Source organism: Acomys russatus, chromosome 4 (assembly GCF_903995435.1).
Source record: "Acomys russatus chromosome 4, mAcoRus1.1, whole genome shotgun sequence".
In the NCBI taxonomy this organism is placed as follows: domain Eukaryota; kingdom Metazoa; phylum Chordata; class Mammalia; order Rodentia; family Muridae; genus Acomys; species Acomys russatus.
The window spans coordinates 79,575,349-79,647,115 of NC_067140.1; the positions used below are offsets into that span (position 1 = coordinate 79,575,349).

The 71,767-nt window shown below is 47.5% G+C and overlaps 1 protein-coding gene across 1 annotated transcript; it reads right to left on the reverse strand.

The window, feature by feature from the left end:
• Window positions 1-22,592: 22,592 nt before the first annotated feature.
• Ovol2 (ovo like zinc finger 2) lies at window positions 22,593-49,154 on the reverse strand. The gene is made up of 4 exons (XM_051144768.1): window positions 48,568-49,154; window positions 47,671-47,903; window positions 36,072-36,261; window positions 22,593-23,097 (listed from the first exon to the last, which is right to left on the reverse strand). Exons 1-4 carry the CDS (start codon window positions 48,665-48,667, stop codon window positions 22,781-22,783), a joined length of 840 nt encoding a protein of 279 aa, XP_051000725.1. The 5' UTR covers window positions 48,668-49,154; the 3' UTR covers window positions 22,593-22,780.
• Window positions 49,155-71,767: the final 22,613 nt, after the last annotated feature.

Below are 71,767 nucleotides of genomic sequence, written 5' to 3' on the forward strand. Positions count from 1 at the left end.
TAAACATCCATCCATCCATCCAAACACACATATCAGAGAACTGGTCCTGTGGTAGACTCAGGAGTTTGAAGCAGGAAAATTAGTAGTTTGAGGCTAGCCTGGAGTACTTACTGTAAGAAACAAAAATAAAAAAGGTAAGTAAAATCAAACCAGACCTGTATTATCCACCCAGTTAGTTACCCAGAGATACCCAAAGGTTTACCCATGTCTGCCTCCTGCATCATAATCAAAGTGCAATGACATGCATATATGCATGTGACAATAATTAATGAAAAAAGAAGCCACTAACTTGAAAAAGAGCAAGGAGGGCTATATGAGAGGGTTTGGAGGGGGGAAGGGAAAGGGAAACGGCATAAAAATAATCTCAAAACTAAAATTAAAATAAACATTTATTTCCAAAATGACATTACCAACTTAAACATCCATAAGCAGTGTTTAGAGTCTTCTGATTTTCCACATCCTCATTGACAGAAAAGTTGTGAGACCTAACCTGATAGGTTGAAAACAATCCATTTGAAATACTGGTCGTAAGTGCTTGCATGAACCCACCTAAGAGTAGTGGTGCCATCTAGTGGTAACAAATTGCACTGCAATTATGATGTAGGAGCCAGACACGGGCAGACCTTTGGGTATCTCCCGGTAACAACTGGATGGATAATACAGGCCTGGTTTGATTTTATTTACCTTTTTGCTTTATCATCTTATTTTTGTTTCTTACAGTAAGTATTTCAGGCTAGCCTCAAACAACTAGTAATCCTACTTCAAACTTCTGAGTCTACCACAAAGACCAGTTCTCTGATTGGACTACAGTGCACTAAATGAAATTTCTATCATCTAGTCTTAATTTTTTAAGCAGCTGTACGTCTCATTTTTCTACCATGGGCACATGAGGCCTTTCCTCTAAGTCCTGGATAAGGAAGTCCTGTCTGAAAACTCAGGCCTCTTTCAATGAATGCATCTGGGTCAAAGCTCAGACCTGGGATAAATTAAAAATGAGGTTATTTACCAAACCAGCAGGAGACTGCTGCTCCCCCCCCCCCCAGGGTGTGCTGTCTGTCCCTGAGCACTACTGTCCCACAAATGGGAGATTACTGTAGGGCACAACTCAGTGCTTGGCCACCAGAGCGGCAGGTCATAGAGGCCTGAGCTGTGTGCTCAGAGAGCACTGGTTCACATCCTTCCAAATTGGCCCTAGCCTATCTGCTTAAAAGACGTCTGTGTCATAGTCCAAAAGGATACAAGAGTACTTAAAATGTCAGGTACCATTCAGAGGCACAGACACATTTACATTTATTTATGGGTTCTGTGTATGCGCACACCTGCGTGTCATGGCACACAGGGAGGTCAGGGACAACTTTCAGGAGTCAGTTCTCTCCTTCCACTATGTGAGTCCTGGGGACTGAACTCAATTTTTCAGGCTTACGCCCCACCCCCACCCCCCAGCCCCTGAGACAGAGTTTTTCTGTGTAGCCTTGGCTGTCCTAGACTCGAATTGTAGACCAGGCTGGCTTTGAACTTACAGTGATCTGCCTGCCTCTGCTTCCTGAGTGCTGCGATTAAAGGCATGCACCACCACACCCGGCTATAGATACATTCTTTTCTTTTTTTTTTTTTAAGATTTATTTATTTATTATTATGTATACAGTGCTCTGCCTGCATATACACTTGTGTGCCAGAAGAGGGCATCAGATCACATTATAGATGATTGTGAGCTACTATGTGGTTGCTAGGAATTGAACTCAGGGCCTCTGGAAGAACAGTCAATGCTCTTAACCTCTGAGCCATCTCTCCAGCTCTATAGATACATTCTTAAAGATTTGTACAAAAATGTTGACCGAAAGTAAGATGTCAAAAGTGATGTGGCCAAGATTCATGTAACACAAGCTCTGTGACTAAAGTAATAGTACATTAAAAGAGGGCTGGAGAGATGACTCAGAGGTTAAGAACACTGGCTGCTCTTCCAAAGGTCATGAGTTCAATTCCCAGTGATGGCACATGGCTTACAACCATCTATAATGAAATCTGGTAGCCTCTTCTGGAGTGCAGTCTCTACATGCAGACAGAACACTGTATACATAATAAATCTTTAAAAAAAAAAAAAGACTGAGCCAGGTGTGATGGTGCACACCTTTGATCCCAGAACTTGGGAGGCAGAGGCAGGTGTATTGCTGTGAGTTCAAGGCCAGCCTGGTCTACAAAGCGAGTCCAGGACAGTCAAGGCTACACAGAGAAACCCTGTCTCAAAAACAACAAAACAAAACCAAAAAAGGCTGACAAAAGGAAAGAAGAGCAGACAGCAGTTTAGGGCCATTTGTAGTTAGGTTGTTGTCAGCTGCCATGTGGGTTCTGGGAACCAAACCCAGGTCTTCTGCAAGAGCAGCCAGTGCTCCTAACCACTGGTCCACCTCTCCAGCCCCTATACTGGTGCCTTCACCTAGAATAACTTCCCTTCTTCCCTTTGCTCAGCCATCTTTGGACCACATAAATAGCGTGTAAATGAGCATGAACTCCAGTCTTACCTGCTATGCGCAGCCCAAATCTTACCTGCTCCACTGGAAGCCAGAGGGTGGCGAACAGGAAGCAGGAGCCGCAAAAAAGACAGGGCCTAGAACCCCAGCCCTGTGATGGGGAGTCACCTCACCTCTCAGCCTAGAACCCTAGCCCAGTGATGGTGAGTCACCTCACCTCTCAGCCTAGAACCCCAGCCCTGTGATGATGGTGAGTCACCTCACCGCTCAGCACCTGCCTTTTCATTGGTGACTTAGGTAGATTCTGACCTCAGTGTTGCTGAAATGTAACGCGGGAAGATGAATGACACTGGGAAAATATGTGTTCTTCTCTTCTTGGAATTGGCCGAACCCTTCGCTGAGCTCTAGCAGTGTCACTGTTTTTACACTGTTCCTGTGTTCTACCGTCTGTGCCTTCACCATTGAAGATGTGTGTGTGGCCTCCCAGAGCATGGGAAAGGTTGCTGGATACATGTGGTCCCTAAGTGAAGAATTTGGGTACATCTTGAGTTCAAAGTCAAGTAAATGATAGACACAGTCAAAAGCTACACACTACAGTATCTTGAGAGGAAGTTCAAAAGCAGGTGGTAAGGAGGAGGCTCAGGCATTGGGAGCCCTGGCTTCCCTTCCGGAGGGTCTAGCTTCCCAATTCCCTTCATCCCTGCAGCGGCTCACAACCGTCTGTAACTCTAGTCTCAGGTGATCAGATGCCCTTTGCTGAGCTCTGAGGGCACAAGGCATGCCTGCGGTGCACAGACATAGAGCAGATAAAAAATAATAATAATAAGATAAGAAAAAGGAGAAGCCGGGCAGTGGTGTCGCATGCCTTTAATCCCAGCACTCCAGGCAGAAGCAGGTGGATCTCTGAGTTAGAGTGAGTTCCAGCCAAGGCTAGACAGAGAAACCCTGTCTTGAAAGAGAGAGAGAGAGAGAGATCAGATGGTGAATAAGCACATGATGTTGGAAGTCATAGTACTGTGAGTTATAAGGAAAATAAATCATGATTTGCCAGAGTGACAGAAGCAACAGGATATGTAGACAGACATGAGAGGCTTTATCAGGGAAATTTGCTCACATGACTTTGAAGGTTAAGAAATCTCACAGTCTGCCAGCTTTGAGCTCTAGCACCAGGGAAGCAGAGCTGTGGCTTAGTCCAAGTTCAAAGTCCACAGTTGAAACCCAGGGGCCTCAGGGATTTTGTCCTACAGAGAGCCTGGAGCGATGATGCAGGACGGAAGCACATCTTCCAGCTCCAGGGTAAACAGCGAGTTTACACAGTCTATACACACCACACAATCTATACCCCTCTATACCCCCCCACATACATCTATTCACTACACACACACACACACACACACACACACACACACACACACACACACACACCTGATTCAATGCCCTAGCCCCCAGACACCCCTTATAAAGCAATGCTTTACCAGTACTGGCAGCCAGCAAGAGCCCAAGTGTTCCACTTGTAGGTTTTTTTTCTGGGTATAGGTGAGGCCAAGATTCCCTAGGCAGACATTGATGTTGTTTACTTTTTTTTTTCCTCCCAAGCCACTGTTTCTCTGTTTAACAACCCTGGCTGTCTTGGGTTTGTAGACCAGGCTGGCCTCAAAGGCACAGTGACCCGCCTGCCTCTGCCTCCCTGAGTGCTGGGATTAAAGGTTTAGGCTACCATGCCCTGTTCTTTTTTTTTTTTTTTTAATCTTTTCTATTTTACGTGTACAGGAGTTTGCCTGCTTGCACATTGTGCACCATGTATGTGCCTAGTGCCCTCAGAGACTAGAAGGTGTTGGATCCTCCATCATGTGAGTGCTGGGAATCAAACCTGGGTCCTCTTGAAGAGCAGTTAAGTTCTCTTTAACTACTGAGCCATCTCTCCAGCCCCATTTCCTCCAGTCTTTTTATTTTATCTTATTATTTTACATGAATTATTTTGCCTGTATGTCTGTCTGTACATTGTATGTATGTGTTCAATGCCCAAGGAGACCGGAAGCAAACAGCTTCTCCATCGATGAAATAAGTCAAGTTGAGCCAAATTTAAAGTATAAAAGCAGCTTATTGGGGGCAGCAGGTTCGTCTGTCCCAGAGAACAGGGTTGAGGAAATAGAGTGCCTGGGCTTGGCGTGGGGGTGGGGTGACTTTTATAGCTGGGGGCGGGGCTGCTGTGCCCATATATGGTCAAAACTGAGCCCCTGGAGGGGACTGGAGGTGATTCTTGGTTTGTGCAGGGGCAAGCAGGGGCTCCAGCCATACAAGAATGAGTTGGAGCCTCTGGAACTGAAGTTACAGACAGTTGTAAGCTGCTGTGTAAGCACTGGGAGTCAAATTCTGGTCAGTAAATGCGTTTGTTTGTTTGTTTGTAGACAGGGTCTCTCTGTGTAGCCTTGGCTGTCCTGGACTCGCTTTGTAAACCAGGCTGGCCTCAAACTCACAGTGATCCGCCTGCCTCTGCCTCCCGAGTGCTGGGATTAAAGGCATGTGCCACCACACCTGGCATGCTTGTTTTATATTTGTTGTTTGTTTCCCAGTGCTGAGTTTAAAGGTGTACACCACCACTCCTGGCTCAGTAAATGTTCTTAACCACGGAGCCATCTCCCCTGCTCACCTGGGCAATTTTTTTTTTCTTTTGAGACAGGGTTTCTTTGTGTAGTCTTGGCTGTCCTACACCTACTTTGTAGACCAGGCTGGGCAAAATTTAACCAATGAAAACTGGGAGCCAGTAACCCAGGCCAGACCAACTTTGGGCCATGTTCTTTCTATAGTCAGCCAGGGGTGCCAACAGCAATGACCTGCTCATGGGCCACCTTTTGTGGCCTTGTCTTCCCTTGTGATAGTGCCTGGAACCAAACCAATGGCTGTATCAGGTCATCTTTGGGGGACTTCAATGAATACAAGGGGTTGGTTATTGCATCAATGTGTGGATGAGTGTGCTTCACAGTAAAGAAACAACCCAAGCCACCGGCTGTCCCCTACCACACACGGCTGCTCCGGCAGCGTGTCTAGACTACGTAGGAGCACGTGCACAGCCAACAGTTCTAGCACAGGAAGAAGCACTTCTCAGCTGTCCCCACCACCCTCCTATTTGTCATTCCATCCATCTGCTGTCCCTGAGAAACACTCACCCACGTCAGCTAAAATGGTACGCTGGGCTTAGAACTGGCTGAGGAAATGTCAGGCCGGCAGAACAGAGAAGAAAACCGAAATAGCAACTGTGTGGACAGTGGCGGCGACACAGATCTACCCTTCCGGATGGGGCAGAGGGAGCACTGGCTGCCTCCTCTGGGGCTGGGTGGAGGGGACTTGGAGGGGACTTTGGGAGCCTTGCTGCTGGCTGGGGCCTTCCCACCCTCTCCTCCTGGGCACCTGGGAACTCCTGGCCCTTTCCTAAAACCAGCGCTTTGCATCAGCTGCCACTGCCTGCCCCCCTGCAAGGGGTCTCTTTAAGATCGATGCTGACAGGCCTATAATCCCAGCACCCAGGAGGCAGAGGCAGGAGGATGGTGAATACAAAACTACGCTGGGTTACATAGCAAGACTTGTTCTCCCCCAAAGTAAATAGCCAGTTTCTGTTTTGTCTACCTGTTGGTTTTCTGGTCAGCCTTTCTTGCAGTTGTTGAACAAAAATGTGTGAATTCTCAACTTGAGGCCAGCTGTGGGAGGTGCCCCCTGGGGTAGGCCCACCCGCCCACCCCGAAGGCTGGAAATCTGGTCATTTGCTCTCCAGTGCTATTCTACACACACAGCTGTTTGGAGCTTAGGCTAGATAGTTATACATTTATTTCACCCAGTAAGTATCTACTGGAGTTTATTTTGAGCTAGATTCTGTCCAGGGCTCCAGCAATAAAGCAGTGAGCAAAATACACTAAACTCCTACCCTCCTGGAGCTTCGGCTCCAGCGGGGAGACAGTAGTTAACAGGTACAGCTACAGATGGAAAGGCATTGAAAATGCTGTGAAGAAAAGGAAACCGGGGCTGGCCATGTGGCTCAGTTGCTAGAGTGTTTGGCTAGCATGTACAAAGTCCTGGCTTCGACCCCCAGCACCACATAAAATGAGATATCTTCAGCGACACAGCAGGTTTGAGACCAGCTACATGAGGCTGTGTCTTGCTTTACAAAGAAAGGAAGAAAGGAAGGTAGAGGGGGAAGGGTAGAAGGAAGGAGAAAAGAACAGGAGATGGAGCCAGGTGTGCTGGCAAACATCTTTTTAAAAATAAAATTTTAAAATATGTATTTATTTATTATGTATACAGTGCTCTGCCTGCTTGCACCCCTGAATGCCAGAAGAGGGCACCAGATCATATTATAGATGGTTGTGAGCCACCATGTGGTTGCTGGGAATTGAACTCAGGACCTCTAGGAAGAGAGGTCTGTGCTCTTAACCTCTGAGGCATCTCTCCAGCCCCGGCAAACATCTTTAATCCCAACAGTAAAGAAGCAAGCCAATTTCTGTGAGTTCGAGGCTAGCCTGGTCTACAGAAAGCATCCTGGACAGCCAAGGTTATACAGAGAAAACCAGTCTTGGGAAAAGAAGGAAGGAAGGAAGGAAGGAAGGAAGGAAGGAAGGAAGGAAGGAAAAAAGGAAGAGAGAAAATGGAGATGAAGTTGAATTTGAGCTGGGGTGGCCAGAGGGGACTAACTTCCTGTTGTGGTGCCTGACAGACCATCTGAGAACCATGTGAGTAAAACAGTTGTTTTTCATCTCAGGGTTCCACAGAATAACTGGGCTCAGGTGGCTCTTTGGCTCCTTGAGGGCTGTATCATCTGGATCTTAATTGATAGTTCACTCACCTCTGAGGTCTTGGCAGAGATGACTGAAAAGTAGCTCAGCTGGGGCTGGGGACCACTGTGCTGCCTTCCATGTAGTCAGTCTCTGTCTCTGTCTTTCTCTCTCTCTCATGTGTGTGTGTGTGTGTGTGTGTGTGTGTGTGCAGGGCAGGATCTCGCTAGACCAGGCTGCTCTAACACTTACAATCTTCCTGCCTTAGGCTTCTTTGTTTTGTTTTGTTTTGTTTTTCGAGACAGGGTTTCTCTGTGTAGCCTTGGCTGTCCTGGACTCATTTTGTAGACCAGGCTGGCCTCGAACTCACAGAGATATGCCTGCTTCTGCTTCCTGAGTGCTGGGATTAAAGGCGTGAACCACCACAACCCCTGCCTCAGCCTTTTAAATGCTGGGGTTGTAGGCATGCATTGCCACACATGGCAGTAGCTAGACTTTCTTCTTCTTCTCCTCCTCCTTCTCCTTTTTTTTTTTTTTTTTTTTTTTTTTTTTTTTTTTTTTTTTTTTTTTTTTTTTTTTCGAGATGTCCTGGAACTCACTCTGTAGACTGGGCTGGCCTCGAACTCACAGAGATCTGCCTACCTCTGCCTCCCAAGTGCTGGGTAGACTTCTTATGCAGCAGCTCAGAGTTCCCAAGTCAAAGCTCCCAAGACATCTGGAAGACTTAGCTTGGAATTGCCTTCTGCAGCATTCTATTGGTTAAATTGAGTGACAGGGCTACTTTAGAGTTCGTATGGGTAAACAGCCACACAGGGCAGGGTTAAAGTAACTTTTATTCACCTGATTTAATTGTCATCTCAGAGGTTTTAGTGCTTCTATCTGCTAACCTAGGCCTATCCTGGAAACTTCTAGCCTCCATACAATCTGATCTAGGCCTAGAATGTTTTTAGCCCCTGAGAGTTACTGCTGAAAAAGCTCACCCTTTCTTGGTCTTACTGAACTCCGGCTGGCTGGTTCAATTCAGCTGTTCTGATTCAAACTACTCTCCAAGCTGATTTGAGTCAATCTGGCTTCTCACAGTTTCTCACTGAACTGTTCTGCTTGGCCTTTAAACCAACTCCAGCAATCTCTTCTAATGTTCTAGCTCCTTCTCCTTCTCTGGCTCATTCTGTCTTCACCTGTGCCTATCTTACTCTCTTCTACCCGTCTCTGTAAAACTCTCCCAGTAAAACCGCCTCTTCTGCCCCTCCTCCTCTGTGCTGTTCCCTCAAGCCACTTCTCTTTCCTCTCTCTTCTCCTGAGAGTTGGGCATATCCCATTCTATTAAATCTTTCGCTGATTGGTTACTTTGTCTGCCACTCAATGAGACATCACTTTCAAACATGCATGCTTTCTTCTACCAACCAACTTTACTTTCAATGTTTGGGCTTAAAGGTGTGTGCTATGGGCTTGTCTGTATTCCAGCCAGAGATTAAAGGTATGAGCTAAGGGCCTGTCTGTATTCTAGCCAGAGTAGCCTTGTTGCTGGATTAAAATCCCTCTACAGGACAGGGAACACCAGAAGCCGTGGCTCACTCTAGACCAGTCCTCCAGAAAGCCTCATGTGTGGATACAGAGGTCAGAATAAAGAGAAAAGCCAGTAAGAGAGTGTGAAGAGGGGCTGAGATAAGAATGTGTTGAGGATGTGTGAGGAAAAAAGGAAGTGTGAAATGGGCGAGCAAAGACTGGAGAAGCTGGCAATGAGGTCAGCAGGCAGCCAGGAGCTGGACCACTTTGGCCCTACAAGCCATGGAAAGGGATGCCAGAGTCACTATATTAGTGACAGGAAGCATGTGGGCCTAACCCACTATTGTCACCCACCTCGGTCCTACATGCTATGGAAGGGGATGCTATTGTTAGTGTGCCAGTAGGGAGCTTATGCTACTGTCATCACCCGCACTGCTGGGTTGGGATTGGGTTAGAGCCTCTGATGGGCCTCCCGTGAAGACTACTCTTGGAATTTTCCACACTCCTTTGCTTGAAGCTCATGGTACATATTACATGTTCTAAGGATCTGTCTTGTTGACTGTCAGCCTTTCTCCTTTCCCCCCCCCCCTAGAGACAGGGCTTCCCTGTGTAATCTTGGCTGTCCTGAACTCACTTTGTAGACCAGGCTAGTCTTGAACTCACAGAGATCTGCCTGCCTCTGCCTCCCAACTGCTGGGATTAAAGGTGTGCACCATCACACCCGGCTTATGGTTTTTGTTTTCTTTCTTTTCTCTTCTTTCTTTCTTTCTTTCTTTCTTTTTCTTTCTTTCTTCCCTCTTCAGCCTTTCCCCTTTAAAATGTAAACTCCAAGTATTCCAGGATCTTTGTCTGCTTCAGCTGTGGGCCCACAACAAATGATCAGTCAGCCTGGGTAGACCTAGCTGAGTCTGTCACAGTGCTTGGTGCATGTGAGGGTCTTAGCTAATATTGACTTAGTCTGAATTAGTTCAGCAGCACAGTGGCTTTTAGGGTTCTGCTCAGCTTGTACAGAAGTCACCTTCCAGTCAGCAAGTATGCAGGGCAAAAGAGAAAGAAAGAAAAGGAAAGCCCTGGAAGCAACCCAAGCCGTGACTAAAGGTCACAGGACAAACCCTCATTCACTGCATTCAGGTGCACTTGATAAGCTGGCCACAGAGCAGCATAGCCTGGAAAGCCCTTGTTGGGGGGAGGGGGTGGGGGGTGGGGGTGGAGAGGCCAAGACAAGAAGGAAAACAACAGCTGCCAGCAAATGGAAAGCAGAAAACCAAACCGGGAAGAGGAGGCGCTGTTTCCAAGCCGACGAAGGATCTCAAGCTCAGCGCTCCTGAGGCTGCACACTGAGTAACAGCCGTTACTCTCTGTAATGAGCATTACCTCGCTTTGTTTGTTTTTGCTTCTTTGCTGTGTAGATCAGTTATTATTAGGTAGTCCAGGCTGACCTCAGACTCACAATCCTTCTGCCTCCACCCCTACCTAGCGTGCTGGAGGTTTTCACCACCTCATTTTACATTACTCACAGAAACACATAAAATAATACATTAAAAACTTTTATTTCACAAAAACAAACAAAAAGACCTTTTAATTCATGTGTATGTGTGAGCGCCTGCATGCATGCAGGTGCACCACCTGTGTGCCTGGTGCCCTTGGAGGCCATGAGAGGGTGTCAGATCCTGTGAAACTGGAGTCACAGGCAGCCTGTGAGCCAACAATGTGAACGCTGGGAACTGAATCCTGGTCTTTTTTTTTTTTTTTTTTTTAGACAAGCTTTCTCTGTGTAGCCTTGGCTGCCCTAGACTCACTTTGTAGACCAGGCTAGCCTCGAACTCACAGCGATCTCCCTACCTCTGCCTTCCAAGTGCTGGGATGAAAGGCATGCACCACCATGCCCGGCGCTAACCCTGGTCTTTTTTATTGTTGTTTTGTTTTGTTTTTCCAGACAGGGTTTCTCTGTGTAGCCTTGGCTTTCCTGGATTCTCTCGGTAGACCAGGGTGGCCTCAAACTCACAGTGATCCACCTGCCTCTGCCTCCCGAGTGCTACCATGCCCGGTGTGAATTCTGGTCTTTTTCAAGAAGAGCAAGTGCTCTTAGCAGCTGAGCCATCTCTCTAGCCCCCATTACACATTTGAAAGAGCAAATTATGTTCACAGTTCTCAGTGTAAGACAAGGACAGACACATATTTAAGAAAACAATATTCTCCAGGCATGGTGGGCACGCACCTTTAATACCAGCACTCGGGAGGCAGAGGCAGGTGGATCTCTGTGAGTTCCAGGCCAGCCTGGTCTATAAAGCGAGTCTAGGACAGCCAAGGCTACACAGAGAAACCCTGTCTCGAAAACACTGCCCCCCCCAAATTCAAGGCAAACAGATAGTAGGTGGTCCATGAGCCGAGAGGACATTGTAGGACCTCCATGTCCTTGTTGGGGTTTTTTGTCAACTGGACACACACTAGAGTTATCTAGGAAGAGGAACCTCTAAGAAAATGCCCATAGGTAAGTCTAGGGCTTTTTCTTTCTTGTTTTTGTTTTTGAGACAGGGTTTCTCTTTGTAGGCCTGGCTGTCCTGGAACTCACTCTGTAATCCAGGCTAGCCTCGAACTCAGAGATCCACCTGACCGCAGTTAGCCTAGCTCCCCTCATGGTCTTTCCATCTTGGTTTATGTTGCCTTAGTTTCTAGGGTAACTTCCAGTGGAGGGATTTGGAATTCTCCTCCTTTTCATAACCAGGGACACCACACAATTACATAAAGCAGAATTGCCCCCAGACAAATAAGGATGTATGGTCTATCCATTAACCCATATTCAACCCATCAGCAAACCCAGTTAGTTCTATTTTTAAAAACATAGCCAGCATCCGGCCATCTCTCACCACCTCCTCCACCATCCTTCCAGTCCAAGCTTTCACTGTGTCCTGCTTTATTTTTGCAAAGGCTCTTTAATTGGTCTCCCCACTTCCACCCTTGCCTCCTACCCCCAAATCTGTTCTCTCAGCATCCAGAGCAAGTCCCCTAAAACACAAACATGAGCATGTTAGCCCTCTGCTCAGAGCTCTCCATGGTTCTGGCTCTAGTTTGGATTAGTGTTCCCTGAAGGCTCATATAGACAAAAGATTTGGTCCCTAAGCGGGTACTATGGACCTTTATGAGGTGTGGTATTGGGGAAGGCCCTTGTGTTCTCAGAGCTGTGCCCTTGAAGGCACTTGTGGGGTCCAATCGGTCTTTTTTTTTTTTGGTTTTTTTTTTTGAGACTGGGTTTCTCTGTGTAGCCTTGGCTATCCTGGACTCTCTTTGGAGACAAGGCTGGCCTCGAACTCACAGTGATCCGCCTGCCTCTGCCTCCCGAGTGCTGGGATTAAAGGCGTGCGCCACCACGCCCAGCCTTCTTCTTTCTTTTTTAGCTTCTGGCTGTGCAGTGAACTATGTTGTTGTGCCACGTGCTTTTCATACTTACTTCTACCCAAGGCCCAGCTACATGGGTCCACCTGACCCTGGACTATGACCTAAGCTGCCATACCCTGCCTCCCCTCCCCGTCACCTGCTCCTGACTCTCAAACTTATGCGCCCCCCCCCCCCCCCAAGCACTAAGGTTGCAGGAATGAACCATCACACCTGGCAAAACTCTTCTTCTTCGTAAGTTAAGGATCCTGGGAATTTCCTTATGGTGATGTGAAGGTGTCTAACAGTTTCCTGATTCATTCAGAATGAAGCTGAAGTCTGCCTGTAGCAGTAACCTGCTCCCCCCGCCTCTCTGCTCCCATTTGTCTACATGGCTCCCCGTTTTTTTCTCACCCCAAATTCGCTACATTCATTCTCTAGAGATCCATCAAGCACACCCCACTGTATCTGTCTGCCTGGCCTGTGTCTTGGCTGTCCCTTCTGACTAGAACTTTTCCTCAGGTAGCGACAGGGCTTCTTCCCTTGTTCCTGACAGCTCAAACGTCCCAGAATGCCTGGCCTGTGTCTTGGCTGTCCCTTCTGACTAGAACTCTTCCTCAGGTAGTGACAGGGCTTCTTCCCTTGTTCCTGACAGCTCAAACGTCCCAGAATGCCTGGCCTGTGTCTTGGCTGTCCCTTCTGACTAGAACTCTTCCTCAGGTAGCGACAGGGCTTCTTCCCTTGTTCCTGACAGCTCAAATGTCCCTGACCCTCTGTCACGATCTCCACTTTATCCCAGGACCTCTTCTCCTTAAGGTGACAAACTGTTTTATAAAAATGGCTGGCCATTGTAACACACATAGTCCCATAAGCTCTCCAAGAACCCACTCCCCAATTCAAAAAGGAGATGTGAGCTCCTCCCCTGTGGTATGAGTTGAACATGGCAACATACCTCTTACAAAACGTAGCACTGTTGTCAGACCCACAGAACACGTCAGTTTGGCTCAGTAGTGACAGTCGTAGGAACTGACCGCCTCTTTCAGTTTCCTCTACAGCATCCAGTGTGAGATCTGTTGTTTCCTTGTTTGTCTGTCGCAGCCTCGGAGAAGCAGGGACTAACCCAGCATGGTGGCTCTCGGCTACAATTCCAGCCACAGGGAAGCTGAGACAGGAGGACTGGCACAAGTTCAAGGCTACCTCAGCTACATAGTGATTTCCAGACTACCATGGGGGTGGGGTGGGGGGGGGCACAGCCAGGGCTGAGACTGTACTGCCAAACAAGCAAACAAATGAAATGACGTTGGTCTATTTTTTTTTTTTTTTTGGCCTGAGTATCTATCTAGAAAAGTCCCTAGCATACCATGGGCACTTGAAAAATATTTGTTGAACAAATGAATCCTTGCTAATTAAAGAAAACTGCTCCTTACTATAATTCGCACACCTTCTGCTGAGGCATGTGACCTTTTCCTGAAGAAAGTGTTCTCTGGTGTGTTTTGGACTAGCTCCCTGTTAAAAAATATCTCTTGTCAGCCATCTGGAAAATGATAAAGTTGGATCCATACCTCCCACTATACCCCAGGAAATAGTCCAAACAGATCAAAGATTTATATGCGATAAAATGAAACCATTACAGTCCTAGAAAATGCATGACAGGATCCGGATGTAGCTCTGGAGTCGAAAAGCCTTTCTCCCTATGATCTGACCTCCAGTGGCAGCCAGAGAAGGGAAAGATGGAGTCAGCTCACACTACAGAAAAGTTCTGTGTGTGAGGAAAAACAAACAAGCCCACATTCAGCATGAGTGAACGTCAAATGCTAACTGACAATCTAGGAAGAAAAACACCAACTTAAACCACAAAGGATTGAACTTTCTGGTACATCAAGCTTGCGAGTAAACCAAACACTTGAAGGAATCAGACAGAAAAAGGACCAAAAAAATTAGGCAGTACCAGAACGTCAGCCTGCTCCCTGAAACAGCTACACACACATGGCTCTCGATAAGGCAAGACGTCCAGCCTTCCTTTCACACACAGTGAGACAAATGTCAAATAAAGTGACACTGAAAAACTATTTCTCTCCTATCAGATGGGCAGAGGGCCAAAACCACAGCAATACAATGTTGGCACAGTGGCAAGGACATGGGTACACTCAAACTGCAAATTGGCACCATCTCCTTGTAGGATAATTGAGCCCTATCCACTAACGTTACAACACCCAGCAACTTACATCCCCAAGGGCTAGCCCTCGTGTGTGTGTGTGTGTGTGTGTGTGTGTGTGTGTGTGTGTGTGTGTGTCTTTACAAGATCTGTGCAATTCCTAGAAGTTCAGCAGAGACCAAGGGTAGAGCACAGTGGCAGTGTTTGCCTGCTTATGCAAGGTCCTGGGGTCTATCCCCAACACAGGAAATAGAAGAGGAGAATAGGAAGTAGTTAGAAAAGCAGACCACACAGAGAAACCATGTCTTGAAAAACAAAACAAAAAACAAAAACAAAAAAAGAAAAATAAAAACAGACCAATAACCAGTGGAAAGATGGGCATTCAGGCAGTTCACAGAAAAGGGAACCACAAAACTGCCCTTAAATATGAAACTGTTAACACTGACAATTTCAATTCTGGGAATTTATCCTGAAGAAAGGCTTGCATTTATGTGAAATAACACCTATATAAAACTACTCACTGGCCAGGTGTGGTGGCTCACGGCTTTCTTTTCTTTTTTTATTATTAATTTATTCTTGTTACATCTCAATGGTTATCCTATCCCTTGTATCCTCCCATTCTTCCCTCCCTCCCATTTTCCCCTTATTCCTTTAATCCCAGCACTCGGGAGGCAGAGGCAGGCGGATCGCTGTGAGTTCGAGGCCAGCCTGGTCTACAAAGTGAGTCCAGGACAGCCAAGGCTACACAGAGAAACCCTGCCTCAAAAAAAAAAAAAAAAAAAAAAAAAAAAGGATGGTGCATCTACACAATACAACACTACACATCTACACAATACAACACTACACATCTACACAATACAACACTACACATCTACACAATACAACACTAGACAGGGTTTAAATTTTTATTATATTCATACATTCATTCATTCAAGTGTGTGTGTGTGTGTGTGTGTGTGTGTGTGTGTATACACATGCCACACCATGCTTGTGAAGGTCAGAGACTTGTAGAGTCAGTTCTCTTTTACCACAGGGGTCCCAGGGATGGAGCTTAGCTAGTCAGACTTGGCACAAAGTGATCTACCTGTGAAGCCATCTTGCTGGCCCAGATACGGAATATTAGAACAACTCAGGTGGTGAGCAGCTAAGGATGTATACTGCTCTTGCACAGGCCCCAACTGTGATTCCCAGCACACATGTTTTGTTTTTTTGAGACAGGGTTTCTCTGTGTAGCCTTGGCTGTCCTGGACTCACTCTATAGACCAGGCTGGCCTCGAAACTCAGTGATCCGTCTGCCTCTGCCTCCCGAGTGCTGGGATTAAAGGTGTGTGCCACCATACCCAGCACACGTGTAAGGTAGCTCACACCTATTACTCCAGCTTCGAGGGATCTAACACCTTCTTCTGGCCTCTTCAGGCACCTAAACACATGTGCTACACACACACACACACACACACACACACACACACACACACACACACAAATATTTGCCAAAAAAACACATAACAACACTTGCAACCTATTGGAGTTCCCTCTCTCTTGTAAAGTAAAATCCACTATCCTGTCAGGGAGAAAGCTAACAGCATTGGCTTTAAGACTTCTTGAAATGTCACATAATTTGCAATAACGGATGCGCTCCTTTAGTTCTAAAAGTAGGTCCTTTGTCAAAATGCACGCATTCCCAGGAGGGTCAGAACCTGTGGACCTCAGCCTGCCTTCTTCTCTTCCTAAATAACCCTGAGAACCCTCAAGCTAGCATCATTGCCCCACTGAGAGGACCTCCCATGTGCTTTGAACAGTGGTTACAAGAGCTCACAGAGCCAGGCGTGGTGGCACACGCCTTTAATCCCAGCACTCAGGATGCAGAAGCAGGCGGATCGCTGTGAGTTCGAGGCCAGCCTGGTCTACAAAGCGAGTACAGGAAAGCCAAGGCTACACAGAGAACCCCTGTCTCGAAAAACCAAAACCAAACCAAACCAAACAAAACAAGAGCTCACAGCTGATGTTACTGAAAATACCCAGTGTCAGTCACATGTGATAACTGACCCCTTGCTCCAGGTGGCACTTTTAGGTGTCATTCACACTCTAGGGACCCCTTGTACCAGACTGCAGCTGGATTTTTTTGGGGGGATAGGGAGTTTCAAATAGGGTTTCTCTGGCTTTTAGCCTTGGCTGTCCTGGAACTCACTCTGTAGACCAGGCTGGTCTCGAACTCACGGAGATCCACCTGCCTCTGCCTTCCGAGTGCCGGGATTACAGGTGTGTGCCACCACTGCCCAGCGTGTAGCTGGATTTTTGAGGAACCTACATCTTCATCTTGGTACCCTCACTTCCTCATTGGTTTCTCCCATGGCCTCCGTTGATAAATCAGTTATCTACACCGTTGGATCATAGATTCCTTTCTCCCAAATGAACACCCAGGAGGACAGCTGCCTAACATTAGCATCAGCCACCACACTAACCCAAAGCAGCTCAGACACACCCAGACACACACCACTGACAGGAGGACTAGGTCCCAAGTCAAGCCGGGGCACACTGACTGACAACTGGCCGAGCAGGCCAGGCAGGATTAGGGTGAGCTTGGGATCAGAAAGTCAGGAGTGAACATCCAAGCTACATGTCGCGGGTACATGCCTGTGATATTGGCAAGCCAGAGGCTGGAGGAATAGGAACTCCAGGTCATCCTGGGCTACATGAGACCCTGCCTCAAAAGTGCTCAGCGGTTAAGAGAATTTGCCCCTCTTGCAGTGCACTGGGATAACACTCATGCACATGAAATAAAAATAAACTGCTAAAAATAAGGCTGAGGGGCCAGAGAGATGGCTCAGCCATTTAGAGCACTTGTTGCTCTTGCAGAGAACCTGGGTTCTATTCCCAGCACCCACATGGCAGCTCATAAATGGAACTCCAGTTCCAGGGAATTCAGCACCCTCTCCTAGCCTTTGTTGGTACCAGCAAAACATGTAGGAGACAGACAGACATTCAGGCAAAACACCACACACATTAAAAAAAATTACATATATATATCCATCCAGGCAGTTGTGGCACATGACTTTAACGACAGCACTCGGGAGGCAGAGGCAGGTGGATCTTCATGAGTCCGAGGCCAGCCTGGTCTACAAAGTGAGTCCAGGACAGCCAAGGCTACACAGAGAAACCCTGTCTCAAAAAACCTATGTGAAAGGAGGTGGATGGCTAAAAAGATAATGTTCTCAAATATTTGAATGCTTAGTCCCCAGTTGGTGGAACAGTTTGGGAAGGATTAGCAAGTCCACCTTTGTTGGAAGCAGTTTGTCACTGGGGGTGGGTTTTCAAGGTTCGAAAGCCCATGATCTGTGTATAGGATGTAAGCTCACAGCCACGGTGCCGGCATCATGGCAGCCAGCCTGCCAGTGGCAATGCTCCCCACCATGGCAGTCATGGACTCACCCTCTGAGACCATGAGGCCCAATAAACTCTTATTTTATAAGTTGCCTTGGTAATGATGTCTTAACAGGGCAACAGAAAAGTAACTAAGGCTGGGCGGTGGTGGCACACACCCTTAATCCCAGCACTTGGAGGGCAGAGGCAGGCGGATCTGTGAGTTTGATGCCAGTCTGGTCTACAGAGTGAATTCCAGAAGGAAGGAAGGAAGGAAGGAAGGAAGGAAGGAAGGAAGGAAGGAAAGTAACAAGACAAGGAATTGGAGAGATCGCCCAGTCAGTTAAATGCCTATTGAACAAGCCTGGTTCTGACTGACTACTGCAACACTCCTGTAGAGAGGAGACAGCGTTTCTCTGTGAAGCCTTGACTGTCCTGGACTCGCTTTGTAGACAAAGCTGGCCTTGAACTCACAGAGCAGAGATCCACCTGTCTCTGTGCCCCTGAGTGCTGGGATTACAGGCGTGCATCACCACACCCAGCTGAAACACTTTCAAAGGCGAAAGTCCTCAGCCAATGGCAGGTGGGAGTATATGGAATTTCCTCCACCTGCCCCTCTAGGGCAGCCAGGCTGGTTCCCGTGCCCTAGATCTCCCGTTGCCCCAGCAGTAATTTTCCCTGCTTCTGTTCTTCTTACCAACTGTCTTTCCTTCTGTCACCCTTGGCTATCCCCTATAGATGCTTCCTGGAATTACCTCCTAACCCTCTGGAATTTGAACACTTAACTCAAATTCAGTTTCTTGTAAAACCAAATCCAGCTAGCATGTATCAGCAACATCCTGGTACACGGTAGAGCGACACAAGGAGAGAAATCTGGGTTCCTCATGTGCCCACACAATTAGCTGGGCATTTTGGTTACAGAGTTATCTGATTTCAGCCGGGCAGTGGTGGTGCCCGCATTTAACCCTAGTGCTAGGGAGGCAGAGGCAGGGAGAATCTCCCTGAGTTTCAGGCCAGCCTGGACTACAGAGCAAGTTCAAGGACAGCTAGGGCTATACAAAGAAACCCTGTCTTGAGCCAGGCATGGTGGTGCACACCTTTAACCTCAGCATTCAGGAGGCACAGGCAGGCCGATCTGTGAGTTCAAGGCCAGCCTAGTCTACAAAGAGAGTTCCAGGACAGCCAGCGCTATTCTACAGAGAAACTCTGTCTGGAAAAACAACAACAACAACAAAGAAAGAAAAAGAAAAAAAAAAAAAGAAAGAAAGAAAGAAAGAAAAAAGGAAAAGAAAACCCTGTCCATCCCCCCTCCCCACACCCCCGCCGAGACAGGGTTTCTCTGTGTAAGCCTTGACTATCCTGGACTTGATTTGTAGACCAGGCTGGCCTTAAACTCACAGCGATCCGCCTGCCTCTGCCTCCTGAGTGCTGGGATTAAAGGCATGCACCACCACACCTGGCAGAAACCCTGTCTTGAAAAACAAACAAAACAAAAAGTATTTGATTGTTTTTAAGGGCATGGTGTGTGTGTGTGTGTGTGTGTGTGTGTGTGTGTGTGTGTGTGTATCTATGTGAGAGTAGGTACTAGTGGAGGCTAGTGATGAGGGTGCCAGGGACTGTATTCTAGGCCTTTCTTTGTAAGAGCAGCCAGCTAGTGAGTTTAACTGCTGAGCCATCTCTCTATCCCTGAGCTATCTGGTCTTAACCACTCCACCTGCCCAACATCCACTTTTCCTTTCGGTACCATCACCCTGGTTTTCTGCTGTGGAGCCACTTTCTTTTTTTTTTTTTTTTAATTTATTTATTATGTATACAGTATTCTGCCTGTATGTACACCTGCAGGCCAGAGGAGGGCATCAGATCACATTGTAGATGGTTGTGAGCCACCATGTGGTTGCTGGGAATTGAACTCAGGACCTCTGGAAGAGCAGGCAGTGCTCCTAATCTCTGAGCCATCTCTCCAGCCGGAGCCACTTTCTTAGGAGATTAGCTGACTCACTCATTACACCTGGGTCAGGGGCACATACCCTAGGCCCAGAGAGCAACACATGTCCCAGGCACAGTGACGGTTTAAGGTGGGTCCTAGAGTCAAATTTACTGCCATCTCACGTTAAAAAGCAAACTGTCAGCCAGGTGGTGGTGCCGCATGCCTTTAATCCCAGCACTTGGGAAACAAGGCAGGTGGATCTCTGTGAGTTCGAGGCCAGCCTGGTCTACAAAGAGAGTTCCAGGACAGCCAAGGCTAACACAGAGAAACCCTGTCTCGAAAAAAACAAAGACCGAAACAAAAAGAAAGAAAGAAAGAAAGAAAGAAAGAAACTCTTCTCTACACTACTACACTGGCAGGACAAAAGTTAGAGATGGTCATCAGTGTTCCACCTGAACCTGCCTATAAAGCCATGTTGGGAGGAAAAGAGACTCAAAGACAGAGGGCAATGCATGATGGTTCGTGATTATAAACCTAGCTGGTTGGGAGACTCAGGTATAAGGATTACAAAGTCCTGACCAGCCAAGGCCACATAGCAAGATCCTGTCTCAATTTATAAAAATAAAGATGGAGAGATTGAGCATTGTATCCGGCCATATGAAACTGGAGTGTTTCATAAAATGTTGTGGGGGTGGGGAAGCAGGGGTGTGTAGGTGCCACAGTGCACGTATGGGGGCTCAAGGATGACTTCTGGGAATCAGTTCCCTACTCTGTGGGTCAGAGGGTAAACTTGGGGTGTCTGGCTCGGTAACAAGCACTTCTTGGCTGCCGAGCCATTACAGAGGCTCAGAACCTTTTAGCTTTTCAGCCCTGATTCCAACAGATCTCTTTGAGGGAGGCTTCCTGACAGCTCTTGGTCATGGAAGAATTATGTAAAGCATTGCTAATGCCTTTTTTAACCGGGTTTCTGACACTTGCAACTAGACAAGCTGTTTAATTAAAAAACTAGCCCTAATATGAACATTGCCTCAGTCACATTACCTCAGTCACAGTACCTGTGTGACACAAGACACAGCCAGCCACACACTTCTAGCCAGGGCACCATCACCATCCCCACCACTACCACCGCCATCACCACCACCACCATCACCACCACTGCCTGTGTAACTGGGGGAAAGCAAGTCAGCTGACTTGCAGACTCTGTGGCGAGAGCTAGGAACCATGTCAGCAGTTTGTCCTCTGAAGTCAGGGTAGAGCCTTCAAATGACGGCCGCACCCAGTGCCACATGGAGTCCCAAGTTTAGCTCTTGCCGACTCGGATGCCTTGATCACAGCTGTAGCTCTGCGGTTGCATCTCACCCACCCACCTGGTGCTCCAGGTGGGACAGACAGCTGTGGGATCTGCAGATGGTGATGACCTGAGCATCCTCAGGCACCAGGAGGGGTGATGAAGGTCAAAGCCACTCTGACTCTTGTACCTTTCTCTGCACGGCCCCAGTTGAACCTGAAACCTTTTCTCTGCTTTGAAGGAAGGAGGAGGAAAAGAGACATTTCCCGCCAGACTTGAAGGTCTCTGCATTGACTCACACAGAAGGGACTGCCGACCCTGGGGCGTTTTACAGATGTTTCTGACGACGCCTGCATAGTGAGGGGCACCCGGGTTGCTTCCTGGAACATCAGTAGTGCACAGATCTCTCTTCCTTCTTCTCTCTTTCAGAAGTAAAGCCGTGGTTGGGAGAGAAATGGTAGTGCATCTTAGGTGTACAGCCCAGGGCATAATGCCTGGCTCAGAGTAAGGAGGGGAGGGGAGAGAAGGCGGAACTGAGAGAAGAGAGTGAAGAGAGAGACCAAGAAGGAGAAGAAGGATGCAGATACAGAGAGAGGAAATAAGAGAATGGCTATGTCATTCAAACTTTCCCCTAGACCTAGGAGCCCAGCCAGGAGTCCTTGAGATAGGCAGGCCTAGGCATGGAAAGCCTATGACAAGATGCAGTCAGTTCAGACCTTGGCACATAGGCTGTGTCAAGGCTGTTTTTTTGGCTAAGGGGCTTCCCAAGGGAGGGCCTAGGCTCTTCCTCCTGCCCAGCAGTCATGGAAGTACCACAGAAACCAGCCCCTCACCCACTGGGCTTGCAGCTTCCCCTTTTTTTCTTTCTGTCCTGTCCAAGGTACACTTGACCTCGCCCACAACTAGGAATAGAACTCCAAAGTGAGGGGATGTTGCTCAGGGTCGCTGCATTCCCATCCCAGCGCTCTGAAGGGAATTTATCTGCTGCCTGGCCTCCCAGAAGGTAGGCCTCAGTAGGTCTACTGTCATGCCTGGGCTAGTTTCTCATGCTCCGGGGTTTGTCACAGGCTTCACCTAGGGCCAGCCTCCAGGGAAGCAGGGTCCTTCATCCAACAAATCCTAGCTCGTAAAGTCAAACACAACAAAACAAACAAACAAAAAAAAAAAAAAAAAAAAAAAAACACCACAGGAACCCCAGGGTCACCAAGAGAAGAGAGCAGTGAGTTCTTGAACACTGTGCCTCAAGGCATATCAAACCACGAGCCAACCTCTCAGGGCTGGTTTTATCCCACCAACCAACCGTTTGTTCTATCCAACTGACAAGATTTACCTCTTCAAATCCTCTCTCCCTCCCTCCAGGTGGCTGAGTCCAGTGTCACACAAGCTCTCAGCGGGAGAGCTGAAACTCAACACTGTTTGGTTTTCTAAAGAGAAGGTTCACACGAACATTTCATTTATTAAAATAGTTTCTGTAAACTCTTTCAGGAGAATATACATTTTCCTTGCTTGGGTAGCTTGTCAAGGCACCATAAGATGATGGTCTCTTTAAGAACACCTGTCTGTTCATGTGTGAAAATTCTATTAGAAAAAAGAATATACATACTATAGACACGCACACACATACACACACACACACACACACATACACACACACACATATTCATACACACACACATACACACACACACACACACACACACACACACGAACCCGTAGGTGATCTCATTTAGCAAGAAAATAGACACAGGGGTACAGGGCCTGTTGTGGCAGAATGATTGACAACTTTGGGGTGCTTCTTACAGTTGATGTCCAAAAAGAGAAGAGAGATGGGATGAATACTTGTCACTAAAAAGAACCAGTGGAGCAGAGGAGGGGTACACCTCAGACCAAAAGTCCGAGTAAACCGGCACCGGGCATTTCTCCTCTACTTCCGCTTGCTCCTCACTTTTTCTCCTCCTCTTCACTCAGGGTGGAAGTCTCCTGCAGCGGAGACGTCAGCTTGTTCTGCAGGAGGGCTGCCAATTTTTTGGAAGTCTTTTTGAGAAATGTGCTACCTGGATGGGCACTGTTCACGTGCAGGTACAAGTCCTCCTGGGTGGGGCCCGTGTAGCCGCAATCCTCACACACATAGAGTTTGTCCCGTCGCTGCTTGTAGGCATACTGTTGCTGGACACCGTGGATCTTTTTCAGGTGGGACTCCAAGGAACATCGCTGGGTGAAGGCTTTGTAACAGACCTCACATTTGTAGGGGCGAATGCCTGTAAGGGCAAGGGGCAGACAGTCACCAGCTGGCCACAGCCAAGCCCAAGCTTCCCTCCCATAAAGTCATTAAAGTTCCCATTGACAATGTGAGGAAACTGGGCCAGAACCATCTACAAGGGCCCCAGCATTTGCATGAACCTAACACATGTGGGTGCCAATGAGGCAGAACCCACCACTTAATTCTGGGAGAAAGATTTATTTCTGTTCTTTCATCTGTTTTAATGGTTTCATACATATGTGTATACATGTGTATACACACACACACACACACACACACACACACACACACACACGCATGTACTGTCAGTTATCCAGGAAACAGATCCTAAGACAAAAATTCTAGAGTAAGTTTACTGGTGAGGCCATCTCAGAAAGCAAGGGCTAGGCAATGAAGTGGGAAGACAGGGGAAGGAGAAAGCCAAACAGCTACCCCAGCCTCTCTGCAGGGAACTGTGAAAGGCAGTTCAGAGCTCACCAACACTGGGCTAAGCCCTGCGGGGCGTAGATGAAATGAAGGACCGGCATAGATGGCTCTGGCGATGGCTCAGCTAGTAAAGTGCTTGCTTTGCAAACCCAAGGACCTGAGTTCAATCCTCAGAACTTCTATTTACAAAGCAAGACACGGGCGTGGTGGCAGTCACATCCAAAAAACCTCCTTGTGGTTAATGTTAAAACTCTGACCTTTAGAAGTCTTGATAGAGCAATAGCTCAGTGAGCGGGAAAGAACCTTGAAACATTCCTCGTTTGCTCAGAACTGTGCTTTGTAGCCAAGCTAAGTGCAAATGTAATTCATTTACAATGACATAAGCCAGGCGCCTTTAATCCCAGCACTTGGGTGGCAGAGGCAGGTGGATTGCTGTGAGTTTGAGGCCAGCCTGGTCTACAAAGTGAGTCCAGGACAGCCAAGGATACGGAGAAACCCTGTCTCGAAAAACAAGCAAAACAAACAAACAAAAACAAAACAGTGACACACACCTTTAACCCCAGCACTCTGAGGCAGAGGCAAACAGATCTCTGTGAGTTCGAGGCTAGCCTGCGCTACAACATGAGACTGTCTCCAGTTTCTAGGAATCAATGACAGGTGGATCCCTGGTACTTACTCACTAGCCAGCCAGCCTAAGCCTAACTGGCAAGTTCTACGCCAAGTGAGAGACCCCATCTCAGAAAAGGGAGCTGTGGGAGGCAAGGGCACAAGGAGATGACTCAATGGCTAACTTAAGTAGCTAGCCACCAAGGCTGACCATCTGCGTCTGGACATGGACACCAGAATTCACATGGTGGGAGGAGAGAAAGAATTGGCTCCCCATAAGCTGTCCTCTGACCTCTGACACATGGCAAGCACAGGCAGACATAACACACACCCTTATGTACACTAAATAAATGTTGATGGAGAACACACACACACACACACACACACACACACACACACACACACACACACACACACACACACGAGCATGGAGGAGAGAGAGAGGCGGAGAGTGAAAGAGGGCACCTGACACCTGACGTCATTGGCTCACCTTTGGCTTGCAATCACAGCAACACACACATAAAGATGACTCAGTGTGTTGTTCTGTTTGTTAAATGAAATGCTGTGTGCAGTGGGGCCCTGTAATCCAAGTTAGACTGTGGGAGCCACCTGGGCTACGCCCTACAGGCAGATTCCATCAGACAAAGGTAGGGCCTGTGCCTGTTATCCCAGCACTTGGGAGGTGGTGGCATAAGGATCAGGAGTTCAAGGCCAACCTGAATCAGGTTGAGAGATGGCTCAACCATTAAGAGCACTGTCTGCTTTTCCAGAGGTCCTGAGTTCAATCCCCAGCAACCACATGGCGGCTCACAACCATCTATAATGGTATCTGATGCCCTCGTCTGGCATGCATGCACCATATATGCACACAGGACACTCATATATAAATAAATACAAATTTTAAAAGCGGGGGGAGGAACTGGAGAGATGGCTCAGTGGTTAAGAGCGCCGCCTGTTCTTCCAAAGGCCTTGTGTTCAATTCCCAGCCACTACATGGTGGCTCACAACCATCTATAATGTGATCTGATGCCCTCTTCTGGCCTACAGGTGTACATACAGGCAGAACACTGTATACATAATAAATACATAAATCTTTAAAACACACACACACACACACAAACTTCGGGCAGTGGTGGTGTTTGCCTTTAATCTCAGCACTCGGGAGGTAGAGTCAGGCGGATCTCTGTGAGTTCGAGGTCAGCCTGGTCTACAAAAAGAGCTCAGGATAGCCAGGGCTCTGTTACACTGAGAAACTTGTTGAAAAACAAACAAACAAAAAAAGAAATAATAAATAAACAAGTTTTTTTTAAATGTAAGAAGACCCCCTCTCATCTCATACATATCTCTTCCCTAGTCTAGTCATCAGGAGTTTCTTAGGATTGTTTGTGACTTATACAAATTTATAAATATATGTGTAGAGGATATATTATTAAACATTTTTTGTTTTTGTTTTTGTTTTTCTGAGACAGGGTCTCTCTGTGTTAGCCTTGGCTATCCTGGACTCGCTTTGCAGACCAGGTTGGCCTCGAACTCACAGCGATCCGCCTGCCTCTGCCTCCCGAGAGCTGGGATTATATCTTATTAAATGTTACAAAATGTATTCAGTTGCTCTGGACACTGAACAAGAACTTCTCAACATCTGCATCGCCACGAAAATCCTCACGAGAAAGAATATTTGAAGCCAGTGAGGGGATGCAGCCTGTAATGCTAGCACTCGGGAGGCTGAGTCAGGACAGCCACAAGGATGAGATGCTGTCTTACAGCCTCTGATTCTGGGGCAGAGCCGAGGATCTGAGCTTTGCTGTTGAGATGGGGCTTAACTTTGTCACACTGGCCGGCCTGGGACTCACGGAGATCTTCTCGCTCCTGCCTACTGAATGCTGGGACTAAAGGCGTGTGCCACACTTGGCTTTCATTGTGACCTTTCCAACTGCTGGAAAGACAGCTCAGCAGCTAAGAGACCCAGCTGCTCCTCCTCCAGAGGACCCAGGCTCGGTTCCTACCATCCACAGACCCAGGAAATCTGATGCCTTCTCCTGGCCTCCGTGAGCACCAGATCTGTACTGTGTACTACACAGACCAAACACACACACATACATACATACATACATACATACATACATACAAATGATCTTTCCATACCTGAATAAAACTTACTTTCATCCTATTCACACTGACACTATTGCCTACCCCCCGCCCCCCAGAGGTTTTTTAAACTTACAGACTTTTTCTTTCTTTAACTTTTTATTGGAGAGCTGGGCATGGTGGCGCATGCCTTTAATCCCAGCACTCAGGAGGCAGAGGCAGGTGGATCTCCGTGAGTTCGAGGCCAGCCTGGTCTACAAAGCAAGTCCAGTACAGCCAAGGCTACACAGAGAAACCCTGTCTCGAAAAACCAAAAGCAAAACCAAACCAAACAAAACACAACTTTTTATAGGTTCTTTGTGAATTTCACGTCATGCACCCCTAATTCCACTCACCTCCCATCATTTCATACTTGCCTCTGCCCTTGTAATAAGATAGAAAAAAAAACCCATCTCATTGTGGAAGCTGCAGTGTGTCACAGGGTGTCACACTGCACACCCTTTTCGTCCACACATCTTTGGTTGCAAATGTTCCTTGCAATGAGTCATTGGTCTGTTTCAAGGCCTCTGGCTTCCGTTACACGGTCAATACCGGATCCTCACAGAGACTCTTCTCAGATGGCCTGCTGATGACCTGTGTCATGGAGGTCCTGCGGCTTTGGATCTGCAGGCCCAGCCCTTTCACATCCTCCAGCAGTTCATGGATGAGACAGGTGTTTTGGGTGAGCCAAATCAAAGCCCTCAACTTGGGCCTAGGAGGTAGCTAAGTCAGTCAGCTCTCCAGCGCCCACACCACCAGGGCAAGCTCAGCTGGCAAGGGGCAGGGCTAGCTCTCCTGTTCTCCTGCCCTCACAGCGGCTCACCTGCACCTTTGCCACCAGGGCCAGCTCTATTGTGCTGCCCAGGAGAGGTTCAGGGCCACTCTTCGGAGTGCTGTGGGCAGCGAGGGTCAAAGAGTGGGGAGGGCATCTTTCCCACAGCACCCCATGACAGCAAAGGAGCAGGGCTAGCTCCCCTGTCCTGGGGAGGGGCTTCACCCACACACCCCGACTTCCTCTTCTCTAATAATCCACTTTCTACTTAGAAAAAAAAAAAAAAAAGTAAAAAGAACTAGATTCCACAAGAGAGAAAACAAGCAATATTTATCTCTCTGAGTCACGTATTTCACTACACACGAGGATTCCCAGTTTCATCTTTCTGCAAATGACATAATTTTGCTCTTTATGGCTGTATGATACATATGCACCCCCCATTGCATATATATCGCCAAGAAACGAATACTTCTGGCCCTTGGCATGGAGCTTCCTATTCCAGGGGTGACCCGGGGCCTGGCAGGACCACATTTAGCCTAGCATGTCAAGGACATTCTCAGTTTCCCGTAGTATTTAACACACAGTCTGCACATAACTTCTATGTGCAGAGCCCGCAGCAAGGTCCGAGAAGGTTAGCGGATTTCAAGGGTCCTAAAAAACCTGGCCAGTTAAGAAAGGGGCTGACGGGGCTGGAGAGATGGCCCAATAGTTAATAGTACTGCCTGCTCTTCCAAAGGACCCAGGTTCAATCCCAGCACCCACGTGGCAGCTCACAACTGTCTGTAACTTCAACATCTGACACCCTCACACCAATGTACATACATTTAAAAATTAAATAAAAATAAAAATAAAAGAAAGAGGCTGACTATGAGGTTTTCTCTAAGAGAGGATAGTGTAGGTGCTGAGTCTGGTTTTGAGGCTAGCTGCCTCGTGAAAAAGGACTGTAAAAGCTCTAGTTACATTTCTTTTCTTTCTTTCTTTCTTTTTTTTTTAAAGATTTATTATTTACACAGTATTCTGCCCACATGTATGCCTGCCCACCACAAGAAGGCACCAGATCTCATTACAGGTGGTTGTAAGCCACCATGTGGTTGCTGGGAATTGAACTCGGGACCTCCGGAAGAGCAGACGGCGCTCTTAACCTCCAAGCCATCTGTCCAGCCCCCTCTAGTTACATTTCTAACTTATAAACCTGCTCCCTGCCCCAATGTACTCGCTTCCTCTTCTGATTCTGTAATCACACTCTGGCAGACAGATAGCTGTCTTGTCAAAAATAAATAAATAAGTAAATAAAGCTCCTTCCCGGCTCTTATCAGCTCCTGGAGCTCCTGGTGTCCACACCTTCAAGGGAATGGAGGTAGACTTGTGTCGAGGGATCAGTGCTGAGCCTTCACCCCCCAGGACTGACACCTCGCCCAGCCCATCGTCCCACTCTCTAGCAAAAACAAATCTTGTCCTAGCCAAAAGGACAGGCTGGGAACTGAAAGCACCATCTGTTGCCAGGCATAATTAACCTACTGACACCTACCTGAGTTCCAAAGTCCAAGGCCATTGAAAAGCCAGGAGCTGCAAATCTGCCACTCATTAACGGACTCCGCAGTCGACCTGCTAACCCCCTCCACAGCTCAGCCTCGTCGACCATGAAATACAGATCACACTCACTCACTGAGATGAATTAACCCTGAGACAGCCCCGGCACAGGGCCTGGCAAACACTAATTCAGAAGGACGGGACCTCCGTGTTTAGACTCCAGCTCAGCCCCGTGCAGGAATCGGTTGCCACATCCCTAAGTAGTTAGTGCTTCTCCTTCAACTACACTTAAAATATATTTTTAAATCCTTTTTTGTTGTTGTGAAATACACAGTTCATATATATATATATATATGTGTGCGCGCGCGTGTGTGTTCTTTTGGGGGTTGTCAACAAAGACTTCTGAGGTTTTTAATTTTAATTTTATTTTATTTTGTTTTTTTTTTTTTTTTTTTTTTTGAGGCAGGGTCTCTCTGTGTAGCCTTGGCTGTCCTGAACTCAGTTTGTAGGCCAGGCTGGCTTCGAACTCACAGCAATCCACCTGCCACTGCCTCCCGAGTGCTGGGATTAAAGGTGTGTGCCACCACGCCTGGATATTTTTTGAGTTATTTCTTCCTAACGCTAAACTGAGTTTCATATCCCACCTCTCCAGGTAACATCCTTGATGCTGGAACATTCTGTTTGCTTCCCTTTCTCTCGGCCAGGCGCCCCTCTCCTGACTTTGATCTAATTGTGAGCAAGAAGCTTTGGTATCTGCCTTCTTGTGGGAAAAGTTGAGAGCAGCCTCCTAAGGCAGGCAGGTAGGCAACGCCCATAAAAGCCGGACCATTCCTGCCCTTTGGCCTGCTAAATTCTCTTGTGGGAAGTTCCGCTATACAGATAGACTCACGCAGGTGGGCGAAGGGTATACAAGAAAATTCTTGATGCCATTGTCAGAATTAAATAGAACAGCAGGGGGAAGGAAAACAACCTGAAAATGGAAGCAACTAATTCTATTAGGGACTAGAGAGGGACTGTGCCACTGCGATGGCGACTTTGTCATACATAGTAAGTGGACAACAAAAAGGAGTAAGGTCTGCCCAATCTGCAGACACCAGCAAACCCCAAGCTCTGCTGGGCGGTGGTGGTGGCACACGCCCTCAATCCCTGGAGAGGCAAGCATATCTCTGAGGTCGAGGCCAGCCTAGTTTTCAAAGTGAGTTCTAGGATGCTAAGGCTACACAGAAAAATCCTGTCCCAAAAAAACCAAACAAAAAGCCAATCACTTTCAGAAGTGAACTAGGGCTGTTACAGAGACTTGGCTTTAAAAAAAAAAAAAAATCTCATTTTCCGCTGGGTGGTGGTGGTGCGCGCCTTTAATCCCAGCACTCGGGAGGCAGAGGCAGGCAGATTGCTGTGAGGCCAGCCTGGTCTACAAAGCCAGTCCAAGACAGTCCAGGCTACACAGAGAAATCCTGTCTCCAAGAAAACAAAACCAAAATCTCATTTTCCACCCTCCCATATGAATATATTATCTTTTTGAGTCACCACACACGTGTGTGTGTGTGTGTGTGTGTGTGTGTGTGTGTGTGTGTGTGTGTGTGTTAAAATATAAATGAAGCCATCAAGGAGACAACTCCACAAGCTGCGGCTGCTGGGGAGTGGATTCCAAGTTTCTTCAGCTCGCAGCCCCGCCTTAAACTTCTGCTCTGCATTTTTCCCAATCCAGTCAATCTTTCTCCTTAGGCCCCAAACAAAGACACCATTGTCCTCGCTGCTCTGGCCAGGCTGGCGTTTGTTTGCCTTCAGGTCTCTCTCAATATAGCCCCTGATGGAAGATAAGGCAAGCGGGCTCCCTGTCCCTGTGGGCAGCCAGCCGCTCCCCAGCCCTCACCTCAAACTGGAATTCCTCAGGTTGTCTCTGTGGAACCCAGTCCACAGGAAAGGCATGAGCCGGCTGAAGTCGTTCAACCGAAGGCTCGCAGTTATTTTTAATTCATTTTCCTGTAGCCCAGGCTGGCCTCAAACTCACTGTGTAGCCGAGGATAACCTTGAACACCTGACCTTGTGTGATAGAGCTACAGGAGTGGGCCACCACACGGGTTGTATATGGTACTAGAGATTAAACCCCAGGTGCTTCCGGTCTTCCTCAAACCTCACCGCCTAGTGTCGGCGTGGACACAAGGTGTGGAGCCCAGCACGTGCAAGGCTGGTCGGTATTTTAGACACACAGCTATCTCTCCCCAAACCAAATCGTATCTGCCACAGGCAGCCATTCTTAGGAAGTTACCTAGCTGGCCTAAGTAAGAATGGCAAAACTCAAAAGAATGTTCTGCAAAGGCAGATCCGCGGTGTTTTTCCGGGAACTGAACACACATGCTCTGCTCCTCTGATGCTCAGGGCTCCTGTCTGTTGTGATGCAGGTTGAGTCTGGCCTCTGTGATCCTGCCCCTGAGCAATCTGTAACAGCAATACAGAACATAAGTGTGGCTCCACACTCACACCCACTTCTTGGGCTAATGCACGGCCTAGTGCGCATGTGTGGGTGTCCCTTTCTCCAGGAACTGGGCGCTAACCTTCCCAATGACCAGGGGTGAAAATGTCTTCAGCTATGACTGACTGGAACAGGTACAGAAAGGTCCCGCCCCGCACACCGGTGGACAGGACAGCCTGAGGAATACCATTCAAACGCCAGAGTCCTCTGGGACAGGGCTGAGGCTAGCACCCTTTCTCTTTTCCACCACCCTCACCGCATGAAAAGCTCTGCCCAGAGGCCTCTCCTCCACACATCACTGCCAGGGCCCAGGGCCCAAGGCACGGAAGTCGCCACTCGCTCACCGGTTGCTTTTGTGGTTGTTGTTGGTAATTCCGGTTTGTGTGTTTGCAGTGGGAGGCTTGTGTTGCTGGTCTAGAATTAATATCTATCCCAGGCTGGCCTGGAACTCACAGTTCTCCCGTCTTTATCTCCCTAGTGGCTACAGACACCACAACCAGCTGCTGATTTTTTTTTTAAGTGCTATGGAGTTTTTTTTCTCCGCACCACTAGATTTATTCTGATCACACCCTCGCTCCCTAGCCCGGACACACACACACACACACACACACACACACACACACACACACACACACACACACACGGACAGGGTCAAAGAATCCTCTGGTTATCTTCCTTGGTGATTCCTCATCTTTTCTTTCATCTGTTTGGATATTAATGTAAGACATGTTCAGGCTCCGGTTTCCCTGCATCTTTTTCAAGAGGTTTCCTTTGTATTTTGAGTCTCTCCTTAGATGCCCTCTGCAGTTGCTGGGGTGACAAGAGATGCTGTCCGTGGTGGGGTGTGAACCTATCCATCTATGCTACTAACGGTTCTCTAATGGAGGGTCCTAGGGCTCCAGCCAGGTTTTTTTTCTTTTCTTCTCTCTCCCTTTTTTTTTTTTTTTTTTTTTTTTTGAGGGGGAGCCTTTCAAGACAGGTTTCTCTGTGTAGCCTTAACTGTCCTAGACTCACTTTGTAGACCAGGCTGGCCTCAAATTCACAGAAATCCACCTGCCTCTGCCTCTCTGCGTGCTGGGATTACAGACGTGCGCCACCATGCCCAGCTCCAGGCAGGTTTTTTAAATGCTAAGTAAGGCTTCGTCTTTTTTGTACTCTACACAAACGCACCCCTCACGCAGCTGTCTACTGTGTCTGTGTTGAGTGTCTGCATCTTCTGCTTCTGGCCTGAATGCTACACTTGAAATAGTCAGCAGCCAAACCTAAATAGGTCACAGCTCCAAAGGCCAAGACCAAGTTCCCATGAAACTCTAGGATGGTCTTTTGGAGCCAGAGAGGGTGAGTCACATGAACAAATACATCTGAGAACTCTCAAGAACACGCCTATGATAAAGACCAGGAGACAGTCAGAGGCTTGACCTCCTCCTCCAGCCCCTGGCACCATGGCCTGTCCAGATCTGTGTCTCCTCGTGTTTGTCACCAGCTGAGGTGAACATAAGCCCCCAGCTTTTCTTTATGATCCAGTAGTCTTTGGAGGCATACCTCCAGCCGCACAGAAGTCTGGGCATGGAAATGAGCTCAAGTCATTTCCGTAGTGTGATTTGTTAATTACTTTGAAAGCAAAAATTATGGTTAAGAGTCTAAAAATGCAGGCTTTTAATCCCAGCACTTGGGAGGCAGAAGCAGGCAGATTGCTGTGAGTTCGAGGCCAGGCTGGTCTACAAAAGCAAATATAGGACAGTCAAGGCTACACAGAGAAACCGTGTCGCGGGGGAAAAAAAAAAAAGGTTCTAAAAATGGCCAGGTATGGTGGCGCATGTCTTTAATCCCAGCCAGGCAGAGGCAGGCGGATCCCTTTGAGTTCAAGGCTAGCCTAGTCTACAAAGTGAGTCCAGGACAGCCAGCCAAGGCTACCCAGAGAAACCCTGCCTTGAAAAACCTTAAAAAAAAAAAAAGAAAGAAAGAAAGAAAGAAAGAAAGAAAGAAAAGAAAAAAAAGTCTCATCTGTTTATTTGTTTATTTACTTATTTATGATTTGGTTTTGTTTTCTCAAGACAGGGGTTCTCTGTGTAGCCCTGGCTGTCCTGGACTCTCTTTGTAGACAAGACTTCCAACCTGCTTCTGCCTCCAGAGTGCTGGGATTAAAGGTGTGCGCTACCACTGCCAAGCCTAGTGTTAGCCTCTTGAGTAATGGAATTGTAGGAACATACTACTATACCTGGCTCCTGGAAACTTCTAAATTTTAAAATGGTTTGCACCTTAATTTCTTCTTCTTCTTCTTTTTTTTTTTTTTAAGATTTATTTATTTATTATTTATACAGTGGTCTACATGTGCATCTGCAGGCCAGAAGAGGGCATCGGGTTACATTATAGATGGTTGTGAGCCATCCCAAGAGCTGGGATTAAAGGCATGCACCACTACACCCGGCCCACAGGTGAGACTTTACTTTTTTCCTTTTCTTTTTTGAACAGGCTGTTACTGTATTTCCCTGGCTAGCTTTTAACTCCATAGTAGACCAAGTTGTCCTAGAACTCACAGTGATCCTCCTGCCCTTGCCTGCTGAGTGCTGGGAATAAAGAGCTTATAAGTAAGTTTTCAAAATCTAGTGTGTTAAACCACATCTAATGGCTGATAGTGCCAAGGCAGGGAGGCACAGCAGCCACACTGAGCCAGCAGCTGTGGTCCAGATTCTGGAAGTGCCTCTCAAACACTAGACTAGACAGGGCTACTCTGTGAGTTCAAGGCCAGTCTGGGCAACCTAGTGAGACTCTTCTCAAAATGCAAATTAAAACAGGGCTGGGATTATAGTTCAATGTTAAGAACACTTGCTCAGTGTGTTCAAGGCCCTGGGTTCAATTTCCAGTATGTATTAGTTAATTAATTAATATTTAGGGACAAAAAACAAAAACACAATGCTACAACCAGATTCAAAGGGGGTACATATCTCAACAAAAAGCAAACCAGGTGTGGAGGCACACACACACCTTTTTTGTTTTTGTTGTTGTTTTTAAGTTTTTTGAGACAGGGTTTCTCTGTGTGACAGCTGGCTGTCTTGAAAAACCAAAAACAAGCCGGGTGTGGAGGCATACACCTTTAATCCCAGCACTTGGGAGGCAGAAGCAGGCAGATCTCTGTGAGTTCAAGGCCAGCCTGGTCTACAAAGGGAGTCCAGGACAGTCAAGTATACATAGAGAAACTGTGTCTTGAAAAACAAACAAAAAACAAAAAGAAAAGAAAAGAAGCTAACTGCGCTGGACAACTTCCTGGACAAGCTGTAGACAGCCTGCCCATCAGAAAACACCTTGAGACTGTCCCCACAGTGCCACTCTGGAGGCTGCTGGGGCCATCCTGCCATCGCTCAGCACTAACACTTGATGCCAATTCTATTTATTTCGGAATTACAAGGCAACAGGCGATTCCCTCCCACAGGCTGGACTGGCGGGCCGTGGGGTGGATGGGAAACGGCTCTTTATCATTTTCAGAGGGAAATGCACAGATGTCCAAAAATCTAAATAAATGCATTCAGAGGTTTATGGGGTCCATGGCCTTGTGGAGTTTCCCCCAAAGGAGAGGCAAGTGCCTCCTGGAAGGCAGGTAGCCAGCCTTAGCCTGGTACCCTGCCTGTGCGATCCATTGGAGTAATAAGCTCTAATAAACTACTGTGGTTGACCCAAAAAAAAAAAAAAAAAAAAAAAAAAAAAAAAAAAGAAGCTAAGAAAAACAAAGCATAATCAGATCTGGGAAGGAAACTGGAATCTAGTGATCTAAGAAGATGTCTGGGTGAGACGAAGGCGCTGAAGGCTTGGCCTGCAAAGTGATGTGGGTGTTTCCCCTTCCCCACTAACACCCTGGGGAACCTTAAATTCTGAAAGAGTGTGAGGGAGGGACAGAGTCTATGCACATGGCCCGAGGCTGCTGGGAGGGTGGGTAGTGATCAGGACAGGTCTTAGTAGTTTAAGATAGGTCATGTTTAAATGGACTGGCGTGTGATGGCATTGATGGAGACAAGACCCACATAGTGTGAGGAGACCTCGTGTGAAACTGAGAGGAGGCATCTGTGTCCATTCTACTAGGAGGTACAGATTTGTGCACACAGACGTGGCATCCTTACAATTTTCCTCCAGGGCTTACCGGACCAAAGGTGTGCACTGGGCCTCAAGTGGAGAAGCCTAGAGGCCAGATGTGCCTCAGATAAAACTAATGAAGCTTGTGACCAATCAGCAGGTTTGGGACTGAGGCAAAAGGTCACCATCCCCCAGACTCTCTGGAACACACAGGAGGAGGTTTCAGACCCACATTGCCTAAGTTGGAAAATGGGCTCAGTGGCAGAGTACATGGGCAAGGGCTTAAATGCGATCCCCAGCATTAAAAAAAAAAAAGGAAGAAGAAAGGTTGGGAAGTCAGAAGCTCAAAGGAAGATGCATGCTCCAGCAGGAAGCTCAGGGCAGCTGTTCTGGCCGGAGCCCTAAGTCGGGGTCACTTCACAAGGTTAGCCAGGCGCAGTGGTGCACACCCAAAATCCTTGCTTACGGGAGGCCGAGGAAGGAGGACAGAGAGTTTAAGGCCAGCCTGAGCCACGTGGCAAGGCGTTATCTCAAGAAAGCAAAAGCAAAACCAAACCAACAGCAATAAAAGGAGTCAAATAAGAGGCATGAAACACCGTAATTGAAGCCGGCCCTAAACGTCCCACGCTGCAGCTGAACAACCAGGCCGGACTGCCTTAGCTTACAGTAGAGATTCTCTGTGTTAGCCTCACTCAGAACCTGTATACCATGCCCATCTTACAGGGCAATATCAGACCAGGAGAGGTGGCCTGCATGCCCCAGGTGACAAGGCTGGCAGGTGCAGAGTCAGGGGTGTACCAGGTTGGAACAGCTCCAAATGCCCAATTCTATGCCCCTTCCAAAAATACCAACCCATGCCACACTCACTCACAACGTTTCTTGGGGGCAGGCAGTCCTGTGCTGTGCAGTTGCGGGGGTTTCAGGGGGAGGTGACAAATGAACAGGAAGTGAGCAAAGCACGCGCACGCAGCCTCACCTGTGTGTGTGCGCACGTGCCTCTTCAGGTCGAAGGTGTCATTGAAGCCCTTGCCACAGAAGGTGCACAGGTGCCTCTTTACCTGGCTGTGGCACTTGAGGTGACGGTTGAGCATGCGCTGCAGGCGGAAGCTCTTGCCACACAGATCACAGTTGTGAATCACAGAGTCGCTGCAGGTGCCGGTGGTAAACTGGGAACAGAGGAAGAAGAGTGTGTGAGATCACAGGGGCTCACTTGGGAATCCAGACATTATTTTTCTCTCTAGCTTGGGCCTCGCTAGGGCGTCTGCTCCCTCTGAGGTGCAAGTGGGCTGGTGCTGGGAAATGTTTCTGCACGACATCCTTGCTTCCTCCCACCCGTCCAGCAGACCTCTGACTTCCATCTCTGCATGTGGTCAGACATGGGTGTGTGACCACCTGACTGGCAAAAACAAAAAAAAAAACAAAAAAACACTCCCTGAAGGGAGAGGAGAGGTTCCCAGTGGTTAGAGCCCCAACAGCCACCTGGACTGTGAGGGGGAAGCTGATGCTGAGCGTGGAGGGATAGGAGGAAGGGGTCTGGGTCCTGCTGTCAATGGTTCCCAAAGACAGACAGAGACAGCCTTTTCCTTGTGCCTCTGAGTACTGTTCCAGCCACCAAGAAATAGAAACGGGGCTGGAGAGATGGCTTAATGAGAAAAGGCACTTGCTGCCAGCCTTGATGACAGACTGATGGCCTTCATTTAATTCCTGACACCAACCAATTCCCACAAGTTGCCCCACACACAGTACAACCACACACAGTAAGATGGACGTAATTCAAATGGTAGAGAAAGAGTAGGGGAAGGAAGGTTTCTCTTCCCTTGAAGCTGGCCAGGCCTCATGACTACCAGAGAGCAGAAATAATGTGTTAATTCACCCGGGAAGTGGTGGCGCATGCCTTTGATCCCAGCACTTGGGAGGGAGAGGCAGAGGTAGTCGGATCTCCAAGTTCAAGGCTAGCCTGATCTACAGAGTAAGTTCCAGGACAGGCAGATTACACAGAGAAACCCTATCCACCTCCCCCCGCCCCCCCCAATGTGTTAGTTTTGTGACATGGGTCACTTGGTAGCAAGTGTCACTGCCTCCCTCCATGTCCGAAGCCCAGGAAGCTCTTGGGAGCTAGTTCTGAGGAGAGCCAGAGCCCCTGAGTAGGGACACCAAGGTGCTAGCTATGCATAAGGACTCACTGCACCTTTCAGCCTAACCCAAGGTCACCACCACCTAACCCGAGTGGCCTCAAACAACACCATTCAGATGAAAACCACCTTGCCAGGCCATGCCCTAGGTCCAGACACCCAAACTGTGCACAAATAAACTCAAAGTGACATGCCCAGGATCCCAGAGCTGCATTATCAGCGAGACTGTAACTGAATTTTAGCCTCCTGACTGTCCTCCACCCCCGATCCAGGGTCCTCTTGGCCACATTTGCTGTCTCTGTGTGATGTAAGACACCAGGTCTGATGTGCCCAAAGGTCACCAGGTCAGACCTTACAGATCAGTGGTTCTCACCCTTCCTGATGCTGTGACCCTGTAATACAGTTCCTCAGGTTGTAGTGACCCCCAGCCATAAATATTATTTTTGTTGCTACTTCATAAGTGTAATTTTGCTGCTGTTACAAATCTTAATGCAAATATCTGATATGCAGATCATCTTAGGCAACCCTTGTGAGAGGGCTGTTCGACCCCACAAAGGAGCTGAGACCTACAGGTTCAGACCTGCTTCTGCGGATGGTCCAGCAGCTCGGCCAGAACTGTCTGTAAGAAGCTCAAGGATTGGAGATGCAGGCCCTGTGTTCTATCCCCAGCACTATCAAAACAAACAAACAAACAAGGAAGGCAGGCAGGCAGGCAGGAAGGAAGGCAGGTAGGAGCGGAGAGGAGTTGGTGGAGGGGAAGGCAAGAAGAGGAAAAAGAAATGAGACTAGACATGAGTCCTTAGGAGTTCAGAATGGGGGGTGGGGTGGGGGCTGGAGAGATGGCTCAGCAGTTAAGAGCACTGACTGCTCTTCCAAAGGAACTCGGGTTCAATTCCCAGCAACCACATGGCAGCTCACAACTGTCTGTAACACCCTCACACAGAAATACATGCACCAATGCACATAAAATAAAAATAAATAATTTATTTTAAAAAAAAAGAGTTCAGTACAGTCATCCTTTGGAACACACAGGAGACTGGTAGCAGGATCCTCTGCAGATACTAAGTGCTGTAGATACTCAGGCCCCCGATATAAAACATCAGGGCAGGTGGGCATGGTGGCACCGGCCAGGCAGAGGCAGGCAGATCGCTTTTGTGTTCAAGGCCAGCCTGGTCTACAAAGCGAGTCCAGGACAGCCAAGGGCTACACAGAGAAACCCTGTCTTGAAAAACCAAAAACAACAACAAAAAGCCCCCAAAACCAAGGCTTTGGGCCCATATCATCACTTCTACATCTCCATGACCTAAGCAGAAGTATACTTTAGGTGACGTGCTTCTTGAGGCCAGCTGCATCTGCATAGTGAGCTCCAGGCCAGTCAAGCCTTCATAGTGAGACCCCACTTAAAAAAAAAAAAAAAAAAAAAAAAAAAATATATATATATATATATATATATATATATATATATATATATATCGCTCAGCAATTAAGAGCACTGGCTGCTCTTCCCGAGAAGTTCTCCGCATCCACATGTTGGCTCACAGCTGTCCGTGACCCCCGTCCTGGGGCTTCCCCAGGCCTCTTCTGACCTCCTTGAACACCAGGCACACACACGATAGATATATACACACGCAGCAAAACTTCACACGCTAAAATAAATATACTTTTTTTTTAAAGAGAGGCAAACAATAGGCAAAAGATCACAGACAATAACTAGCTTCTCAGAAAGGAAGGGTGCGTGGGTATATTTCTTATGCGGTGCTTTAAATTTTGATCTACAATAGTAGGCTGGATAGCACCTGAATACCCATTAGTATGAGCTTCCAAAGACATGATTGTGAGTACTCAGAAGTCCAGTGGGGTGGCAAAGGTAAAAGGCAAGGCAGGGTGTCTGGTTGCAGCCTCTATAGAAAGCCAGCAAGCACTACCCAGACAGCCCAGACTTCCCACAGAAACAGAAAATATGAATTATTTTACTACTAAATTTGGGGTTACTTGCACAGGAAAAATAGAATAACTAGAACAATTAAGATCTGGCTGGAGATAGGGCTCAGCAGTTAAGAGCACGTGCTACATTTGCAAAGGACGGGAGTTCAGTCCCTGAAACCCATGACAGGTGGTTCACAGCCACCTACAGTAACTCGAGCTCCAGGGCATCTGACAGTGTCTTCTGGCCTGAGGGCACCTGCACTCATGTGCTCATGTGCACACTACCCCCATATACACAGAATTGAAAATAAAGGGCTGGAGAGATGGCTCAGTTGTTAAGAGGACTGGCTGCTCTTCCAGAAGACCTGAGTTCAAGTCCCAGCATTCTTACAGGGGCTCACAACTGTGTGGAACTCCAATTTCAGGGTATCCAAGGCCTTCTTCTGGCTTGCATACATACCAGGCCACTCACATGGTACACAGACACCCATGCAGGCAAAACATCCATACACATAAAATAAATACAAATACGGGCTGGGCGATGGTGGCACATGCCCTTAATCCCAGCACTTGGGATGAGGCCAGCCTGGGCTACAAAGCGAGTCCAGCCCAGCCAAGGCTACACAGAGAAACCCTGTCTCAAAACAAACAAACAATAAATACAAATACATCTTAAAAATGAATACATAAATATAATTCTGGGCTGGAGAGATGGCTCAGCAATTAAGAGCACTTGCTGCTCTTCCAGAGGTCCTGAGTTCAATTCCCAACAACCACATGGCGGCTCACAGCCATCTGTAATACAATCTGATGCCCTATTCTGGTGTGCATGAAGACAATGTACTCATATACACAAAATAAATAAATCTTTAAAAATAAATAAATAAACAAATAAAATTCTAAAACTCAGCAACAAACAGATTCTTTCCAGTACATCAGTGTTGACATGTTGCTTGTATTTTTTTTTTCTGTTAATCTTGGAGCTGGAGATGGAACTCAGGACCTTTGTACATTAAGCACACAGACACACACACACACACACACACACACACACACACACACACACACACACATACACTGAGTGGTGCACGCCTTTAATCCCATCACTCAAGAGGCAGGCAGATCTCTGTGAGTGCAAGGCCAGCCTGGTCCACAAAGCTAGTCTAGGACAGCCAGGGCTATTACACAGAGAAACCCTGTCTCGAGAAACCAAAGAAACCAAAACCAACCAAACAAAAAACTACCAAAGACCAAGAAAATAATCATTGTGTGTCAGAAACGTTGAAAGTGTCAGCTGCATCCAAGGGCCGAACTGGATCCGGCACCAGCTTCCCAGTTGTCTAAGACCATTGCCTGCCCAATTTCTTTAAAGGAAAACTAACCCAGAAGCAAACAGCCCTCTAGGTTCTTGTGATGCTTCCACTGGACCAGGCCACCAAACTAAAGTCCGCAGGAGAATCCACCGGTACTTTCTGGTAGCCATTCGGACAAGATTCCACCATCATGTGGGTCAGCTACGTCCCGATGCTCAAAACGTGCTAAGGGCATTTCACCAACTACTTTGGGACGCCAGGGACCATAACCTAAGGCTCTTCCGCTTCTGCACATGACAGAATGGAGCACCCCCTCAAAGGAACAGTGAAAAGGGGTGCTTCATTAGCCACAGGTGCAGCTTGAGAGATGCTCAGCACTTGAGAGCACTTACTGTTCTTGCAGAGATGCTAGGTTCAGTTTCCAGCACCTACAGCTGCCTCTAAGTCCAGTTCCAGGCGACTCGATGTCCTCTTCTGGCCTTTGTGGGCGCCTGCACACACACAGTGCACACGAACTCACACACACACACACACACACACACATACACAAATAAGTAAATAAATAAGTAAACCAGAAGAAACCAACACTCACCGGGTGCTGGGGCCTCACACCTTTAATCCTAACACTTAGGAGGCAGGGGCAGGAGGATCTATGTGAGTTTAAGGCCAGCCTGGTCTACAGAGCAAGTTCCAGGACAGCCAAGGCTACACAGAGAAGCCTTGCTTCAAAAACTGAAAAGAAAAAAATTAATAATTAACATGAGAATATTTTTAAAGATTTATTTATTATTGTGTATACAGTGCTCTGCCTGCATGTACACCTGCAGAAGAGGGCACCAGATCACATTATAGATGGTTGTGAGCCACCATGTGGTTGCTGGGAATTGAACTCAGGACCTCTGAGCCATCTCTCCAGGCCCCATGAAAATGTTTTTATAAAGCTCAGTACCATGCATTATGAACACTTTCAGAGAGAGAGAGAGAGAGAGAGAGAGAGAGAGAGAGAGAGAGAGAGAGAGAGAAAGCACCAACAAGATGGCTCAGCTGATAAAGGTGCCTGCTGCCAAAACTTAAGTCCTGAGTTTAATTTTAGGACCCATATAATAGGACAGAACAGTCTCACACAATAAGTAAAAATATAGACTCAAAACAAATTTTAAAGAAGCAACTAATCAGAATTGCCAAAGAATTTGTCAATTAATTGATTCATAAATCTTTACTCATAACGGAAACCAAGACTCCTGTTGTTGGGTTTTCTTTCTTGCTCTCTTCTTTTTCTTTTTTTTCCTGAGACAGGGTTTCTCTGTGTGGCCTTGGCTGTCCTGGACTCACTTTGTAGACTATGCTGACCTTGAACTCCTATCGATCCACCTGCCTTGCCTCCCAGTGCTGGGATTAAAGGCGTGTGCTACCACGCACGGCCTTATTTTTTCTTAAGTCAAAACTATGATGCCCCAGTTGCCCTGGAACTCGCTCTATAGACCTGGCTGCCCTCAAATTCAGAGATCTGCCTGCCTCTGCCTCCCAAGTAATGGGATTAAAGGTGTGCACCACCACACCCAGCTGTTTTTGTTTTTTGAGATAAGAGTTGTGCAGTCTCTAGGCTAGCTTGGAGCAGTATCCTCACCTCCTGTGGTGGGGTTATGTGTGTGCACAATTACACCAAGCAGGACTCAATCGCTCTTTTTTCTTTCCTAATAAAGTATCCCCATGAAATCGAAAAGAAAAAAAAAAAAAAAAAGAGGGAAAATCTGTTTCTACTGAAATATGCTTGCTAGGGGTCTTAGGGTATGGTTCACTGGGAAAGTATGTGGTTAGTGCATCAGCAAGGCCTCAAGGCCATTGCGGGGTAGGCATATAAAGAGGAGAAGAAATCTGACTTTCACACGAACTCTGGTGCCCCATATTTGACCACGTCCCCTGGATGGGGAGGCCTGGTGGCACTCAGAGGAAGGACAGCAGGCTACCAAGAAGAGACTTGATACCCTATGAGCATATACAGGGGAGGAGGTCCCCCTCAGTCACAGTCATAGGGGAGGGGAGTAAGGGGAAAATGGGAGGTAGGGAGGAATGGGAGGATACAAGGGAGGGGATAACAATTGAGATGTAATATGAATAATTTAATAAAATACATTTTTTTAAAAAGGAGAAGAGCTAAATGAAAGTCTAAATGCAATCAGCTACATCTAGCAGATGAACAGAAGTGGACTATCAGTCTTTTGCAATATCAAAATATATATGCCCCAAGCATCAACAGCTCCTACCACCACAGAAGGGTACCAAAGCATACACTGCCTCTTTATGGGACACAACCCTCCCCTTTCCCACACACCTGTGATGTGTGCAAGCCAAAACCCAGTAACGGGGCAAGCTTAGAGACCAGTGCTGTCCCACACAGCTTTCTGTCATAGGCGATCTCTACCTCTAAGGACCTCTGCTTTTAATCTTATGTGACTTAAAAAGCAGCATGTGACGAGGACTGCCCTGCTAAGGACTACCTTAAGCCCTAAAATCTGCTTGAAGCTAACACAGAGACTGAAACATGCCCTAGGTGACTCACTGAGCAAAAGCCGGGCTGCTGGGACCTCTACCAAGCAAATGATCCATTGCTCCAACAATTAACTTGCAAGTAGATTAAAAAAGGGCAGAGGGAAAATGTGTAAATTAAAAGCAACTAAAGGCCATGCCAAACGTCAATCACAGCGTGTGGACTTTCCATGGGCCCGATTAAACAGACTGTGGGAGAGTAGGCATGTACAAACCATTTAACAATGTGAACACATAACCCAAGTGGGTGTGAGTGGGGCACATTTGGAACCACTTGTAATTGAAATTCATTCAGCCCCTGCTTAATGACGGATCCATTCCAAGAAAGGCCGTTAGGCAACTTTACCATTGCAGGGACATCACAGAATGTATTTACACAAGCTGGCTGAGACATCACGCAGCATCACAGTCTTACAGGATCACAGCTTTATGTATGACCTATCGTTATGTGGAACATGACTGAAATATAACTGAAAATTGCTTCAAAGTCTTAAGTGGGAATAGAAGGCAGTAAGGGCTGGGCTGGGCAGATATCGGCTATTCTGTCTCTGAAACTCTTCGTAATTAAAATTGATAGGAAAAAAAAGGGCACAATTTGACACACACTGTTAACCACACACTCAAAAGCCAGAAGAAAGGTGGAGCTTTTTGTTTGTTTGTTTGTTTGTTTTAAAGATTTATTTATTTATTGTATATGAGTGCTTTATCGGCAGAAGAGGGCATCAGATCACATTACAGATGGTTGTGAGCCACCATGTGGGTGCTGGGAATTGAACTCAGGGCCTCTGGAAGAGCAGGTGGAGCTCTTAACCACTAAGCCACCTCTCCGGCCCCTTGTTTTAATTGAGATATGGTCTATATTGCTCTGGCTGACCCAGAACTGGATATGTAGACCAGGCTGCCTTTGAACTCACAAAGATCCTCCTGCATCTGCTTCCAGTGCTGGGACTGGAGGTGTGCTCCACTAAGCCTGGCTGTACTTCTGAAGAACTCACAGGGGACAGAGAGGCCAAAGGAAAAGAGGGCAGATTAGGATCGGGTAAGAACAGAAATTCATCCGCTAGTCTCTACTTGCACCTGGGTCCTGCCAGCCACAGTGAGTCAACTCATGCAGTCCACTCTAGATTTTTGTTCTGGGACAGACTAAGAGACGGAGAGCACTGCCTGCCTTTCCAGGGTTTGTCTAGGCCACAGTTAGAGATCTGCAAATGAGGTCCTTGATTGGACCCAGATGCACGTATCTCCTCACCACAATGTGTTCTTTAAATGACAGAATCCTCGGAGTTAAAGAGATCACGTCACAACCTGCCCCAAAGCCCACAATGGAAGGTCAGAGAGGCAGAGATGACATCTTCCCAACAGCTTCCCAGCTTTCTTCCCAGACACTCACCATAGCAACACAGCTAGGTTGTCAAGCCCTAGCTCTCAGCTGCAGGATAACACAATAACATAGCCTTCGGTGCGGAGCTGTCAGGTGACTTCCTGTTGGGCAGTTTGTGCGTACACCAAGTGCCACTTGGTGTTCCCCACTCATTCTTTCAAGCAAGATAACCCCAGTCAAGTCTCCCTTCGTCAGAAGCCTTTGAACACCGCTCCTCTGCCCCTGTCCTTGGCTTCATTTCCAGCTCCAGGCTGTCAACTCTGTCCCTGATCCTAGTGGGTGCATTTCCTAGCCTTTGCTCACCACAGTCCTGCTCCCTTTCCATACTCAAGACTCAGCCCATATCACCCGAAGCCCAGTCACCCCTTTTCCACACCTTTCCAGGCCATTTCAGGAACCCTTCCCCTCTCAGCAATTGTAGGTTTTGCTGGCACTCCTGGTTTGGTCCTCACTCTCCTCTGGCAGAGACGACACAGGTGTTTCACCACCAGATCAGAGACTCCAAGGTAAGTGCGGTTCGGACTTGTTGCTTCCTTGGCTCATTCGTCCTCACATTGTGTTAGGAACATAGTCACAAGTGTCTTTATTTTACAAATAAGGAAACTGAGGCCCAGAACAATAAAGAACTGCTCAAGGCTATAAGTTCCTAAGAACTTCCAAATGCCAGGTTTTTTTTTTTTTTTTTTTTTTTTTTTGGTTTTTTTGAGACAGAGTTTCTCTGTGTAGCCTTGGCTGGCCTCGAACTCACAGTGATCCGCCTGCTTCTGCCTCCCGAGTGCTGGGATTAAAGGCATGCGCCACCATGCCTGGCCAAAATGCCAGTTTTTAGATACTTAACCACACTACTGCTAGAATGTTCCGGAACACACCAGAGCGGGAGCGGTTTTTAATCTCCTAACTGCCTTGCACACAGCAGACATAATGTATGCTACTGCATGTTTGTTTGTTTTCCTCTGTTCAGGGCACAGGCTCAAACCTGCCCTTTCATTGGGCCTACAAGCCCACTGACCAATGTGTGTCTTCAAGTTTTAAAACTAAGTCATTAAAGCAGTACCCGCAGCCCAGACTGCAACTCCACTCTGGAGTGCTTGTCTAACAAGGAGAGGGGGTGCGATCAGTTCTATAATGGCTTTCTTCCTCTCCTAGTAAAAAAAGAAACAAAAACAAACAAACAAACAAAAACCCAAAAAACTAAAGCTTAGCCAGGTGTGGTGGCGCACGCCTTTAATCCCAGCACTCTGGTGGATTGCTATAAGTCTACAAATCGAGTCCAGGACAGTCAGGTCTACACAGAGAAACCCTGTCCCAAACAAAAACAACAACAAAAACTAAAGCTTGTTTGTTTTTTGAAACAGGGTTACTCTGTGTAGCGTTCTCTGGCTTGGAAATCCACTGTGTAGACCAGGCTGGGCTGTAACTCACAGAGATCCAGCGGTCTCTGCCTCCTGGGTATAGAGACTAAAGGCAAAGGCTACTCTACCAGGCTAAAGAATTCATTCTTAGAGAAAATTCTTTTTGAGTTCTGTATGCCTTATGAAGTAGTCACACAATATGCCAATAGGTGGGCGATTTGATCAGCCATTTTAAAACTGCCGATGCCAGGGCTGGTATTTCCAGAGGTTCTGGCGGCGATTCTAATACTAAGATGTCTCTCCTAGAAAGGACGGGTAGGAATCTGAATGCCTTCAGTGAATAAAAACTCCCTAGGAAATGGGCCAGTGTGGGGAGCAGGCTGCTAGTTAACGGTTTGCAAAAATGCCCAGGCCCCTCCCCCACCACAGAGGCAATTTATCTTGGAAATGGCTGGTTTATTGACTCCCTTAATCCGGAGTTCCAACACTTGTGTCTGCCCAAGGCAGAAAAGCGATCTTCCAAAAACTTTCTGAGACTGACTTTCTCTCCTTACCAAGTTGGGGATGGAGGAGGAGCAAACTAACTACAGTCCATCCCAAAACAACCTTACAATTGTCTTTCTAGCCTAGTGATAAAGATGCAAGCGGGACACTTTGTAGAATTTCCCAAAGGGCAAGAGCTATCTGCTTCAGGAAAACTTTTCCCTCCCACTTAACCCCACCTGGCCCAGAAGCTTCCCAAACCTCAGCACGCTCTCTGTGAATTACAGTCCCCTCGTCGTTCTCCCCCCCCCCCCCCCCCCCCCTGCCCCGCACCTCCCCAGCCCAGCTCGATGCATCCTAAAGAGTTTTTCCGGTGCTCTGGTCTCAAATCCTAATTCAGAACCAAATGCGACCGGGCCCACCCTTGGGGAAAGAAAAGGAACCGTTGCTTTCTTTATCCCCCCACCTAACTACCGTCTGGGCTCACTTTCCCTCCCCGTATGGGTCGGGAGCCCCGGCTACTCTGGGGCGCCTACAATTACGGCCTACTTTATACAAGGTGACATGTAGCCGGCCAGGCTAGGACCCGGGGTTTTAAACACGTCGCCTCCCCTCCCCCTCTAACTGGCTGGGAGTCAGTGGGGCAGGATTCCTCAATCCTGGGGGTAGCGGGTTATCTTTGAACAGGTGGTCCTGGGAGTTCCACCCAACAAAGCGCTGATGGCCATCCAGATAACATGTTGTCTACAAGTCTATAGCTTTTGAGGGGCACAGACATTCCAATCCACTAGACAAGATACGCTAAAAAATAAAATAAAATAAAAAAACCAACAACAACAAAAACTGCAGGTGAGCCCTTTTGCCTTTTACCCACTAATTTAATTCGTGAAGATTTGAAAGAAAAAGCAAACCTAAAGTCCCCTGCACAAACTTCCCTTCTAACTAGCTCCACCAGCTCTGGGAATAGCGGTGACTGCGAGGCCCACTGTGTCCCAAGACACAAGGAGGAAAACAAAACTCTTAGGACCTCTAGGTGCCAAGAACTGCGTCTCAGAAGGCATTACGTCTAAGATCCCGGGTCGTGCTCCCTCTCTAACCCAAACCTCGGGCCGTCTAGTCTGGCCTTGGACATAGGGTGGACAGCTGAACCGAGATAGCTGGGCTCGATCTTCAGGCGTTCCCGAAGCCACTGGCGGTATCAGGCAGGGCCACCACCCTGGGGGCTGGGTCCGCTTAGGATGCTGGCGGCCCGGGTGGTACGCGCGGGACTGGTCGCGCATAGCCTGGCTGCCGGCCAGGGGCAGGTGCACTTGTGGCGGGCCAGTGTGCGGCGCCTGGGCTCCGGTGAGCGGGAGGGCGCGGCAGGGAGGGGCGACGGGTCTCCAGAGCCGGACGCCAGGGCGTGGTGCAGGTGGCGGCGGGGGCAGAGTCGACACCCTACCTTGATTTTTGACCTGGCAACTGGGCGCTGCATCGCTGCCAGGTGTCCATCGGGGCCTTCGGCGTCGTGAAGCTCTGGAGTTTCAGGTTCCGGAGCGCGCGGGGACGAGCTGCTCTCGGCCCCTCCGGGTTCCCCGGCGCTGCTGCTGCTGCTGCTGCTACTGCAGCCGCTGCTACTGCCGCCGTCGCTGCGGCAGTCTTCGGGGGGGTCGCGTAGTAGACAGCCCAGGCTCACTGCGGAGGGAAGGGGCCGCACCCCGACACTCAACCACACGCGGCGTCACGCCCGGGCGCCCACGGCAGTTTGACCTGCGGGCGGTGCTGCCGCCCCGCCCCGGACCTGGGCACCTCGCCAAGTGGGCGACGTCCCCAGGGTAGACGACTCAGCCCCGCCGTCGGCCCCTCGAACTAACTTAGGGTGTCGGGAGACCGGTTCTTAGGCCAATCTCGGCGTCCACTAAGCACCGGGGTCCATGCTCCGTGGAGAAACCCGCGCGCCAAGTTTTCTCTCGCGCCCGCAGAGGCGGGTATGCCCTCGCCTTGGCTCGCTCCAGAGAGGTTAGCGGACCTTCACGCGAGGCTTAGAGGACGTAGGGGGCAAGGGAACCCCCAGTACCTTCCACACCCTTCCAGGGCCACCTCGGCCCGCGCTGCAGCCAACGGTCCCGCCGCCAGGCAATTACCCCTGTCTAGGGAGAGCACCGAGCGTCCCAGGTTTCCCAGTCTGGATCCTTGATTCCCGCCCCCCCCCGTACCCCACCTCCCTCAAGACCTCCGTGACCCCGGTCGAGAGGGGATAAGGGTGGGAACTGCAGCCCTGGTTCGGAGGAGGAGGGCCGTGGTCACCCTGCCCCCACCCGGGAGCCCCGCGCCCAGGCCCGGCCCCCGCGCTCCTCACCTGGGATGTAAGTGTCTGCTCTTTTGTCATCCGGGAGCTCATCCCAGCTGCGGACCGAGACTCCTAGGCTCCTCCTCTTCACTAGAAAGACTTTGGGCATGGTGGGATCCCCTCTCCCGACTGCGGCCCCCTCCTCCCGGCAGCTCCCCGCTAGTAGCGGCGGTGGCGCCTAGGTTCCCGGGCTATCGGAGTCCTGAGCCCACCTTCCCGCCTAGCGTGCTCTCTTCCTGCACCTCCCGCCGCGCTGCCCGGGCCTCTCCCCTTCACTCCCGGTGACTCGCAGCCTCCGGGCTCAGCGACACCTATGCCTTAAATCGCGCGTGAGACCGCCGGGGAAAAAGTTTCATAAGGTGGAATAGAAAAGGCACCAGGAAACTTGGGAGTGAGCATGCGCCCTGCAACATAACGGTGTCAACAAGCTCGCTACCTGTCCGACCGGTTCCGGCGGCCGGGGCTGCCCTTCCTTAGGCATGAATGTTTGCAAAAGAATTTAACGTCTGATTCTTCCCCCCTCCTCTTTTTAAGGAAGGACTTTTTTTTTTTTTCCTAAAAATCAACCCTCTGCCTTACACCTCCATCTTGTGCACTTTATAAGATAAAGTCTTTAAAACTAGCCCAAGTTCACTCACTGCTCCGGGCATCTTCCCCCCCCCCCCCCACTTACTACGAGTTGGGGTCTCCCACGAGTTGGCCTTCACCTCCGAAGTGGATTTGTCAAGCAAGCAAGAAATTGACTCTGGACCTTGTGGGACTGTTTCCAGGCTTTTCGGAATCTAGGTGGTCGGATGTGGGAGGGTCCTTGGGACGCTTGTCAGGTAAAGGGAGCGGGGTTTTCCATAGCATCTAGAACACCCCTCAATAACAAGTCTAAAACTCCCTCGTCTTTGGAGCACGCCGCTTTTCTGCTCTGTGCCACTCAATCTAAGAAAATAAGGCAGCATCCACCCGGAAACCTTGCACCCCTGGAGTCATTTCACCCAAGATAAACGCACAATCAAGACAAAAGCCAACTGCACGTCCTGTGAACGCAGGACAAGCAGCGAGTGTCTTGTCCTCAGCCCCATTATTATCTTTCCTAACCACTTGGACCCTCAGATTCGGAGGCAGGAAAGGATCCATCCAGGAAGCCAGAGGTTGAAAATTGATACCTCTCCCCTCCTCCGCCAGCGAAGACTACAAGAAAAGCTTTGAAGGTTTTGTTGTTGTTTTGTTTTATTTTGTTTTTCCGTTTACCTTCTTTCCTTCCGGGAGGGTGCTGGTAAAAGATACTAAATTTCTAGGGGTGGCTTGCTCACTTTGGGGGCTTTGATGCCCATATACCACGGCCCTGATGTGCAACAACCCGCACGACTATTGCCCTGGGCACCTGGCTTCAGGGAGTGAGCAGCCAAGTGTCGGCGGCTGGAGGTTGCCGGGCGCGTCTGGCCAGGGGTGCTCAGGCGTCTGCGGTTCACCGAACCGCCGGCCTCACCTGCCCACAACACGACCAGTTGCGTTCCTGGCCCACACGGCCGAGTGAATCGACACAGAGGCTGCCCCTATCTTCTTCCTCCTTGGAGTGGCCTTTAGGGATACAGCAGCCTAGTAACGGATTTCTGGGCTTGGCTTGCGTTTTCTCAGGGCGCACAGAGAGGGGGCGCAGCTCCGGCGAAGCTATGGAGGGGAACAAGGCGCAGGCACCAGGACCTCAGATCCGTCCGCCCGTAGGGATTGACCCCATGGGGAATCAATTGTGAATTCCAGGTTTCCTCCCAGAAAACTCTTCTAAGAACGAAAAGGACTTTGATCCTGGTGAACTAGAGGAGGGTGATATGTCTAAAGCGGCACAAGAAAACAAGGCTTCTTGGCTACGGAGTTGATGGCGCAGCTTCTGGGCAACTCTGCAGATGTATTTTTATCTGCCAACAAATTGGAGACTTGCTAGAAAGAAGGAGCGTGGTGAATGAAAGAATAAAAATAAAACCACGAAGCCACAAAATTATCCTCCATCTTTAAGAATCTCCAAAATTTCATTCAAAACTCCTTATTTTATTCAAGAACCATCAGTTAGTTCTATTGATGAAGACTGTATATCTGCCTCTCTCCCTTCTTCCGGAGTTCAAATCTCTGAACACCTGGGTTATTATTTTTGTTATTTAAAAAGATTGCATAGACTTGCGCTCTATAAGCTTAGAAACCTCAAAAAGCTCTGCAAACTTTAGGACACTGAGAATGAAAAACAACATAGTTGCTTTTATTCTATGATTGGAAGGGTACACATATTTTCTGGAAGTTTCATTTCGAAAATAATTATTTTTTTCATACAATACATTTTCATTATGGTTCCCCTCCCCCCAATTCCCTCTAGATCCTTTCTAAGAAATGTTGTTGTTGTTTTATTTTGTTTTTTGGAGACAGGGTTTCTCTGTGTAGCCTTGGCTGTCCTGGACTCGCTTTGTAGACCAGGCTGACCTGGAACTTGGAGCGATCCACCTGCCTCTGCCTCTTGAGTGCCTAAGAAATATTTTTAGAGGAAAAGAATCTTAATGTGCCTTTATTCTCTTATTTTTAAAACTCAGTCTTAAGTTATGGCCAGGCAGTGGTGGTGAACACCTTTAATCCCAGCACTCAGGAGGCAGAGATAGGTGGATCAATTTGAGTTCGAGCCAGCCTGGTCTACAAAGTGAGTCCAGGCCAGCCAAGGCTACACAGAAAAACCCTGTCTTGAAAAAAATCAAAAAATCAGATAAAATAAAACTCAGTCTTGATATGTGTTTATCAATATCATTAACATACAAAGGACCAACCTTTGCCTTTCAGGTAGGCTCAAAAAGAGTATGCAGACAAACTTAATTCAAAACAAAACAAACAAACAAACCCTCCAGGTTTGAAAGGGATGAGAAACAGGGTAAGGTCCACACTCCATGAAAAGCTGCAGATGACAGTCTTGTATGAGATCCTTAGAATGGGGATCCACCTCAGTTGTTTCATTTATGTTTTTTAGATTTATTGATTATGTAGACAGTGCTCTGCCTGTATGCGTGCCTGCACACCGGAAGCGGATGCCAGATCTCATTATAGATGGTTGTGGGACACCATGTGGCTGCTGGCCTTTGAACTCAGGACCTTTGGAAGAGCAGCCAGTCCTCTTAACCTCTGAGCCATCTCTCCCGCCTTCCAGCTCAGTTCCACGGTTCCAGTGATGGGATGCTCACCATCTCTTAACAGTTTTGTACTCTGCGGTTAGGCATATTTCCTTCAGACAGTGTCCATCTCAACTCTCCCTCTGTCTTGGGAATGACTATTCCTCAGTGCCCTTTCCTGCCTCCGCTTCCCACAGGAGATTTACATATTCTTAGTTAAGGCTCCCCCCCCCTCACCCCCCCCCCACCCTCAGAAACTACTGTCAGGCTGGAAATAGACAGGTATAGACCAGCTCAGTGATATGTGTAGAATACACGGCCTTAGAAAGCAGGCAGCTGCTGAAGGAATAGTCCAGTTTTTTGTTTGTTTGCTTGTTTCCAAGACAGGGTTTCTCTGTGTAGCCTTGGCTGTCCTGATCTTGCTTTGTAGACCAGGCTGGCCTCAAACTCACAGTGATCCGTCTGTTTCTGCCCCGCAAGTGCTTGGGTTAAAGATGTGCGCCACCACGCCGGGTCTGAATAGTCCAGTTTTTAGTGGACAGGTCAGAAATGTGTGTGTGTGTGTGTGTGTGACATTCATTTGCACAAGCAGCATGGGAGAACAGAGGCTAATGCCAGGCTCACCCTTCTATGTATTATTTTGTCAGTTTCCTGACAGGTGCTACAAAGTAGAAAAGAAGTCAAGCTAGGCATGGCTGCACAGTCTTTAACACCTGGCCTCAAACTTACAGGGATCTGCCTGCTTCTGCCGCCCGAGTGCTGGAATTACTCACAGGCATGGACCACTGCGCCTGGCTGAAGCCAGTGCTCTTACCCACTGAGCCATCTCTCTACCGCCATGTCTATGTTGCTAAGTACTGGCAGAAGTCAGGAAAATAAGCCAATGAAAAGGAACAGCTTACAGTAGCATCAACAATATGAAGCTCCTTGCAGTAAGATGATTTATTTATTTATTTATTGCAATAGGACATTTTAAATGTGCATGTTTGAGTTGGAGAAACAGATATTCAAGAAGATACGAATCAGTGGGGTGTGGTAGCTCATGCCTGTAATCCCAGCAGGCAGAGGCAGAGGCAGGCTGATCTCTGTAAATTCAAGGCCAGCCTGGTCTGCAAAGCAATTCCAGGACAGCCAAGGCTACACAGAGAAAAACAAACAAATAAACAAAAAGAAGATACTAATCAGTGGACATACCCTGTGACAGACTGGGAGATTCCAAGCCAGGAAGCCCAAGTCTAGCTATAGATTTATTTTCTGGTTTTGCCTTTGGTTTTTGATTTTTTGTTTTGCTTTTGTTTGTTTGTTGGTTTTTGGAGACAGGGTTTCTTTATGTAGCCTTGACTATGCTGGACTCTCTTTGTAGGCCAGGCTGGCCTCAAACTCACAGCAGTCCACCTGCTTCTGACTCCCAAGTGCTGGGATTAAAGGCATGTACCACCACCACCTGGCTTGTTTGTTTGTTTAAGATTTACTTATTTTATGTATTTGAGTACACTGTCTTCACACACACCAGAAGAGGGCACCAGATCATATTACAGATAGTTGTGAGCCACCATGTGATTGCTGGGAATTGAACTCAGGACCTCTGGAAGAGCAGCCAGTGCTCTTAACCACTGAGCCATCTCTCCAGCCCCCTTGTTTTTGGTTTTGGTTTTTGGAGACAGGATTTCTGTGTGTAGCCATGGATGGCTGTCCTGGACTTGCTTTGTAGACCAGGCTGGCCTCGAACTCTATCTGCCTGTCTCTGCCTCCCCGAGTCCTGTGATTACAGGCTTGTGCTGCCTCACCCTATGTCTTTGTTTTTTCGGGACTGGGTTTTTCCTTGTAGCCTTGGCTGTCCTGGACTCCCTTTGTAGACCAGGCTGGGCTCGAATTCACAATGAATCTGCCTGTCTGTGCCTCCTGAGTGCTGGGATTAAAGGCGTGCAATACCACGCCCAGCCTGAATACCATCCCTGGTGCTCATCCATGCCTTGCAAACGTCCTGACACTGAGCTACACCCCATCTCTCCTGTGTGTGTGTGTGGGGCGCGGGGGTTTCTTGAGACAGGGTTTCTCTGTGTGGCCTTGGCTGTCCTGGACTCCCTTTGTAAACCAGCCTGGCCTCGAACTCACAGAGATATGCCTGCCTCTGCCTCCCGAGTGCTGGGATTAAAGGCATGTGCCACCACTACCCTTGGCTCCGCTGGTTTGAGGCACCAAGGTTGTGGAAATTGCAGCAGCCACAGGGCATCAGTGTTCCCATGATCCCCTGCTCTTCCCTACCTTTCTTTTCCTGCTTCCTCCTCCTTTCTCTAATCATGTTCCATGTTTTCCCTCTAGCCCTCCTTACTAACTCTGCAAAAGTAGTGTTAGCTTGCTAATTAATGCCCCTTCCATACCTCTTTGTTAGGAAAATTTAATTTTTATTCATTTCTTAAATGTCCTCCTTGTTATTATTCTTTAAGATCTAATGCCAACTGCCGTGGTGGCACACGCTTTTTTTAGCCCCGGCACTTGGGAGGTAGAGGCAAGCCCATGGATCTCTGTGAATTTGAGGCCAGCCTGGTGTCTACATAGTGAGTTCCAGGACAGCAAGGACTGTAATTCATCTTCTCTCTCTCTCTCTCTCTCTCTCTCTCTCTCTCTCTCTCTCTCTCTCTCTCTCTCTCTCCAGGGTTTCTCTGTGTAACAGCCTTGCTTTGTAGACCAGGCTGGCCTCAAACTCAGAAATCTTCCTGCCTCTGCCTCCTGAGGGCTAAGATTAAAGGTGTGCTCCACCACATCTGGCTTTATTTATTTAGTTTATGTATATATGAGTGCTCTATCTGCATGTATCATGCAGGCCAGAAGAGGGCACCAGATCACATTCTAGATGGTTGTGAGCCACCATGTGGTTGCTGAGAATTGAACTCAGGACCTCTGGGAGAGCAGACCGTGCTCCTAACCCCTGAGCCATCTCTCCAGCCCAGAAATTCATCCTCTAATCTTACCACTTGGGAGGCTGATGCAAGAGGGTCACAAGTTCATGGCCAGCCTGGGCTACAAATAGTGAGATCCTGTCTCAAAAATCCTCTGGAGAGATGGTGCAGCATCTAAGAACACAAGCTGCTCGTTCAGGGGACCTGGGTTCAATTCCCAGCGCCTACATGGCAGCTCACAGCCAGCTATAACTTCAGTTCCAGGGGATCTGACATCCTCTTCTGACCTCTGCAGGCACCAGGCACATACATGGTACATATTAGATACATGCAGACAAAAACACCCAAACACATGAAAAATAATGTTAAATTTAAAAAGTTGCCAGGCATGGTGGCATACACCTTTAATCCCAGCACTTGGAAGGCAGAGGTGGGCCTGCCTGGTCTACAAAGTGAGTCCAGGACAGGTAAGGCTACACAGAGAAACCCTGTCTAAAAAAAAAAAAAAAGAAAGAAAAGAAAGAAAAAGAAAAAGAAAAAAAGTTTAAAAGTTAAATTCTATGGTTAGGGAGGAACAAGATAGTCAGGTGCTGGCCTAGCAGACTTAAAATTATAAGTTCAGGCCTTAAACTCCTAGAGTTACCAAATCTTTATTTATTTGTTTGTTTATTTTAGACAAGATCTAACTTTGGAGCCTAGACTGGCCTCAAACTCACTGAGATCTGCCCGTGCCTGCTTTCTCAGTGTTGGGTTTAAAGGCATATGCCACCACACCAGCCAGATTTTAAAGTGTATTTGTTATTATTGGTAGTAATATGTGCTTATGATGTGTATGTATGTTTTTGTTTATATGTTTGTAGTTGGTCAGGATGTGTGTGTGTGTGTGTGTGTAAGCTATATAGAGGCCAGCTTCTGGAAGTTGCACGGAGAACTTCCACCGTGGGAGGTGGGGACTGAACTCTGGCCACCAGGCTTGCAGAGCAAGCATTTACCAGCTGACCCATCTGGCGGGTGCTGAGTCCCCATGCGTGCTGCTGAGCCGCTATTCTGCTCAGATCAGTTCGGGGCCTCGGGGCCTCGTTTCCTTTACTTCATTATCCTGGATAACATCTGTCCTGGGAGTGAGCGCCTGGAGCACCTGGAGCGGGGAGCAGGGGTGTCTTTCTCAGCCTAGACGCTGTGCGAGCTCCCTGTCTTCCCGGATGCTCCATGTTCTTTTCTGCATGCTACAGGCACCTGGACGACCATTTCCCAACTCTTAGAAGGGCCCTGCTGCTTCCTAATTACTGAAAGTAAAGGTCAATTTAGAGGCAAGCAGAGCCGTTTCCTCTGTGGGTGACTTGAGGAGTGAGGGCGCTGGTGTTTGGTGGGTCCACCCTCACTAGAACCTCAGAGTCTTTTCTTTCTACCCAGTAGACTAACAAGATTTGGGGTTTCCTACTCCCATTTTAAAAATTCCTAACCTAAGGCCGGGCGTGGTGGCGCACGCCTTTAATTCCAGCACTCGGGAGGCAGAGGCAGGCTGATCGCTGTGAGTTCGAGGCCAGCCTGGTCTACAAAGTGAGTCCAGGATGGCCAAGGCTACACAGAGAAACCCTGTCTCGAAAAACCAAAAAATAAAAATAAAAAATAAAAAATTCCTAACGTAAGGTCTGGAGATATGTCTCAGCTGTTAAGGGTGCTCAGTGTTCTCGCAGAAGACCGGCTTTGGTTCCTGGGACCTACATGGTGGCTCAAAACTACACGCAACTCCAGTTGCAGAGCTGAAGTCCTGACCTCCACGGGCTCCTGCACACACTCCACTCGTAATTACTCATGCAGGTTCACACGCATACATATTAAATAAACAAATAGTAAAAAGAAAAATTTTCAACCAGAAATGACATATATTCTCACATTCTATTATAAGGAATTAATGACTGGACACAGAAACGCTGGGTACAGGGCCTTCGGATGAGAAGCTACCTTTGAGAGACAATATACACGTAATATAGATAAATAGTAACATAAGGTTTCCAGGGTCACCAGGTATCTCTGACACCACAAGGAGAATAGGACAACTGTCAGCAAACACAGCTGGGAAGCCAGGCTAAGCAAGACCCTTAACCGTGAAAACAGCTTCCAGTCCGGGTGTGGTGGCTCACATCCACAATCTCTTGTTTGACTTTCTCTGAGGAGACATGAACACACCGTGTCTATTCACTCCGACCAACCAGATGAGTCAGGGAGTTAAGTGGGGTTGGGTATGGGGGTGAGGGGGGGGGGGATGGGATGGGGGCGCAGGAAGGGGCTGCTCAAAGGCAGCTTGGTCACTGAGAAGACCAGCCTAGAGTGCTGTGTGGCTGAGTATGTGGTGGAGGAGTGTTTCCGGTGTCTTCACTATGGTGGTGGTCTGAATGAGCAACCCCCACCCCACACCCCACCCCACCCCTGTCATGTTTTAATGCTTAGTCCACAATTGACACGCTGTTTCAGAAAGCTTAGAAGAACTGGGAGGCGTGGCCTTGTAGAAGGAGGTGTGCCACTGGGGGTGGGCTTTGAGATTTCAAAAGCACACCACCTGCCCAGTGTGTCTCTCTCCACATGCCTCCTGATCAGTGTGTAAAGCTCTCAGCTAAGGCTCCAGTGCCCTGCCTGTCTGCTTCCTGTTGTGGTGATCATAGACTAAGCCTCTAAAACTAAAAGCAAGCTCCTTTTTTTTTTTTTTAAAGAGTCACCATGCTCATGGTATCTTTTCACAGCAATAGAATAGTCACTAAAACAACCACCACGGAGAAGGCTGGATGAAGCCGGAAAAGGTGATTTATCTCTTCACGTCAGAGATGGGCACACACCAGCAAAGCAGTCACTCTGAAGGTTGTCAGCCCCGCCTCTTGCACCTTCAACCACTTAGACTGCCGCCACAGCCAAGGTCATCCATAACAGCTTTGGCATCATGAACGGACATCTGGCCACAATCCGAACTGTCATGCCACCCTAGAAGACCATAGACAGCCCCTCTGAGAGAGGTGGTGAGATGGCCACGGGGCTGCCCAGACTGTCATACCTGAGTGCTCTAGAGCTGTTCCCTAGCATGGCCTTCTATGTCCTACCCTTACTGTACCTGCTGTGGAGCTGATCTGCTGCCCAGAGAAAGCTGTCAAACACGATGACATCAAGAAGGTGGTGACTGCCAGCTGTGGTGGCATATGCCTTCGATGCCAGCACAGGAGAGCAAAGACAGGTAGATCTTTTGAGTTTAGGATAGCCAGGGCTGTGTAGTGAAACCCTGAGACAGACACACACACACACACACACACACACACACACACACACAAACACACACACACACCAAAAAAGGTGACACACAGTCATCTGTGGGTTCCTTGAAGGACATATTGGGCTATGCCAAGGACCCTGTTGTCTCCTGCACTTTAAGACACACCCATTCAGCTGGGCATGGTGGCACACACCTGCAATCCCAGCACTCTGGAGGCAGAGGCAGGTGGAAGGCAGCCTGGTCTACAAAGGGAGTCCAGGACAGCCAAGGCTACACAGAGAGACCCTGTCTTAAGAAAAACAACAACGAGGCTGGGCAGTGGTGGTGTATGCCTTCAATCCCAGCACTTGGGAGGCAGAGGCAGGTGGTTCGTTGTAAGTTCGAAGCCAGCCTGATCTACAAAGAAAAGAAAAACCACCACCAACAACAACAAAAACACGTCCATTCTTCCTTTGATGCTGGCTTAGATTTGCCCCCCACAGCCACTTTGTCAAGCTTGTCTCCTAGAAGGACAAAGAATTTGGCTAAAGTGATTGAATGGGAGACCTCTGAGCCCCAGAGAGTAAAGAGCCCCGGGTCACCACCCTAGCAAGGACAACAGAGGAAGAAAGGATCCCTCGACTGCTGGGGAGTTCTGTGCTCAACTCAGTTCCCAACACTGAGCACCTTCCCTCAGTTTCCGGGCCCCCAGAAGAAGGGGAGGGAGGGGTTTAGGGAGCTTACTACCTCACATACCATCATCAATAAAGCTCACTGCACCACCACCTCCAAATTCATGCTTGATTCTAGAGGCCATAGAAAGCCACCCATGATGACGCATACCTTTAATCCCGGCACTTGAGAGGCAGAGGCAGACAGATCTCTGTGAGTTTGAGGCCAGCCATGTCTACAAAGTGAATCCAGGACAGCCAGGGCTATAAAAGAAACCCTGTCTCGAAAAACAAGCAAACATAAAAGAAAAAAGAAAAAGAAAAGAAAATCATCCACAAAGCTTTGAGCTGGAGGGTGAAAGGTTGGACCTTTATTGGAACGAACTCTGCAAAGATGGGAGTGGCGCCAGGGTTTGAATGTGCACTTTCCCATACTGGTTCCAGTTGAAGCCCCAGACGTGGCGGCACAGGTCTTTAATCCCAGCGCTTGGGAGGCAGAGGCAGGTGGATCCATATGAGTTCAAGGCCAGCCTGGTCTACAAATCAAGCCTAGAAATGCCAAGATAACACAGAGAAACCCTGTTTCAAAAAACTAAAAACAACAAAACCCAAAACAAACAAAAAACCCAAATAAAAACAAACCAATTCCTGCTGAAACTTAATCCCATGTGTGATAGCACTGAGAGGTAGGGTCTACTGGAAAGTGACTAATTTAGGATTGTTCTACTCTTGTTTTGTTTTGTTCCTCTGAGTAGCCTGGCTGTCCTAAAACTCACTCTGTAGACCAGGCTGGCCTCGAACTCACAGAGATCTGCCTGTCTCTGCCTCCCAAGTGCTGGGATTAAAGGAGTGTGCCACCAACTCCCATCTTATTTGTGGGTTTTTTTTTTTTTTTGAGGGTTTTTTGTTTTTTTTGTTTTTGTTTTTGTTTTTAGTTTTTTGAGACAGGGTCTATCTGTGTTGCCTTGGCTGTCCTGGGCTCATTTTGTAGACCAGGCTGGCCTCGAACTCACATCAATCCACTAGCCTCTGCCTCCCAAGTGCTAGGATTAAAGGCGTGCGCCACCACGCCCGGCCTTTATTTGTGTATTTTTAAAGCTTAAAAACCTCACTTTCTTTCACTCTTCTACACATTCACTGGCAAGAAATTCTGATTTTGGTTGTAAGGAAACATCCTATTTTACCTACATTTGTAAACATATCTTTCATCTGAAAATAGCGTAGTTGGTGGCTATTTTCCTTTCAGTTGTTTAAAGAAGTCCCAATGTTTCAGTTGAGAAGTGGCAGGTCTTATTGTTGTTTTCCCAGTGTTACACGTCCATTTGCCCTTCTGGTTGACTTTTAAAATCTTAGCTTAGCAGAGCGGTGGTGGCGCACGCCTTTAATCCCAGCATTTGGGAGGCAGAAGCAGGCAAATCGATGTGAGTTTGAGGCCAGCCTGGTCTACAAGGTGAGTCTAGACAGCTAAGACTACACAGAGAAACCCTCTCTCAGAAAAAAAATAAAATCTTAGCCTGGCATTTTCCTCCGTTGAGTAGCTACAAGTGCCCATTCCTGTGTGAGCAATGCTAATGAAGCTCATTGCACAAACACAAGTATAAAGGGAGGTAGTAGGGAAGAGGAAAGTAATGGAGACAAGAGAGGAGAATGGAGAGGGGAATATTCTAGAAACACATCCTGTACACGAGTGAAACTGTCGTGAGTGAACCCATCCTCATGTATAGACAACATATGCTAAGAAAACATTTTAAAAGGAGTGTCTTTAGTTTTCAACAGTTAAATAAGAAAATACTACTACATGGACTTCTACACACACACACACACACACACACACACACACACTCCCCTTCGAGACAGGGTTTCTCTGTGTAGCCTTGGTTCTTCTGGAACTCTCTCTGTAGACCAGGCTGGCCTCGAACTTAGAGATCAGAGATCCGCCTGCCTTTGCTTCCTGAGTGCTGGCATTAAATGTGTGCCTTTCCCATCTCTCTCCCTTGCTAAACCATTAGATTACATTCCTAAAGCTAGCCACCGAGATCTAGGGCCTTATTTGGCCACTTTGTTATGCCTGACTCATTCCTGAAGCTGATTACCAAGGTCCAATTATCAAAACATCAAGGTCCAGCACTGGAGAGATGGCTCAGTGGTTAAGAGAACTGTCTGCTCTTCCAGAGGCCCGGAGTTCAATTCCCAGCAATCACATGGTGGCTCACAACCATCTATATAATGTGATCTGATGCCCCGGGGCACATACAGATAGGGCACTCATATACTAAATAAATAAATAAATCTTAAAACATAAACAAAAACAAAAAACCAACAAACCATCAAAGTCCAGCAATCAAAAAATCCTCACATAGCCAGATGGTGGTCCCAGTCCTCGGGAGGCAGAGGCAGGCAGAGCACTGTGAGTTCGAGGCCAGCCTGGTCTATAAAGCGAGTCCAGGACAGCCAAGGCTACACAGAGAGACCCTGTCTGGGGGACGGGATCCTCATTTGGCTACCCTTTAATATCCAATCAGTATTTACCAACTCATCCTAGCGCTTTCTAACTAGACCTTCCCTTTAATTAACACTTGCAAAGCTGATTGCTGCTGCTTCTGCCCAATTTGATCTGGCCAACTTGTCTCCTTGCCTTGCTTAATAAAAGATCTCTTTGTGTTTGCCCGGGGGTTCAGCTTAACCCGGGGTTCAGCCGAGGGGCACCTGCTGTATTCAGGTCTCTTCAGAGAGAGGCTCCTGGCTTGGCATGGGATTTTGAAACCCTCAGAGACATACTTCCTCTGGCAATGCCACACCTATTTCTAATCTTATCAGAGATTTTCACTCTCTGGCGACTAAGCATTTGAATATAGGAGCCTATGGACCGGTTCTTATTCAAACCACCACAGCTTACAAATTTTTCAACGTGTGTCACATTTCTCTTTTTTTCTTTTCTTTGTTTGTTTGGTGTGTGTGTGTGTGTGTGTGTGTGTGTGTGTGTGTTTCAAGACAGGGTTTCTCTGTGTAGCCCTGGTTGTCCTGGACTCGCTTTGTAGACCACGCTGGCCTCAAACTCACAGCGATCTGCTTGCCTCTGCCTTAAAGGCGCCGGGCTGTCACATTTCTTTTATGTCATATATATATATATATATATATATATTTATTTAGACTGGGTTTCTCCATATAGCCCTTGCTGTCCTCGACCTCACAGAGATCCACCTGCCTCTCCCTCCCAAGTGCTGGGATTAAAGGCGTGCACCACTACTGCCCACCCTTGAGCAGTTTTCTTGTCTTAAAACAGGTCTCACCATTCTGGAATTCACTATGCAGACAAGGCTGGCCTCTTACTCACCTGCTCTGCCTCTGGAGCACTAGGATTAAAGGTGTGTGCTACCACTCCCAGCAGACCTTGAACTTCTGGCCTTCCTTCAATCGCCAGTATTGGAATTATAGGTCTGCAACACCATAGCAGTTTTATGTGGTATGAGGATTGAACCAGGGCTTCCTGGATGCTTAGGCAAGCATCTCCAACTGAGCTCCTCATTCTAAGTGAGTGAAAGGCATTGTGTATGAAGAATTAAAGTGATAGGCGTATTTCTCCAGTGTCTCTCCAGTGACTTGTTTCAAAAGCATGGCCCTCCAGTGCGTTTTGTTTCACTTGTTTGCTTGGTTTAGTTTTTTCTCAAGACAGGGTTTCTCTATGTAGCCTTGGCTGTCCTAGACTCACTCTGTAGACCAGGCTGGCCTTGAACTCACAGCGATCGTCCTGCCTCTGCCTTCCAAACACTTGGATCAAAGGCCTGCGCCACCACGCCTGGCCCCTCCAATGTGTTTTTTAAAGATTTTTATTTTATGTGCACATGTGAGTAAATGCCAGTGTGTGTGGTTGCCAGAGAACACCAGAAGAGGGAGCTGGAGTGGCTGTGAGCTGCTCCGAGTGGGTGCTGAAGACTGAACTTGAGTCCTCTGCCAGGGCAATAAGCGCCCGTAAGCCATCTTTGCAGCCTGACTCCAGTACTTTTAACTCTAAGTATCTAAGTGTTGGGTGTTCTTCACGCCCTGCCCTGGGGCCAGTCTTATATACCCCCCCCCCCCTTTAAAAAAAGATTTATTTATTTTTTATTATATATGCAGTGTTCTGCCTGCATGAACACCTGCAGGCCAGAAGAGGGCATCAGATCACATTACAGATGGTTGTGAGCCACCATGTGGTTGCTGGGAATTGAACTCAGGACCTTTGGAAGAGCAGGTGGCGCTCTTAACCACTGAGCCATCTCTCCAGCCCCCTTACATGCCTTTTTTTGTGTTGCTATTCCCAGGTTTTATTTGTTCATTTTTACTTTTGTTTTGAGACTGGGTCTCCCTGTGTAGAGGTTTCCCTTGAGGCTGGCCTCAGACTTGTAGGAGTCCTCCTATCCCAGCCTCCCAATTGCTAGGATCACAAGCTGGAGCCATGACAGCCAGGGCCTGGTGGTTTGATCAGGGTCCTTTCCTGGCCGCACATCTTCAGCTTTGGTTGACCTGTCTCCAAAGCCACCAGAATATGTGCAGTTTCTCTCCTCCTTATCAGGTTGACCTCTTCTTCTGCCTCTTCCACTTCCGGGGTTCAGCAGGATGCCCTCTCTATTTTATATAGACTCGCCTAACTCCATGCCAAGAATGTGATCAGTGAGAGTCTGTAACAGCCTGCTAAGCTACAGCAGACAACCACCCAGGGCCAATCTCAGTTGCAGAAATGGAGTCAGCCACAAACTCCACGCCACTGAGCACATGTCCTGATCTTTCTGGTATGGTCTGTAGGTCATTATTGTGCTTGTAGTTAATTTAAAGACTAATAATTCAAGCTTATATTTGAGCATTTGCCTCTATGTTGGTTAATCAAAAGTAGTTTTTGTTTTGTTGAACCAGGCATGGTGGCACACACCTTTAATCCCAACACTCTGGGAGGCAGAGGCAGGTGGACCTCTGTGAGTTTGAGGCCAGCCTAGTCTACAGAGCAAGTCCAGGACAGCCAAAGCTACACAGAGAAACCCTGTCTTGGCAGAGAGAGAGAGAGAGAGAGAGAGAGAGACAGACAGACAGACAGACAGACAGACAGAGAGGGGGGAGAGAGAGTTTTACTTTTTATGTCATGGTTTGTGTGTATGTCTCTGAGTGTATCAATATCCCTATCCCTTGGGACTAGAGTTACAAACAGCTGTGAGCTGCCATATAGATGCTAGGGTTTGAACCCAGGTCCTCTGGAAGAGCAGGCAGTGCTCTTAATTGCTGAGCCTTCTCTCAATCCCCCAAACTGCTTATTTTTTTCAAAAATAAAGATGAAAAGGCTGGGCACACACCTTTAATCTCAGCACCTGAGAGGCAGAGGCAGGTTCAAATCTCTATGAGTTTGAGGCCAGCCTGCTCTACAAAGTGAGTGCTATGACAGCCAGGGCTACATAGTGAGACCTTCTTTTTTTTTTTTTTTTTTAAGATTTATTTATTATTTATACAGTGTTCTGCCCGCATGTACACCTGCATGCCAGGAGAGGGCACCAGATCACATTACAGATGGTTGTGAGCCTCCATGTGGTTGTTGGGAATGGAACTCAGGACCTCTGGAAGAGCAGTCAGTGCTCTTAACCACTGAGCCATCTCTCCAGTCCCTAGACCGTGTCTTTTGTTTTGTTTTTGTTTTGTTTGTTTTCCTGGACTTACTTTGTAGACCAGGCCAGCCTCGAACTCACAGAGATCCATCTGCCTCTGCCTCCCCAAGTGCTGGGATTACAGGTGTGTGCCACCGTGCCTGGTAATGCTGTGACTTTTTAATGCAGTTCCTCCAGTTGTGGTGATGCCCAACCATAAAATTATTTTATTGCTACTTCACAACTGTAATTTTGCTACTGTTATGAATCATATTGAAACTGTCTGAGATGTGTGGCCCCTGCAAAAGGGTCTGGACACCCAGGTTGAGAATCGCTGCTCAGGGTGCAAGTGCGAATGTGCCGCCCTCAGTAGCTCCGCCTGTAACAACTGAGATTGTAAAAAGGGATCCCAGGAGAAGTGTACGTCCCAGTGGCAGCATCTGCTACAGGAGATGACTAATTCTTTCCACGATTTATGACAACGATAAAAATCTAATTTGCATAGGCCCTTACAAGACTGGCTGAAGTGTTACACACGCACGTGAGTCAGAACACTTCCTAAACGTGGGTGGAAGCAGCCACTGGAACCATCTTAACGTTACTAGCTAAGCCACTTTGGAAACCCATTTGGCTGAAGTCATGAAAGCTAAACACACAGAGACCACACATTAAAACGATTCACAGGAATGTGCCTAGTGTAAATGACTGATCAGGTCTTCAAAGTATTCGTCATAACTGGGCCTGGTTCTGTATGGCTAGAATCCCAGTACTCGGAGCCTGGGTAACTTGGTCAGACCCTATTTCAAAATTCAACTCAGGAGGCAGAGGCAGGCCGATCACTGTGAGTTCGAGGCCAGCCTGGTCTACAAAGCAAGTCCAGGACAGCAAGGCTACACAGAGAGACCCTGTTTCGAAAAAAAAAAAAAAAATCAAAGTATATTTAAAGGTATGGCCATATATCCCTATGGTAGAGTGCTTGATTAGCATACTCAAGGACCCAAATTCAATCCCTAGCACTGTAGCATCCACTGTCCATCAGAGAGACAGAAGCCAGCATCTCTTGGTGACATGAGATAAGTTTGTGATTCCACAATTATGAGATTTTAAATTTTCATTTATTTAAGAATTTTAATTAGCCCGGCACGGTGGTGCACAGCTTTAATCTCAGCACTCAGGAGGCAGAGGCAGGCGGATCCCTGTGAGTTCGAGGCCAGCCCGGTCTACAAAACAAGTCTAGGACAGTCAGGGCTGTTACATAGAGAAACCCTGTTTCAAAAAAAACAAAACAACAAAAAAAATGTACTTATGTATTTTCCCCCTTCCCTTTCCTCCCTCCAACCCCTCCTGTGTCCCTCCCTCCACTGTCCCTTATCCTCCTCCCTTCTTCTTCTTCTTCTTCTTCTTCTTCTTCTTCTTCTTCTTCTTTGTCTTCTTATTATTATTTCACATATATGCATAAATATATAAATACAACTTACTGGGCCCATTTAGTGTAGCTTGGGTATATATGATTGGATAGCCAGTTTGGGGCTTATCCATAGAAGAGGCTAAGTGTCTCTTTCAGCCCTTATTAGTTGCCTGCAGTTGTTTGTCTGGGTGTGGGGCACTGAAATTCCCTCCCTTCTACACTACTAGATTGATGTTATTGTTCAGGTCTTGTTTAGGAAGACTTCCTGTTGGGGTATCATGGGTGCAGCTTCCTTGTCATTTCGAGGAGATACAATTTCACAGACTTTCTGGTCCTTTGGTTCTTACAGTCCTCCTGCTGCTGCACACACGTACACACACACACACACACACACACACACACACACACACACAAACACACACACACCCTGTCCTAAGCCATAGGAGCAGGAGTTTTGTTGATGATGTGTATCTATCAGGGGCACTTATTTATTTTTGAAACAGGTTCTCCTTATGCAGCCTTGGCTATGTATTTTTGTTTTTTGTTGTTGTTGTTGTTGTTTTTTTTTTTTTTTCCGAGATAGGGTTCCTCTGTGTAGGACTGTCCTGGACTCACTTTGTAGACCAGGCTGGCCTCGAACTCACAGCGATCCGCCTGCGTCTGCCTCTCAAGTGCTGGGATTAAAGGCATGTACCACCACCGCCCGGCACTCAGCCTTGGCTACGTAGACCAGGCTAGGTAGACCAGGCTGGCCTTGAACTCACAAACATCTGCTTGCCTCTACTGGAAGTGCTGCTATCTGGAGTGCTGGGATAAAGGCATGCACTACCATGCCCAGTTTAATTTTAATTGTTAATTGTGTGTGTGTGTGTGTGTGTGTGTGTGTGTGTGTGGTCTGTGGGAGCATATGCCACATATGTGTAGGTCACTGTGGAGGCCATAAGAGGGCAGCAGATTCCTTACAGCTGGAGTTACAGGCAGTTAGTTGTAAGCTGCCCAACATAGATGCTGAGAAAGGAACTCATTCTCTGTGAGAGCAGCTGCTTCCTCTTAACTGCGAAGCCATCTCTCCATGCCCCATGTGTTCTTTAAAAAAAACAAAAATCACTGAGTCCACTAGTGCTACCAGAATGTGCATAAGAGTTGGGCATGGGGGACTGAAGAGATGGCTCAGAGGTTAAGAGCACTGGCTGCTCTTTCAGAAGTCCTGAGTTCAATTCCCAGCAACCACACGGTGGGTCACAACCATCTACAATGTGATCTAATGCCCTCTTCTGGCGTGGAGGTGTACATGCAGGTAGAACACTGCATGCATAACAAATAAATAAATCTTAACAACAACAACAACAAAATATCGGGCTATCTACTGGGCAAGCTTCCAAGTCTGTATCCCTGAAGAAAATGTATTCTCTGTTGCCCATTTAAACATTCTCAAAAGTACCAATGTAGAGTGAACAGGTTAAGGGACATACAGGGATAATCCTACTGATGTGAAGGATAGAAAGTGTGTGTGAGTGTGTGTGTGTGTGTGTGTGTGTGTGTTAAGATATTACATACATCTGTGGATGTTAAGATCTGTAGAATTTTGCAACAAAAAGTTCAATCAAGCTTTGTGTTTTTAAAAAGATATTGGTAAGAAGCTGGCGAGATGGCTCAGTAGTTAAGAGAGTGAACTGGGGGTCTGCAGAGACGGCTCACCAGGTAAGAGCACTCACTAGCTGCTCTTCCAGAGGTTCTGAGTTCAATTCCCAGCACCCATTTGGTGGCTCATAAGCATCTAAAACTGTAGTATCATGGAATCAGATGACATCTTTTGGTGTACAGATAGACAAAACATACACTTACAGTCGGGCAGTTGTGGTGCACACCTTTAATCCCAGCATTCGGGAGGCAGAGGCAGGTGGATCGCTGTGAGCTTGAGGCCAGCCTGGTCTATAAAGGGAGTCCAGGACAGCCAAGCTACACAGAGAAAGAAACCCTGTCTTGAAAAACCAAAAACCAAACAAATAAACAGAAACCCAACCGCGCCCCCCCCCCAAAAAAAAACAACATACACTTACCAGCCTGGCTGTGCCAGGCAATGGTGGTACACATCTTTAATCCCAGTACTTGGGAGGTAGAGGCAGGTGGATTGCTGTGAGCTCTGATCCTTGCACCCACATCAGTGGTTCTGGTTTCAGATACCTTTTTTTTGTTTGTTTGTTTTTTGTTTTGTTTTGTTTTGTTTTTCTGAGACAGGGTTTCTCTGTGTAGCCTTAGTTGTCCTGGACTCACTTTGTAGACTAGGCTGGCCTGGAACTCACAGAGATCTGCCTGCCTCTTCAGGTGCCTTTGAGGAGAACCTACAACCTCACTTTACTAAGCAAACATAATCTCCAACTACATCCTACATATTTGTCCACACACACACACACACACACACACACACACACACAGGGGAGTGCAGTCTCCACCCCTCGTCAAGGAAACAGAGACAGTTACAGAAAACCAACCAATCAAATGCAACTCCTGCTCCTAAGACTTAGGGATCATTACAAGAGAAGGAACAGGAAGATTGTCAGAGCCAGAGGTACAGGGTTTACTGTGAGACTGAGAGTCCTGGGAAGGGCAGAAGCTACACCCACAAGTCTCATCAACATCATGGCCCGGCTTAGATAAATCTTAAAATAAAAAAAATGCTCCTGTTATAACAGTCTAAAGTGAGAGCCTCCCAGATGACCACTGAAAAGAGAACTGGTGCTAAGCTGGTACATTTGCACTAAAAAAAAAAAAAAAAGTTTTCTTGAACAGGGGAAGTATTGCCAGAATAGCATAGATGATTTTCTTAGACATAATATTAAGTTATGGGCTATGAAATGTTTGAAAATAGAATCGCCGGTCGGTGGTGGCACAAGCCTTTAATCCCAGCACTCAGGTAGATCTCTGTGAGCTGGAGGCTAGCCTGGTATACAAATCGAGTCCAAGGACGACCAAGGCTACACAGAGAAGACCTACCCCAATAAAAACCAAATAAATAAATAAATAAATAAATAAATAAACTAACTAACTAAAATTTGGGCTGGAGAGATGGTTCATATGTTAATAGCACTGTCTGTTCTCCCAAAGGTCCTGAGTTCAATACCCAGCAACCACAGGGTGGCTCACAACCATCTATAATGAGATCTGGAGATCTGGTGCCCTCCTTTGATGTGTAGGCACACATGGGGCAGAGTACTATATAAATAATAAATAAATAAAAGGTTTTTTAGAAAATAAAATAATGAAATAAAAAATAAAATAGGCAGAATCAGCCTAAGGTAACATATGCAGGATGTAACTGGAAGGAGACATCAACACATGAGGCACTATGAAAATAAATAATGTAACAAGGAAATAAACTACACATGGTTTGTATGTATGCATGCATACATGTATGTATGTGTACACACACTCTCACACACAAGGCATCCAAAACAGAAGCATAATAGTTCTATCCTCACTATTAACTTGACTGGATGAGAGTCATACAGGAGACATGCCTCTGGGCTTGTCTATGAGGGAGTTTAGAGACAGGTTTAATTAAGGAAGCCCCGCTTTGAACAGGGCAGCACCATCCCACGTGTGGGGATCAGGAGCTGGGAGAAGGCGGGTGAGTGGTGATGGAGCCCATGCAGAATGCCAGGAATCAGACTCCAGAGACCAGAGTCAAGGTGCAGATCCACTTTACTGTGCAGTGCATGAGCCTTTCTATGGTTGCGGGGCCAATCAGACCATGCCATGCTAGCCTCAAGCACCAACAGCAAGAGATCAGGTTGGTGTGGCTATAAGGAAATTGGGGTGGGGGTATGGGGGGGAGGTCACCTCAGGAGACTTCCAGGAAGTAATCACCTCGCTAGTGTGCTGGGAGTCCCCTGTAGATCCACACTGTGTGCAGTGGATCAGGACCGTTTGAAGAGCCATAGGAGTTGCTGACAGCCCACTCCCCATTCCCCACAGGTCTCCATAAGGCTTATCGCCACACTTGCCACGCCCACGGGCTGAGGTCCTGGACTGAATACAAAGGAAAAGAGGAGCAGGCCAGCTGTCACCCTCCGCTGCTTCCTGTGACACAATGTGACCAGGCCCCTTGTGTTCCTGTGGCCAATATACCTTCCCCACCATGGTGCAATGTGTCCTCAAGCCAAGATAAACCAGTCACTGTTTTTAACTTTTTAAAAAAGATTTATTTATTTGTGCACATAAGCACTCTATTTGCGTGTATGCCTGCGTGACAGAAGAAGGCATTAGATTTCAGTATAGATCACATAGACTTCATTCAAGCACCATGGGGTTGCTAGGGATTGAACTCAGGACCTCCGGATAAGCAGCCAGTGCTCTTAACTGCTGAGCCATCTTTCCAGCCCTGTTTTTAACTTTAAAAAGTTATTTTATTTAATTTTATGCATATGAATGCTTTACCTGCATGTATTTCTGTGTATCATGTGCATGCCTTGTGCTCACAGCACCAAAGTAAACCTTCCTTTTTGTGTTGTGGTTAATCTACCAGTATTGCCTACTAATGTTTATTATTAGGCCTATAATTATTATTACAGCAGTATTTTCTAACCTGCCAGCAATCATTCAAGACACAGACATCAGCTATGTTTTAAACTAGCCTTAGTTAACCTGGGGCAGAGCAGATATTAATCCTCTAATCTACTTCCCATAGTGGGGCAGGCATGGGACACCTGCCCCAAGCCCATGCCATCTGCTTCTAATAATTTCTATCAAGCTACCTCCCATCCATAATCCCAAATACTTGCTGATTATCATCATCTGGGCCAAGTCTCCATCCACACCGGCCATGTGCTTCTCCTCCACCTAACCCATGGTGCAGCCTTCTTCTTCTTCTCCTCCCAAGATTCTCTCTCCCACAGCCATGCCCATCCCGTTTGCCTTGCCCACATGTGATGGGCTTTTATTAGTCAAACGGTTAGGCTCTTAGACTAGGTACAAGGTGGGGCACAGAGGCAGCAAGCAGTAATTAGCATCAAAATACAATAGACCAACCTCCAAAAATCCCCCTTTTCTGTCTAAATAAAAAGGCCATTTAAAAAAATATACAGTAAGAACAATTATGAAAAATTACCTTGAAGAAAATATTATCTATTCTATCTTGGTGAGTCTAAAGTTTTGAACCTAAATCAATATCTATCAAAGCTCTTATCTATCAACCTAAAAATATCAATCTAGACCTAAAAGTGTCTTATTACCCCCTAAAAAACTAAGCTTAATTTTAAAACCAACTATCTGAAATTCAACCCCATCAGAGACTTAAGAAGGGATAAATTTAATTACCTGAGTAACAGTGTAGGTTAGCAGCTTCCAAAATGAAAAAAAAAAAAAAAAAAAAAAAAAAAGACAGACAGTTTGCTGCCTAAACAGTCACCCAAAACTCTGACGTTGGAGCATCATCTTCAGCCGTCTGGCCCAGTATATCTGACAGCCATATTTGTGTTCCCTGTAGCTTCTTGCCATCAATCATGGTCAACCCTTCCATATTCTTTGATATTCCTGTGATTGTCAAGCCCTTGGGTAGCATCTCCTGTCAGTAGTCTGCGGAAAGGGTTCCAAAGTCAGCAGAAACCCCTTCTGCTCTGAACACTGAGGGTAAGGATTTGCTTACAAGGATTCCTGCTTCAGCCTGGCATGGTGGCACACGCCTTCAATCCCAGCCCTCAGGAGGCAGAGGCAGGCTGATCGCTGTGAGTTCGAGGCCAGCCTGGTCTTCAAAGCAAGTCAAGGACAGCCAAGGCTACACAGAGATGCTGTCTCAAAAAACCAACAAAACAAAACAAGGGTTCCTACTTTTACAGACTTATTCCAGGATTCATGTGCTAGGGTGTCAACTTCACACACTGTGCATATGTTACTGGCAGCCAGTCTATCTGCAGAAAGAAATTTGAAGATGAGAACTTGTCTTCTTGGGCATACAGGTCGTGGTGTCCTGTCTGAGGCAAATGCTGGATTAAGCACAAACAGTTCCTAGTTTTTCTCTCACTACTAAGACTGAGTGGTTAGGTGGCAGGTGTGTGCTGGGAAAGGCCAGGAAGGCATGAGTGCTCCATGTGGAAGCCTCACAGCATGTTACATCCAAGAACAACACAGTCAGCAGGAAGGTCTACACTGCTGACCGTGGACAGCTCCAGTGCTTTTGCCTTGTGTGTGTCTTAACCACTGGACCATTCTTGCAACTCAAGACAGCTCGCCCCATCTCCCAGCAGTGTCTGGCAGCCT

Excerpts from the sequence above, each read along its gene's own strand:
- Ovol2 (XM_051144768.1), bottom strand. The coding sequence starts at position 48,667 with ATGCCCAAAGTCTTTCTAGTGAAGAGGAGGAGCCTAGGAGTCTCGGTC. Across the intron at positions 36,262-47,670 it reads TTGCCAGGTCAAAAATCAAG|TTTACCACCGGCACCTGCAG; the intron begins GTAGGGTGTCGA and ends CTCTGTTCCCAG. Across the intron at positions 23,098-36,071 it reads GCACGTGCGCACACACACAG|GCATTCGCCCCTACAAATGT; the intron begins GTGAGGCTGCGT and ends TTGCCCTTACAG.